This window comes from Bos taurus, chromosome X (genome assembly GCF_002263795.3).
Source record: "Bos taurus isolate L1 Dominette 01449 registration number 42190680 breed Hereford chromosome X, ARS-UCD2.0, whole genome shotgun sequence".
Taxonomy (NCBI): domain Eukaryota; kingdom Metazoa; phylum Chordata; class Mammalia; order Artiodactyla; family Bovidae; genus Bos; species Bos taurus.
Window position 1 is genome coordinate 15,186,809 of NC_037357.1, and position 72,089 is coordinate 15,258,897.

The following is a 72,089-nucleotide window of genomic DNA, read 5'->3' on the forward strand; positions in this document are numbered from 1 at the left end:
TAGTCATTGTCTTATAATAACTTTAAATGGAGTATAATCTATAAAAAATATCAAATTGCTATATTGCATCCTTGAACCTAATATAATGTAAATTAACTACACTTCAATTAACTATAAGTAAGTAAATAAACAAACAAAACAACTCAATTTTATTATGTTATAGCTTTGTAGATTAGAAATTTGACTCAGGTCTCTCTGGGCTGAAATGAGAGTGTTGGTAGGCTTCTTATCCTTTTTGGAGGCTCAAGGGGGGTGGTTTTTATCTCTTTGTTTTTTTGGCCGCACCACAAGACATGCAGGATATTGGTTCTGCGGGATCTTGATTCAGGAGAGGGAGGGAATCCATGCCCCCTGCAGTGGGCTCTGGGAGGTTTAGCCACTGGACTGCCAGAGAAGGCTCTGGAATTTGTTTTTTTGCCTTTTTCAGCTTTTAGAGGCTGCCCACATTCCATCTTCAAAGCTAACAATGGACAGTTGAGTCTTATGTTGAATCATTCTGATACCACTGACTCTTGCTCTTCCCCTTTCTATTTTTAAGGATTCTTGGGTTTCCATTTGGGCATACTGACTAATACAGAAGAATCTCCCTATTTTAAGGTCACCTGATTAGGAACTTAAACTCCATCTGAACTTTATTTCTCTGTTGCCTTATAACATAATATATTCCCAGGTTCTGAGGTTTAGGACACGGACATCTTTTAAGGACTATTATGCTTCCCTGGGGGCTCAGACAGGAAAGAATCCACCTACAATGCAGGAGACCCCAGTTCGATCCCTGAGTCAGGAAGATCCCCTGGAGAAGGGAATAGTACTCTTGCCTGGAGAATGCCATGGAGAGAGGAGCCTGGCGGGATATAGTCCATGGGGTCTCAGAGAGTTGAACATGACTGAGTGACTAACACTAACTCTGCTGCCTGCAGGGCTTCTCAGGTGATGCTGGTGGTAAAGAATCTGCCAGTGTAGGAGACATAGGAGACGTGGGTTCAATCCCTGGGGCAGGAAGATCCCCTGGAGAAGGGCATGGCAACCCACTCCAGTATTCTTGCCTGGAGAAGCCCTATGGACAGAGGAGCCTGGTGGGCTACAGTCCATAGGATTGCAAAGAGTCAGACATGACTGAATCAGCTTTTAGCACACACACATGCATGCTGCCTGCAATCATGATGCATTTTCCTTTGTGTATAGTGCTGGATTTAATTTACTGATATTTTGTTAAGACTTTCTGCATCTATGTACCTGAGGGATATTTGTCTGTGCTTTTCTTTACTTGTGATGCCCTTGTTCAGTTTTGATATCAGAGTAACAATGGTGAAATAATATATGTTGGACAGTGTTTATTATACTTGTATTTTCTGAAAGAGTTTGTTTATAAATTATGGTATGTCTGCTTGCTTTGTGATTTCTAACTATGAATTGAATATAGTAGACATAGGACTGTTTTGGTTGTTTATTTTTCTTGAGTGAACAATGGTGGTATCAAAGAATTTGTCAATTTCATCTTAACTGATCAGATTTATTGGCAAAATTGTTCAAAATAGTCTTTTATTATGCTTTTTAAGTTCTGTAAGTTCTGTAGTGATGTCTCTCCTTCTTTTGTAACATTGGTAATTTATGTCTTTTTTTCTTTCTTCTTGATCCATCTGTCTTGAGGTTTATAAATTTTATTGTTCTTGTCTCAGAACCAGGCTTTGGTTTCATTGATTTTTGCTGTTTTTCTGCTGTTTTCTCTGGCAATGATTTGTACTCTCTATATTTTCTTCTCCTTTTGGCCTTGGGGTTTATTATAATTTGTTCTTTTTCCTGGTTTCTTAATCTGGAAGTTGAGATTATTGTTTCAAAAGTTTCTGCCTGTTCTAACATAATCTTTTACTGCTATAAATTCCCCTCTAAGCATGTTTTGTTTCTGTCCCACATATTTTGATATGATGTATTTTCATTTTTATTATACTCAAAATATTTTATGATTTCTTTGGTGATGTCATTGACCTATAGAGTTTTTAGAATTGTGTTGTTTAATTTCCAAATAATTAGATATTTTCCAGAATATTGATTTCCAGTTTAATTTTGTTGGTCAGAAAATACTTTATAGAACTTCAATTATTTTAATTGTTGTTTTTCTTTTATGCACCAGAAAATAAGCCATTTTTGTGAATGCATCATATGTACCTGAAACCAATACATATTCTTCTGTTGTTGAGTGAAGTGTTCTATAACATTTCAGGTCAAGTTTGTTGACTACATTATAAATACATTCAATATCTTTATTTTCTGCCTACTTGTTATATTGATAAATGAGAGAGACGTGTTAAAGTATCCAACTGTAACAGCATATTTATCTTTTTTCTCCTTTCAGTTCTGACAATTTTTGCTTTGTGTATTTTGAAATTCTGTTGATAGATACACACACATTTAAGGTTATGTTGTTGTCTTGATGAACTGAATTCCTCATCATTATGTTATATCCTTTTTTATCTTCAGAGGTAATATTACTTGTTTTGAAGTATACTTGGTCTGTTATTCATTCATATAGCCATTCCAGCTTTCTTTTGGTTAAAGGTTTCATGGTACATCTTATTTTCCTTTTCAGCTACAAATTATTTTCTATTTCTAGTGAATGTCTTGTAAAAAGCATATGATTGAGTCTTGCTTTTGTAGACTATATGACAATATCTACCTTTTTGTGGTGGGTGTTCAGACCATTTACATCTAATGGAATTGTTGATATGGTTACATTTATATATATATATTGCTGGTTGTTTTCTGTACATCTCATCTGTTCTTTATTAATTTGTCCTCTTGTTTTGTTTGAATAGATTGGGTAATATTTGTGATGCCATTTTATCTCCTCTCTTGACTTACTCAGTATCTTTTCAAAATTTTGTTATTGATCTCACTATACTTTATAATATACATCTTTAATTAGTCAGAGTCCAATTACAAATAATATTCCATTAACACAACTCACATGTAGTATAAAAACCTTACACCAAACGTTACCAATTACCCCCTCATATCTGTTGTGCCATTCATTGTTGCCATGCGTTTTGCTTATATATGTTATAAGCTCAAAAGTATGTTGTTACTACTTTTTCTTGATATTGCCTATTTAATTTTAAAGAGACTAAAATACTCACAGAATGCCTTTTATATTTAGGCTTATTTTTATCATTACTGGCACTCTTCATTTTTTTCTATAGAGCCAGGTTTCCATCTGGTATCTTGTTCTTTCTGCCCAAATAACTTCCGTTAACATGTCTTGTAGCACATGTTTACTAGAAGTAAATTCTCTCAGCTTTTGTTTGTCTGAGAAAGTCTTTATCTTCTCTTCATTATTGAAAACTATTTTCAGTAAGTAAGATTTCTAGATGGACATATATTTCTGTCAATACTTTGAATATGTCACCCAATTATCTTCTGGCTTGCATAGTTTCTGATGAGAAGTCTATTGTGATTTCATTTGTTCCTCTGAATGTAATTCCCTGTGGGCTTCCCTGTAGTTCAGATGGTGAAGAATCTGCCTGCAATGCAGGAGACCTGAGTTTGATCCTTGGGTTGGGAAGATCCCCTGGAGAAGGCAATGGCAATCTACTCCAGTATTCTTGCCTGGAGAATTCCGTGGACAGAAGAGCCTGGCAGGCTGCAATCCATGGGGTAGCGGACAGTCAGACATGACTGAGCCACTAACACATTCATTCTGAATGTACTACATCTTTTTACCATCAATATTTTTGTTTTGTAGTTGGTTTTCAGAAGTTTGATTATGAACTATTTTGAAGTATATATTTATATTTATCCACATCTGAGTGTCTTGGATATGTGGCTTTCTTGGATATATGTCTTTCATTGCTTTTGGACTATTCTCAGTCATGTTTTCAAATGATTCTTCTGTACCATTTTTTTGCCTTCTTTTCTGAAATTCAAATTACTTGAATATTAGTCAATGACATGTTGACCCACAACTTTTGGATACTGTGTTCTTTTTTTTTTTCACTTTTATCTTTTCGACTTATAGTTTGTACAACTTAGACTAACCTATCCTCAAGTTTACTAATCCTTTCTTTGGTGTATTCATCTATTAATGAACCCATCAAAGGCATTCTTCAGCTATGTAAATGCATTAATGTATTACTTTGTTACTGTAAGTTTTTAAAGAAAATTATAGTATTTAATATTTCCATTTTACTCATTCATATAGTTTGCTGTGCTGAAATCCCCCATCTGTTCATATATATACACCCATCTTTTTCACTAAAACATTTATCATAATAATTAATTATAGTTATTTTAAAGTCTTTCTCTAATCATTCCAATAACTGCAACATCTCTGAATTTGGTTTGGTTAGTTGCTTAATTTCTTGAAAATAGATTATTTTTTCTTTGCTTTTGCATTTGTTTCTAATTTTTTCCTATATTATAGCTTTATTTTTAAAAATTTTTATTGGAGTATAGGTAATTTACAATTAGTTTCAGGTGTTCAGCAAAGTGAATCAGTTATACATACACATATATGTACTTTATTTAATGCCAGACATTGTGTTTAGAAGAATAGTAAGAACTATGGTAATTAGTTACGCCTGGATATGAAACCTGCCTCTTCTTGCATAAGGCCGTTTAATTGTGAAACTGAGTCAATTCATTCCGTAGTTGAGCAGGCTTTGTTACTTATGCTCTCATTATCATCAGTGCACCACTGACTTTGAATTCTGGCAGTGGTAAGCTGCTAAATATCACATCCTTATAGTGTGAATTGTGTTGCTAGAGAGTTTTTCTCAGTGTTTCTGCTTCCCCCTCAGTTTTCAGTTGCCCTTGCATGCCTGGACCACAGAGGGGAGTTCTTTCTATGTTCCTGCCCCTCGTTCAGTAGAAAAATACTGTTGGCTTGTTATTTTGCTCTGGGATCCTCATGGGGGCATAGCATGTTCTCTGTTGACTTGGTCCATTGTCAGTCTCAGGCAGGCGCTGTATACCTGAGCTTCAGGAATGAAGTTTCCTAGTACTTCTGGCCATCCTTACAGTGATAATGAAACTCTGTCCTGTATCTGTCTTTGGTCTTGGGCAGGAGATTCCTGTCCCTTTCCCAGAAGTAGCTGTGCTATGCTTGGTATGTTTATATGATCCTGGGCCTCAAAACATTTTCTGCCCCTATTCCAGAGACAGATGGATTTGCTTATGTTCTTCCCCAAGGAGCAAAGTATTTTTCCTGAGTTCTGGGTGAAAGACTCCTTATCCTTTCCTCAGTGACAGAAAGGTTTGCTTCAATTTCCCCTACCTCATCCAAAGCAATAGATCTTTGCCCATGTCATGGAACTGAGAGGATTTTCCTTCCCATCCCTAGCATCTTAAGGCTTTTACTTCATAGGAAAGAAGAGTTTGAGGAAGCTTACAGGGAAGTCTTTCTCCCATCTTTTTCATAAATACCCAGTGTTGATGTATGAAAATCAGCATGTGTGTGAAGCAAACTTCTCTTGTATTGGGGACAACCAGCTGTTTCAGATAACACACTATTTTGAACTCCTCCCCAAACTGTCTCTTTTGTGGAAATGAACTCAGTCTATTCATTGTTCACATACATGGTATATTCAAACCTGCCTTTATGTGTTTGCTTATGCTATTCCTCTTATATAGAAAGCTGTCTTTTCTATAAATTCTCAGATCTTTCCTAGTCAAGCACAACTTTTATTTCCTTATTGATAATTCCAGCCAACTTTAACTGCTTCCTTGTTGATCACCCTTATAACTTATTTTAATCTATCATTGCCTCAAATTTACAAGTGGACATTTAAATGTGTGCCATTTAGTGCTTTAGGACACCGTATCGTATTGTCTCCTAACTGTGTCACAGGGTCTAGCCAGGAATACAATAGGTGTTCAATATCCTGACATCCTGACAATAGAATTTAGTTAGCAAAAATGTATTGAACTGCTCTTGTATCACATTGACTGTGATAATAAAACAAATACAACTATTCCAACTTCCTTTTGATTAATGTTTGTATGATATTAGCCCATTAGCAGATTAGTTTAGCAAATTAGCTCTGAAAAAGAGTAGAATATCACAGGCAAAAACATAGGCACTAAAGTTCAATGACTCTGAATTGCAGTCTTCAAAAGTTTTTGGCAGTGTGACTATTGCCAAGTTACTTAATGCTTTGTAAAGATTAAATGAACTAATACTATCTACCTAGATATAGAGAAGATGATCCAGGGTGAAAAGTTGTAAAATAGGTTGTTTGCTGGGAGCAAGAGATGTTAAAATATTGGGGTATTGCTTCAAAAAGGTGAAACTAGAGTAAAGCCTTACTGTGTGTGTCTGTGGTGTGGGAGAATTGACAGCAAGAAATGCAGTATTGTAGTTTTTCAAGTATTGGCAGCAGAACCATAAAAAACAAGTATCAAGACCTAGCTCTGACAGTACTTAACTTAGTGAATCTTAGGCATTGCCACATCCTCTTGGACTTTGGTTGCTTCATCGGTAAAGTGGATACAGTATTTAAATTTGCTTGAATAACTTCAGAGCTATCTCAAGGACCAACAAAGGAACAATATGAACAATGGACAAAAGAACAATAAGGAAACAATACACAGTAAACTATAAAGAGCTCCACAGAAAACTGTGGGGTTTATAATCATAGTGATCCAGAGGGTAAAACAAACAAGTTCCCAGTCTTCCCACTCTTGGCAAAATCAGAATTAGTCAAGTTGCTGCCAACTCAATTCACACCCCCAAAGAGACTTGGCACAGTGAGCAAAGACATGATATTTCGGTTCTAAATTTCTATTCTTCCCTTAATATCTGTCTCAAATATAGTGTTGCTTAAGGGAACCTAGATGTGAAGTTGCCTCAACAGGAGCCAGACTGGGGCAAGAATTTGGAAAATGTCTATTCAAAAGTGAAACAGAGTTCAGAAAAATTTGAATTGGCCAAGATAAAGTGTGGACAGGGAGGTTTAAGCAGGATGATTTGCCATTTAATAATGTAATGAAAGGGAAAAACCTGGTTTGTGGAAGTATTTTCCTATTTCCATCTCTGAGTTTTACTTTACTCAAGAGAAAAGTGTCTCTCAAGTGAACGCCCTAGAAGTCCTCAAATACCAACTGCCAAGGAAAGGTGATAAATTGCACTGGGAGTTGTTCCAACTTTAAAAATTGAACAAGTTGGGAAAAACTTTAAATGCTGGAGCAGGTAAAGAAAGGGCTGGGAGCAGTTAGCAAGCTACCATTTTAGGAGCATTTAGTTTGTCCAGTTAGCCAAGAAAATATGACTAGTCTGTGTCTGAGTGTGTGTGTGTGGTGTCATTTGTATGTTTTTATATGTGCATGTTTAAGGATTTGTATCTGTGTGATAGTATGTATTGACTTTGTTGTTTTTGTTATTTTGTGTGTGTTTGAATCTGCATGTGGATCCTGTGATCATTTGCATTTATGTATGTATATATGTACACATCCAGGGGTCTAGGATTCTTTTAAGGCTCTCTTAAACTATGAACTCTTTAGTTTATATGGTAAGATTGTGAGTAAATAGGGGTAGTTGTTCATTCTGAGAATGTTATAGACTAGGCTGAAATTTTCTCTAATACTTCAAGATAGTTCTTTTGATCAATGCCTCCTCTTCTTACCGAATCCAAGCTCGCTTTGCTCCCCGCGCTACAGGCCAATAAATCTGAGAGATGAGATGTTGAGGCAAGGAATACGACTTTGTTCAGAAAACTGGCTGACCCAGAAGGTGGCAGGCTAATGTCTCAAAATAAGCATCTTGTAGGGGCTTGGATGCCAGGTTCTTTTATGGGTCAGAGATGGGGTGGGGGGAGGTGAGGAAAACAAAGTAAAAAGACCTTTTAATTCTTGCAAATATCGCCTAAATGGCAAGCTTCAGGCAGGGGGATGTGTTAGTTTCTTTTTCTTACAGTCATTTCACAAGGTGATGTGAGATGGAATATCTCCTGCCATATCAACAAACAAGGATGTCACAGATATCTGTGTTTCTGGCCTTCCAGACAAGAATTTCTGAGCCATGCTGACATCACTTCCCACACAAGGAACTCAAGGACCTCACTGTCGTTCACAGGTGGGCAGGGTCAGGTTATCTCCCTGTGAGCTAAAAACAAAGGCACTTTAAGGGTCTGGCAGAGGGGGGCAGGGTTCCCCGAGGTGGGTTTATAATAACAAAAGCAGCAAAACAAAGGTTAAAGCCAGAGAAACAAGATTCAGCTAGGAGTTAAAATTAACTCTTCCTGGTTACACTCGCCATCCCTACCCCACAGCCCTTGTAGCTCTCTTATTGCTCCCACTCCCACTCAGGCCAGACTGATGAAGAATGGAGTTATTTCATACCTTTCCTTTAAGTGAGCGGCAAGTGAGGTGTCACCAGAGAAAAGGGCTTTGTTCCCCACGTCTTCTCCCCTTAGATCAGCGGGGAATTATAGTTCTGGCCTGGAGGTCTGCTTACTATCCTTTTCGGAAAAATTTCAAGTTGAAGCACAGGGATGGGACTGCTTTGCTTTGGAGAAAGGCTTTGCCTCTTCCAGAGAAGGCCCATTCTCCAGTTCTAGGCTAGGACGAGAGAAACTAAACTAACCAACAGTGCCAATGGGCTGCTTTAGGAGCTCAGCCCTACTTCTGTGTTCCATGAGAGAACAGAAATAATTCCCCAAACAGGCCTTGATTTATTAATTCATTCAGTAGATATTTCTGGAGTACTTTCTATGCATAGCTCCAGTTTCAATAACAGAATTCTTGCCCACATATTCTTTTTGACAAAGGTTGTTGGGAAACAATAGCTAAAAGTGACTCACGGTGGCAATTACAAACTAGTCCATGGGACAGGGCAGAGGACTTCATGATCCCATGGGGAAAACGGATGCTTGTGCCATTTCCTCGTCTCCAAATATGGGGCTATTGAGAGACCATGCTTCAGCTTTTGTTTCTGCCTTTGTTTCCAAATTGGCTTGCCCATCATGGTAATCCTGTGGAATCTGGCTTCTCTCCCCTCCCTCCCATGGCCCCAACCATTTCCTGAAACTCTTGTGGAGCAGTAGCTCTTGAACCCCAAGCAGCTTCTACGTCCTGCAGACAGCCAGAGTCTGAATGAGGAGTGGCTTTTTCTGAGCCGACTGTTGAAAGTCATAGGATCACCCACACTTGGGAGGGAGGGCACCTTGGTTATGGTGTGGTCCTTGCTGCAGAATCAGTAACAAGTAAATATCTCCCCGTCCTATTCATTGAGAAGTCAGACATCAACAATCTCTAAGGTTTCTTCCATTCTGACATTCTGTGATTACTTCTAAAAACGATTTCTTCAAAGCCTCTTCAAACTGCAAACTTCTAAAGCACTAGGGAGAACACTGAATAGATGTATTTTCTGAGAACTGGGATTCTTGTCATTTTCCTATAGATTTGAAAAGGAAGGGATCTGACATTTATTAAGTGTACTATGAGCCAGCCACTGTCTTATATTGTACCTTATTATTTCAACAATAATTTGTGACTTGAAGAACTTTGGGGCCGATGAAGTGAGTGTGTCTGTGAATTACTGAGTACAATGCCTAGAAAAAGTACGCACTCAGTAAATGTGATGCCCTGCCTCGTACTTCAGCCCCTCTCTACCGAGCTCTACCTTTAAAAGGAAGAAACAGAAACTCAGATTAAGTAGCTGCCCAAGTCCCCCAGATTTCTAGCTCCAAAGGCCTTGTGTATCTTCCAATGTTACGCTGCCTCTGGAGCGTGAAGTCTGCAGTTGTTTTCCCTGTGGACCTGCTCCATTAGCATGTAAAGTTTGAAGAGTTTGCTGGAAGACCTCCTACTCTCTGGCACTGTTCCCCATTGTGATCCCCGGCCTGCATTTGGGAGGTGGCTGTGCAGAGGTTTCGGGTATAACACAGATTTCCCTGTGCAGGATTATAACTGGTTCACAGAGCTTGAAGCCTCCATTTAGGCCTCATTAACATCAGAATCTCATTCTGGGCCTACCATCCCCTAGGGCAGTCCTCGGGTCACCTGGCAAGGATTCCTGGGAGCCTCTGTTCCACTGATGCAGATATGGGAAAATAGCCTTGGGAGCCACCTTTAAATAAAAAGGAAGGTAAATGTGTTTACTCAGGATTTATTTCAGGAAAATCATTTCCTTGGCTGGCACAATATTGAGAACAGTTACAAGCTGAGAATGTGGGGGTAGCTACAACCCGAGATGAGAATGAGGAGGAAGAAGGTAGAATGAGGCTTGCCTACCAGAGGTATGGTCTTTGGCCCATTTCCTAGTAGAGTTAAAAGGGATGCTGCTGGGATGAATAACAGAAGACTGATTTTGGAGGCAACTTCATAACTTAAAAATAGTCTTCTTATGAGATCTGTCAAGCCCTTTCATTCTGTAGTAGACTTTCCTGTGTTGCTCTTTATTTAGTAGAAGGGGCCATAACATTCTACATCTGGTGGTGGAGATGGATTTGCCTGGTGCATGTCACACTCTGGTCTTTTACCTACCATGTGCGCAGAAAAAACCTGAATTTTGGTTGGCATCAATCCATCTTTAGTAAAAGAATAGACAGGTAGTTCAGAAATGCTATTTCACAAAGCAGATGGCTAGACCTGATGTTTCTTATAGTCCCTTCCATCTCCAGGGTGACCAGTATAATTGAGTACTTCTCTCTCTCTTTCTCTTTCTCTATTTCTCTCTTTCTCTCTTTTTCTCTGCCTCTGTGTCTCTCTCTCCCAGGCTACAGAGGTCAGGTCAGCCCTAGGACAGGAAACCAGCAATCTGAGCTTCCTAATAATGTCTGAGGTAATTTGAAATATCTTTTTTTGTATACAGGGGGCATAATTTGCCTTCTAAAAGTAGCACAATATTCTGGAAACATTAAAACCTTTGAAGACAAACTAACTTTGGATCCAGATTCTCCCATGTCTTAGCTCTATGATGCTGAGCAAGCCGATTGAACTTCCTTGAGCCCCATTTTCCTCACCTGTGAAATTAGGGTAATCCTGGTACCTGTCTCCTAAGTGTGCTGTGAAGATTTACTGAGGTAATTTAGCTCAGTGCCTGGCACTGTGCTGAAAGCACATGTGTTGAATGAATAAATGAATGAATGGCTGTTGGCATCTTTCTTTCCCTTCCTCCCTTTGATCAAGTGATGTTAAAAAGGCTTTTGCTATAGATTGATTAAGTGGCAAGATCATGGATATATAATTCAGTCAATTCGAGGTCTGCCCATCTACTATCTGTGTGACCTTAGTAGTTAAAAATTTGTCTGAGATTTGGTATCCCTATGCATCTGGATAGCAAGGTCAAGTGTGCAGGGCTGTTGTGAAGATTAAAGGGAATAATGTGTGTGACAGCAGACATCGCAGGATCTGGAACATAAGATGTGATCTCTAATATCAGGCCCCTTTCTCTGCCTCCCCTGGGCACTATTGTGTGTGGACTCATTTAATCTTCAGAGCAACCATGTGAGATATGTATTATCATAATAACAGGATAATGTATGTGGAGGCACCTAGTACAATATGATGCAGGTGGTCAATAAATTCTTGTTTCCTTCCCCTCCCTTTCCTTAATTAAGCCAATTATTATCCTGCCAACAATCATGCTTTTGCATAAACTATGTGAATATTTCAAAGAATGAGGTTCTAATCCTATATTGCTATCAATTTAGAAGGCAGTCTGGACACCTGGCCTATAATCAGAATTATGTTGATTTTAATAAGATGACAAAAGTTCACAGGGTTGATAGATATAAAGTGCTTGCCTAATTTTTCCTTATTATAGTGAGTTACAAATTGATTAATTTTGTTTCTAAGTGTAACAATCATTAGGAAATCATTTTCATATAAATTATAGCTTTACATATTAATATCATGCTTTCCTTAGCATCCTAAAAATGCTATTCTTTACTCATTATGAGGAGAAAGTTTTTTAATATTTATTTTTATTTTATTTTATTTACTTGGCTGCTCTGGGCCTTGGTTGTGGCACATGAGATCTTCAGTCTTCGCTTCAGCATGTGGGATCTTTAGTTGTGGCATGTGAGTTCTTAGTTGCAACATGTAGGATCTAATTCCCTGACCAGGGGTCAAACCCAGGGCCCCTGCAGTGTGAGCACAGAGTCTTAGCCACTGGAACACCAGGGAAGTCCCGAAAGTTTTTATTTATGTATACAGAGATGGGGATTGGTTGGCACTGAGTTCCTCTAATTTTAACCTTGCTTCTTACCTGATTTTAAACCCACCACCTAATCTCTACTACTTTGTATGTTAGAGTGTGACTTGAAGGTGGCCAAAGAGTCGAGTGCATTTGTAGTTGGGACAGAGAGCTTCATGCCAAAATAAAATCTGAATTACCCTGTTAGTTACCATGAACAAGTTGCTTAACCTCTTTTTTCCTTAGTTTCATCATCTGCAAAGTAAATATTAGTGTTTACCTGATATGGTTCTTTGGAGGATTAAAAAGGTAATTTATGAATAAATAAGTTAATCCATCTGAATACTTTAGCATAGAGTTCACCATGTAGTAAAGGGTCAATAAATGTTAACAGCTGCCACTACTATGACCACTGCAACTACCACTTCTACCAGTACAATGAAGAGGTGACAAAACCATTGCAGAATGGATAAAGAATTAGGTGTTCTGTCCATAAACTACTCTGAATCTCTGAAGGGTCATGTCACACTTTCCTTAGCATCTAAAGAATTTTTTAAAATTCCAATCTCCATTTTTGAAATTTTTCCAAGGGACCTGTGTCCACTTGCTTGAATTAATATAAAATATCTGAGATCATCACTGAATCCTGATTCACCGAGACTCTTTCAGGGCCATAGGGGGATCATTTATACCCTTTGTTACCATTGTCCAAAGCCTCAGCTGTAGAAGGTATAGGAAACTGGGCTGAATGTGATTTCAATGCAGGAGAGCCCTTGAAAATTTTTGTAATTTAATTGTGATGGTTTCTATTCTAATTTTTCTTTCTCCCCTAAAAGCAAAGTCTATTAAACTTTCTTGGTTTTGTTGAGTCTCGACTAATCATAACTTGACAAGAACCTTTTCCCTGTCTCTAAATAAACCAGAAAGCTTATATAGAGAGATTTATCTATACATATTCAAGGAAGTAGGGAGAAGGGAATAGATCTAGGTTGATTGAATTCTTTTTCTTTTGAAAACTAACCAGTTGTTTAGTTGCTCTGGAGACTAAACTAATACAGGTAAATTTCCTAAGTAGCACATTGATAGCTCAAGTGGGAATAGTGAACCTGGATGTGTAGTCTGGAAATTTTCAATAAGTTACAGACCAGTGTGTGAGCATGACTTTACTGGCAATAAAAATGGGAGGCAAAGAGAGCCATGGAAACTTTTGTCTTATTAATTCTTAAAAATAGAATGATGAATGGTTCAGATAGTCTCCTGTGTGAAGGTGAAAGGCTGAATACCAGTTGTCTCTTATGGGCCCTTCTACCTTCAGAAATACAGAATGCCTTATTCCAGAACCATTCCATCTTTAGATATTTGCTTAGAAACTTCCTTCATCCTTCTTTTCCTTACATTCCTTATATTCTTCCTTAAAATATTTGCTGAGTGCATACTAAAAGCCTAGGTACTGTGCTAGAGACTGGGGTATGGCATAAACGAGATGGACCCTGCTCCTAGTTGACAATTTGTGATGTTCTAGGATGTACTTGTGAAAGAGAAGGAAATGGCAACCCACTCCAGTGTTCTTGCCTGGAGAATCCCAGGGACAGGGGAGCCTGGAAGGCTGCCGTCTATGGGGTCGCGCAGAGTCGGACACGACTGAAGTGACTTAGCTTAGCTTAGCTTTAGGATGTACTTGAGTTGATCGTTGGAGAAAGATAGCTCCTCATTCATGTTTGGGCCTTGTGTTATAGAATATATAAGTTTTCTCTCTTTTCTTTAACTTGTACCACCTAAGGTCTTAGAAAAAAAGATGATTTTTATTTTTATGCTTGTTATTGAAATATAGTAGATGTACAATATTAAGTTAGTTACAGATATACTACATAATGATTTGACATTTGTATGCGTTAAAAATGATCACTAGGAGAAGTCTAGTAACCATCTGTCTGATTATTTATCATATAACTGGTTTGTACCTCTTAATCCCCTTCATGTATGGAACAGATGGTTGAGGTGGCAGAGAACTAGGACTAGAGTGGGGTCAGGAGGTGCTGACATGTAGCCTTGTAACTTAAATAGCTCAGGAAATCTAGAGAGCTGAGGTGTGTCTAATTTTAAAAAAAATAAGCAACAAAATACCAAAACAAAACAAAAAACATAATGAAAATAAACAGAAAATTCTTTTTTCCAGTTGGTCCCACGGGAGTTTTCTTTCTTTGGCTTTGAAGGGCTCAGTCTATTTTTTGTTTTTCTCGTCATCTGATCTACAGTTAAGGCTGCAGCATTAATACCTAATAAGCAAAAAAAGACAGTCAATCCACCTGCTTTGTCTAAAAGAGAACTTAGGACCAGGTTGCTGGCTCCCCATCTCCCTCTTACGAAAGAAAGAATGGTTTATCTTGGCATCAGTTACTGACGCCTGCCTCAGATGGCCTCAGGGAGCCATCAGTCTCCCCAAAGTCTGTGAAATACCCTCTTGAAAGAAGAGAGAGGCAAAGCCAGGTTTTCTGTGAGTATGGGATGGAATCAAGGCTCAAGATTGTGGGGTTCATCATGCTGGAGTCATGCAGGAGGACTTAGAAGCTCCAGGCCATGCTACTCAGGAAAAATAAAATCGATAACAGATTTTCATCCACTTATTCATGAGTACATCAAAAGGGTATTAAGTGCTGACTAGTATTGGGAATAAAAGAGCAAACTGAAACATCTTCGTTCACTTTTCCAGACTCAGAAAACATCATTTCCATGTGTTAACAACCTCCAAAGAGGATAGTAGCCATCAGTCAAGTAAACAATAATGTTGAGAACAGAAGTGTGAGTCCACTGATATTGTACTTTTTCTTTAAAAAAAAAAAAAATCTTCCCAATTGATTAGTTTTCTTTTTAGCCCAGAGCAAAGAAAATTTAGGTATGGGAGTAGAATGGGACCACAATATCTCTGTTCAATTGTCTGAAGATCAAGATATAGATCAAGATAGTATCTATTACATTAGAAAAAGAGTTAGATCTATGTTGTATAGAACCAGTGAGCACACCACGGATGATTTTAAAAGGATTTTGCTTATGGTTTATTTCTAATACCTATAGCTTGTGGAATATATGGTCTTGGGAGCTACTAATAACAATTATTATAATATTAATAATTACTATTTTAATGTATATAGTACTTTAAATACTTCTTGAAAATAGTGGGTCTCATTTAATCCTAAGCACTCATTGTGTGTTTCAGTCAAGGTGTACAGCATTATCCCTATTTTATAGATGAAGAAACTGAGGCTCAGAGTTGTTAAGAGTATTACTCAAGGTCACACAACAAATACGGGATAAGCTGGTATGCAAATCCACACCTGTTGATTGGTCTTAAGGGAGTGTATAAGGAAGGATTTTTTTTCCCCCTTGGCTTCTTTTAGAGTGCAAAGAAGCTGTCTTCAGACAGGGAAAAATCAACTGGCAGCTCAGACTTTCAGGGAGGCAAGAGACATTTACAGACCAGAGTCCAGGGTAGAACTTTGCTCTGCAAACCAACCCAGATGAAAATGAGCTATTTTGTGTATTGTCATTTTTATTTTGAGATTGTGTTCTCTGATTTCAATATGAAAATGTAGATCTGAGCTGTTGGATGGCAAAAAACACACCCTTTCTTGCTCACTACAGCTGCAATCACACCATTCCCAATGCGCACAGATGTATGCTTGTGTGTGCATATGAAATTACTTTCTTAAGCCTGTGAACACACACTGGCACACCGGTTTCACAACTTGCCTGAAACAACAAAGATTGCAATCCAAGAAAAGACCAGACTTTGCCGTCTTCTTCATAAAAACAAATAACTGAGTTGATTCCTTTCATTAACGTGTCCATTTTTCCAGTGGTTTTCTTGGCATGGGGAAGCAAAGTTTACTGTGAGTGCAGCCTGCATGTGTGCTGTTTGAAGACCACCTTACACCACTGTTTAAAACTTTTCCTTTTCTGTTAATGTGTTTTTCAAAGTTCTGTCTGATAATTGTGGATTGTATCTAGAGGCCCACTCGCTAAAAGCATGTTGAGTCATAGGCAGGTTACAAGAGTCCAGGAGACCTGCAGCGATGACTAAGAGAGTCATTATTTGATAAAAAAGGAAAAAAAATAGGTATTGGTTTGAAAGAAAGGCTGGGAGAGCATGAAGAACTTCTTGAACAGGAGAAAAAAACACTTGGAAGCTAGCTGGCAGGGTGAGTGGGGACCGGAGAAAACCAGTCTTGTACAGCCGGACTTGCTGCTGCATTTTAATCACATCTCTATGTGACTGGTTTTTTTCCTCTTTCTGTTTTTTCATCAAGCAAGAAAGGATGCAGAGGGGATTCAGCAGGAGCCTAGCTCTTTAAACTTTGTACTATACTCTGCCCCTTACACATTTTCAAATTGACATCTAGAAGCTTTTCATTGTGAGTTCAAATGGATGTGAACACTATAATTTTTGTCACCTTGTAAATACTGGCAATTTAAAATTAAACTCTTGCCTCATTCTTTTAACTTTTTCAAGGGATTCTAAATACTGTGGTATTTTGATGTCCACTTTCACCCAGTAAAATATAGATGGACAAGTTCTCTAACAGTCAGGCACTTAACATCTTTACCTTTTCTACTTGAACTCACATTTCCAGTCACTTTCCCCACTGAAATTTATTCTAATGTGATATTTTTATACTTGAAAGTCTTCTCTTGATCATCCTATTATACATTCAACAAAATATATATGTACCATGAAATTTTAAACTAACAAAAAAGCCCCATTACCAGAACTCTGCAAAGTGTTAAAATAAACAAGCAAGTAAGTCACAGAGTGAGTAACAGAGAATTAATTAGAACCTGGACTGTGCTCTAACTTTCAAGATCTTATCCACTCAGCTCTGCTGTATTCTGGGAACTCACAGAAGAAAGCGACTGCAACAATGGTAAGATTCAAGATGCCTAATGAGTAGACCTTTCTCATAAAGAGGGAGAAGGGTAATTGTGAAAGGGAAGGTGAGAAAAGAAGACCAGAATAATTCTTCAACCTCAGGCACATTCACATTAGATCAGTTTTAGAGAATAATCCACATATACATTGGAAATTAATTTTCTTAAAACTGTCCCTCTCTGCATACCTCTTTGGGAAGTCGTTATGCACCTCTCTGGTAGGGTTCCTCAAGAGCAGCACCATTAACATTTGGGGTTAGATAATTATTTTTCTGTAAGAGGCTGTCTGTGCATTATAAGGTGATTAGGAGCACTCCTGGTCTCTAACCACTAAACACCCCTCTCCAATTTTGACAACCAGAGATGTCTGCAGATATAGCCAAATATCTAGTGGGGAATGTGTGCAAAACCTCCCCCACTTAAGCACCATTGATCTTGGGTTCTGTGTACCCCAGTATGAAGACTGATTATTTAGCTTGTTAGGAATATGAACCAGGCCCAAATCAGCCAAATGTATTTGTGCTGTTTTTAGGAAAAGGGCAAAATCTGGTTGTTTGTGTTGAAAGTCCCTTCCTGCACAAGTGGGGAGTTTTTGAGCCCATGGAAATAGGAAATTTTAAAATCCATATCAAAGGTTGTTGGGCCTGACCAGGCATTGGGTCTCAAGGGAACCAAAATTAGGTTAGGATAAGGTATTTAAAGATGCCAGAGAAGGGAGAGAATGGACATGAGGAATGACGTCACTAACAACAGAAACCATGGTAGCTACTATTTGCTATTTGCCAACCACTGTTCTAGGTGTTTTCTATGGACTCTTGTTGAATAATCACAATAACCCAGCAGATAGCTAGAATCATTTGTTAGGGTACAGGTTAAGCTGTTGTAACAAAATGATTAAAGCCTTTGATGACTTAGACAAAATAGAAATGTGCTTATCTCCACAAAAGGGCCAGGTAGGCTGTTGAGGATTACTCTAGCTCACCACGCTGAGGGTTCAGGCCATTTCGTGTTGTTGCTGTGTTATTTTCAATACCCAGTCTCCATCTCAGTCCCAGATGGCACCTGCTGATTTTGCTCTCAGGTCTGTATTCCAGCCAGTGGAAATACTAAAAAGGGGAGGATGAGGATAGGTACTTTTCTTTTAAGAGCACAATCTAAAAATTATATACATCATTCCCTTCATATCCAGTTGGCCTGATCCAGCTGCAAAAGAAATGTGGATTTTAGCTAGGCAGCTAAGTATTCAACAACAGAGGTTGGCACTATAGCCTGAGGCTCAAAGACTATTTTTTTTGGTAAATGAAGTTTTATTGGAACAGTCACTCCCATTTATGTATGTACTGATAATGTCTATGCTGCTTTCTCGCTACAATAGCATTGCTCAATAGTTTCGACAAGGACCGGATGGGCTGCAAAGCCTAAAATCTCTGGCCTTTAAGAAAAATTTTGCCAACCCCTGCTCTAGAAGAAGGAGAGAAGGGCTATTTGGGGACCCCAACAGGCTCTATTAAATTTGTATTTAACACATGAGGAAGGGAAAGCTCATAGAGTTCATACGAATGTCCAAATGTGACATACTGATAAAGTGGCTGAGCTAAGATCTGAAAATGGCTCTGTTTGGCTCCAAAGACAAAAATGTTCACTCTATCATAGTGCCTCATTAATTCATTTAGCAAATATTTATTGTGTCTACTTTGTGTCAGGCCATGTTCTAGGTTCTGGAGATTGAGTAGTGAGTAAAAGAGAGGAAATCTATGCTCTTGTGAAAACTGTAATAAAAGAGACAGATAATTAGAAGGAAATTAAGTTAAATGTATATTAGAGATGATAGGTGCTATAAATAAAAAATAAATCAGAAAAGAAAGAAAGGCAGTCACAAAGTTGGGGTAGGGATTCATTTTCTAAAGAACTGGTTAAGGATGGTCTCAATATTGGGGAAACCAGGGAGAATGAATCTGAGCCATAGCTCTTGAGAAAGAGGTGGGAGTCTGTGCTGAGAATACCCAATAAAAACCCCAAGTTCCTTCTCAAAGGAGGCAGAACCAAGGGTCACAAGCTGGGAAGGAATTGAAGAAGAGTGTGATTGCCTATGGCTTGTGTATGGTGGGTATCTGGTGCAAAGTAGACATACAGGAAGAAGGCTGGGTTAAAGCTACATGATTGTAAGTCTGCCTTTAATCCTTTAGACAGAATTCTGAAAGTTCTTTGCATATAAACAAAGGTGAACATATACATGTAAATAAAACAGGCACTGCGTCAGTTTGTGTAGTGGAAAGATCATGAATGTTGGAGTCACACAAAACTGAAATTAAGTGATAATAAGGAACAGTAAAGAAGTAATGTACTCAGTTGCTCAGTCTTGTCTGACTTTTTCTGACCTTATGGGCTGTAGTCCACCAGGCTTCTCTGTTCATGGGATTCTCCAGGCAAGAATACTGGAGTGAGTTGCCATTTCCTATTCCAGGAGATCTTCCCAACCCAGGGATTGAACCTGTGTCTCCTGTGTGCCCTGTATTGGCAGGTGGACTCTTTACCACTAGCGCCACCTTGGAAGCCCAAAAGAAGTAATGAGAGATGTACAATTTTTCTCGTGTGCATTTATATTGCATATTCTTATTCAAGTATAGTGACTAATGATGTTGGTCAATGCTTCTGTGGGGCTGAAAACATTTTTTTATTTTGTAAAGAAAAATATTTAATGTTTATTTAGTGCTAACTGTGTGTCAGGCATTATTTTAATTACTTTACATGTACTTACTACTCAAAACCACACTTTAAGAAAATACAATGATAATTTTTCTGGCTGAAACCTCTCATGCCTAGAGGTCTGTTATGCATCCAATATTGCTCGTGGACTTGTTGAGAGAGAACAGAGTGATCTCCAAGGTAGGTTGTATTATTCAGTAACTTACCCAAGGTCACATAGTTAATAAATAGAGAGGCTGGGAGTTGATTCTGGGCAGTGTGGCAGAGGAGTTCAAGTGTTTAATAATTATACTATATTGCCTCACAAAAACCAATAGAAAAGTTAAATGAGAAAACACACTAGTTTCTTTTCCACTGCTGATGATGTATATGAAAAGCCTGGTGATTTGGACCTTGTGATCTTATCAATGGCCACTACTTCCCTCATGTCAGTATTTTGGATGTGCAGGCAACATCCCATGTAGCAAGTATTTCACTTCTAGAACACTATTCCTGGAAAAACAAATTTAAAAAGTGATGGCAAAGATGGTAGCACATGTGGATCTCCTCTTGACTGTGTAGATCCAGATATATGTGTGTGTCTGTATGTGTCTTTCTGTTCAGGTGTATACACATGAGTTTAAGCCCCAGCTTCCAATGTCAGCTCTTAGGTTTTCTCCCCAGAAGCCTAAAGTCCAGCTGCTTATGGGGAAGAATTTAAAAACAAGAAATCTGTATTCTGTTTTAGGATGCACACCTGGTTTTCCAGAATCTACTATCTCTCCAGCAACTACTGTTATGCTGTCTCAGAGCTGTCACTACCAAACAAGCGTGGATGGCCAGTAACATCAATGGAATGATTCTTTGCTTCAGTCCTGACATTTCAGCTTCTATTTCCTGCTGTGATAAAGAAGATAATGAATATGATTTGCTATCTGGCCTGCCATTTCTTTGAATTGTCAACATTTAGTAAGAATTTTCGGAGAAGGCAATGGCACCCCAGTCCAGTACTCTTGCCTGGAAAATCCCATGGATGGAGGAGCCTGGTGGGCTGCAGTCCATGGGGTCACTAAGAGTTGGACATGACTGAGCGACTTCCCTTTCACTTTTTACTTTCATGCATTGGAGAAAGAAATGGCAACCCACTCCAGTGTTCTTGCCTGGAGAATCCCAGGGACGGGGGAGCCTGGTGGGCTGCCGTCTATGGGGTCACACAGAGTCGGACACGACTGAAGCGACTTAGCAGTAGCAGCAGTAAGAATTTTCCTTGGGAATTTCTTCTACCCAAAATGGGACAAAGGATGCCAGGTGTGGACTAAACATGTTTCCTTAGGGATGGAGATAGAGTTTCACTGAGCCATTCCTTCCTCCATTTGGTCTCCTCATCCCTATTCCACACCCTGGCTAGATGACAAGTTCAGCTAATTTCCATACAAGTTTTTCTGAGGGCAAATTTAACTGGCTACAATTGAAGGCCAATCCCCGCCAAATGCCCTAATCAGTGCAGAGCTCCAACCACTGATAGAATTTTATGTAGGAAATCTATGGTAATCGGAAGTAATAGTATGAAGAAACTGATACATCCCCTGGAACTTATGACTTCTGTGGGGCCAGAAAATACCACTATAATGGTGACTGAGTTTATAATACTAGGGTTTGGAGACCTCAAAGCATTGGCTCCCCTGCTCTTCTTGGTGTTTGGCATTGTCTACCTAGCCACCATTTCTGGGAATCTCCTCGTCATGATCCTGGTGAGCACGCAGCAGGGTCTCCAGACACCAATGTACTTTTTTCTGGCAAACGTCTCATGCCTAGAGGTCTGTTATACATCCAATATCATGCCCAGTTTGCTCGTGGACTTGTTGAGAGAAGACAGTGATCTCCATGGTAGGTTGTATTATTCAGCTGTACTTCACTGAATGTTATCTTCTGGCAGTGATGTCATACGACCAATACCTGGCTGTCTGCCGGCCTTTGCAGTATCCAGCACTAATGCATGGAACTATATGTTTGAGGCTAGTAATTGGCTCATGGGTTAGTGGCTTCACAGTGGCAGCTGCAGTCCAGGCTGCTATGGTATCCAGCTTGACCTTCTATGATGGCAATGAGATTGACCACTTCTTCTGTGAAGCCTCTGGAGAAGCTCTCCTGCTCAGATCCCCAGCTAGTCACTCTGGTCTGCATGAATCTAACAGCACTGGTGACTCTAGCCCCATTTGGAATAACCTTAGCCTCCTACTGGAAGATTCTCTTCACAGTCTTGCGTATACCTTCCGTGACTTGTAGGCAGAAGGCCTCCATTTGTTCTTCTCATCTAGTGCTTGTGACCCTGTTTTATGGGACCTTGATCCTAGTCTGTGCGCTGCCCTTCTCTGGCCAGGTGCCAATTCTCAACAAAACTGTCTCCTTGCTCTATACTGTTGTCATTCCAGTGTGTAACCCCCTTATCTATAGCCTCAAAAACAAAGATGTCAAGGAGTCCCCGAGGAAGCTGAGGGTTTGATCCTACAATGATGAGCTCCATTCAATCAACAAAAATTATGACAGTCTGAAGGCCTGATTAGGAAAGCACAGGGTAAATGATAATCTTCATAACCTGAAATATTGATTAATCTCTGAATCATCTATTTAGCTGATTTGGGGGAAAAGTTAGTATATTTGTCTTGGTTGCCCTGAAAAGAAATCAAACCAGTCCATCCTAAAGGAGATCAACTCTGAATATTCATCAGAAGGACTGTTGTTGAAGCTGATGTGAAGAGCTGACTCATCGGAAAAGCCCCCGATGCTGGGAAAGATTGAAGGCAAAAGGAGAAGGGGGTGGCAGGGGATGAGATGGTTACATAGCATCACTGACTCAAGAGACATGAATTTGAGCAAACTCCGGGAGATACTGAAGGACAGGGGAGCCTGACATGCTACAGTCCATAGGGTTGCAAAGAGTCAGACACAACTTAGTGACTGAACAACCTTGAGGTGATCTAGTTTTCCTTGAGTGAACTGATACTGTGAAATGGGAGGAGTACTTCCTAGGTGGTGGGAGGGGAGCCATTCTAGGACAGACAATGAATAATGCTGCATACAATCCCCTCAGAACCTCAATCCTGGAGGTAAGGATTGGCAGGTGTGCTTTAGTTGTGTTCAGTTTCTTCTCTCTGTGTGTATGCGTGTGTGTGTGCCTTATAAATTAGACTGGGAGACCTCGAGGTTGGAGGAGGAGTGGTAACTGTGCTACCGCAGGAGGAACTGAGAGTTTCCTAAACGAAGAGAGCATATTTATTTGCTTAGCACTCAGGCTAGAGTTCTGGTGGTGAGACTGACTGTGGTAAATGGCTAATAGTAATACTGCACCCATATTTGGCCTAGGACTAAGAAAGATGAAAGTAGAATCTAATAAAATATACAGAAACACACTAGAAGGATAGTTTTGGAGGAATGTGCATTAAGCACTTAGAGCAATTTGTTAGACGCGTAGATTGCCTCAAGGCTCTCTTTTCTAGTTGAATTTTCTTTAGCATTCACAGCTACTCACTGTGTTTTTCTTTCTTTATGCACCCCTCCCAGATCTGCCTTCTGCTGTGTAACTAAGTTACCCTTGATGGCCTCACTTGTGCTTTTGTTCCTTATTGTTGTATCAGTTACCAGCTACCAAACATCAACTGACATATTCAAGCTACATTTGAAGAGAGAAGGGAAGCAAAAAGACTCTGCTAAAGGAACAATCAAAAATATGTGTTGAGACTAATATTATCCAGGTATCATGCTAGGTGCTAGGAATAGAACAGTGAACAATGTAGATAACAGCTTCTGACCTCAAAAATTTCATAATCTGATGGCCTTGGTTTTCAAATTACTCAGAGCTGATATTTTTACATTGCTTATCGACTGTAGTTTTGAAAGCACTGTCTATAAAGAATATCCCTGCACATAAAGTCACAATATTTTTATTTACCTTAAAGAATAATTTTATAATTAATTCGAAACACATTACAAACAAAAATTAATGTAAAGACCTAATGAAGCTTTCAGTATAACATATGAACAAACACAAATGTTCAGAATGTCCCTTGCTTAGTTAAATATACCCCTTTTTTTCCTTTAAGACCCAACTCAATCACTACCTTCTTTCAGAACTCTCCCTGCTGTTTTGCTCATGTAATTTCTCCCGCGTCAGAAGTACTCTATTCCCCTTTATTTGACAAGTAAGCATGCACTGCTCTTCACAGTTCTGTGTACATGCCTTATCTTTCCAGTGAGATTATGAACCCTTTAAAGACAGAGATAGAAGGTCATTTCTAGCTGAACTCTCAAGTATCCAGCATAGTACACTTCACACAGTAAACATTTGATACTTGTCCTCACATGATCAAATCCAAGCTCCTCAGCATGAGAGTCAAGTCTTCTATGACCCTGTTCCTGCTTCCTTCCCCAGTCTCATCTCCCACCATTTCACAATTTACCCATATCACACAGGTGCATCCTTACTCTTGCCTTTTGTCTGAAAACTCCTGCCCATATTTGTTTTTCACCTGGTTGATGTCCCATTGATTTTAATACTTGGATTCATCATAATCCTTACCAGGTAATCTTACCTGATTGTTTTTCCCATCCAACACATTAGGTAAAGTGATACTCTCCTGTATCCCCAGGGGATTCATTGTGGACCTACGTTCAAGGAGTAATCACATTATCTGGTGTGTTACCACTGCATTTTCAGTGCCTAGAGCTATAGGCATAGCTCTTATTGACATAGGAGACAGACAATGACTACTAGTTGAAAGAAGAGTTGAATGGTTATATGTCTTCCTCACTTACTAGATTATTATTATTTCACTGACTTCAAGTACTACCGTTATACTGACAATTCTCCATAATTTAATACTGTGATACATGCTATAAGGGAAAAACATAGGCTGCTAGGAAGGCATATAACAAGCATACATAATTTGAATTGTGTGGGAGATATGACAATTTATCTGATAAAGCAGGGGAGAATTTCAACAGAGGGACTAGCTAGCAGCAGGGTCTTGCAGTAGTAAAGACTTTAGAGTGTTTGGGGAACAGAAAAAAGCCTAGTGTGGTTACAACGAAGTGATCAAAGGGGAGAACATCATAGATGGGTCTGGAAAAATCAGCAGCAACCAGATAATACAAGACCTCACTTCATCTCATTGTAACTGAGATTAGAACTCTTTGAATCACTTTTAGTAGAGTGACAGAATTCGTATTGTGTTTTAAGATCACTCTGGCTGCTATGTGGAAAATGACTTTTAATGGAACTGGAGGGCTAATAGACATTGAAAAACCAATTAGGACACCGTTACAATGTTAGCAGTGAGAAACAATGGTGGTAAGGACTAGAAGAGTAGTGGCAGAGATGGGGAAAAATGAATTGAACTCAATATATTCAAAGGTAGAATCTGTAGAGTTTGATGAGGGATCAAAAATAACTTAGGTTACAGGTTTGTGAATTGAATATGTGCTTGTGCCACTCACTGGGATGAAAGAACCCTGGAACAGGACTAGATATGAAGAGAAATGTGTGAGAATATACTGATATAGCAGTGGATGTTAAGTATGTAGTAAATATACTATTCTCAACTCAGAAGAGCTATCTGGGCAAGAAATATGAATTTAGAAGCCGTCAGCATGTAGATGGCAGTTAAAATCATGGAAATGGGGGGAATCATGTTGAGAAACAGTTTAGAGAAAGAAGAGAAAAGAGCCAAGAACAGGCCCTTGTGAATGATAGAGAATCTGCCTGCAGTGTGGGAGATATGGGTTCGATCCCTGGTTCGGGAAGATCCCCTGGAGAAGAGAATGCCAACCCACTCCAGTATTCTTGGGCTTCCTTGGTGGCTCAGATGGTAAAGAATCTGCCTGCAATGTGGAAAACCTGGGTTCAATCCCTGGATCAGGAAGATCCCCTAGAGAAGAGAGAATGGCAACCCACTCCAGTATTCTTGCCTGGAGAATCCCATGGACAGAGGAGCCCAGTGGGCTACAGTCCATAGGGCCACCAAGAGTCAGGCACAATGAGTGACGAACATGTTTACTTTCACTTCAGAGGAAGAATAAGGGTGAGGATGATACAGAGAGGTAGCAGGAAAACCATGTGTGTAGGCTCATGCAAGTAGAGAGAAAGGAGTGTTATAAAGAAGAAAGCCTGGTAAGCTATACCAAAGGCTGCTTAGAGGAGGGGTAATCTGAGGACAGAGAAGAGTCCATTGCCTCTGGTGACATGGAGGACATTGATGACCTCACTAAAAGGACATTTCATAGAGTGATGACTGCAAAAGTCATCCTGGAGTGAGATACAGAAATGAATAAAAGGTGAAGGAAAGAAGACACTGTGTGTAGATAATGTTTTGGAGAAACATGGTTCTAAAGGGAAATTGATTTGGTGAGAACAAGTTGCTTAAAGAAAGATGTTTGTTTTTACAATGTGAAGCAATAGAAAATATTTTAATACTATTAGGAAGAAGAACTTATTAGAAAGAGAGAAGTTGAAGATGTAGGAGATCAGAGGGTTATAGTATTTCATGGTCCCTGCAAAGACTAGAAGGTCCAGGGTCCAGTGTATATGTGAAGGGATTGGCCTCTGATCAAAGGAATGACACTTATATTGTGACAAATATGTACTGAATACTTACTATGTGCTTGGTTTTGTGTCAGGTACTATTACAACAATGCATAAAGCACACTCCCTGCCATCACATAGCTCACAGTTTCAGTTCAGTTCAGTTCAGTTGCTCAGTCATGTCCAACTCTTTGTGACCCCATGGACTGCAGCACACTAGTCTTTCCTGTCCATCACCAACTCATGGAGCTTGCTCGAACTCATATCCATCGAGTTCGTGATGCCATCCAGCCATCTTATCCTCTGCCGTCCCCTTCTCCTCCTTCCCTCAATCTTTCCCAGCATCTTTTCCAATGAGTCAGTTCCTTGCATCAGCCAAAGTATTGGAGCGTCAGCTTCACCATCAGTCCTTCCAGTGAATATTCAGGACTGATTTCTTTTAGGATAGACTGGTTTCATCTCCTTGCTGTCCAAGGAACTTTCAACAGTCTCATCCAACACTATAGTTCAAAAGCATCAATTCTTTGGCACTTAACTTTCTTTATGGTCCAACACTCACATCCATGCATGACTACTGGAAAAACCATAGCTTCGACTAGACGGACCTTTGCTGGCAAAGTAATGTCTCTGCTTTTTAATATGCTGTCTAGTTTGCTCATAGCTTTTCTTCCAAGGAGAAAAAATGTCTTTTAATTTCATGGCTTCAGTCACCATCTGCACTGATTTTGGAGCCCCCCAAAATAAAGTCTGTCACTGTTTCCATTGTTTCCCCATCTATTTGCCATGAAGTAATGGGACCGGATGCCATGGTCTTAGTTTTTTGAATGTTGAGCTTTAAGCCATCTTTTTCACTCTCTTCTTTCACTTTCATCAAAATGCTCTTTAGTTCCTCTTCGTTTTCTGCCATAAGGGTGGTGTCATCTGCATATATGAGGTTACTGATATTTCTCCTGGCAATCTTGATTCCAGCTAGTGCTTCATACAGCCTGGCATTTCACATGATGTACTCTGCGTATAAGTTAAATAAGCAGGGTGACAATATACAGCCTTGACATATTCTTTTTCCAATTTGGAACCAGCCTGTTGTTCCATGTCCAGTTCTAACTGTTGCTCCTTGACCTGCATACAGATTTCTCAGGAGGCAGGTAAGGTGGTCTGGTATTTCCATCTGTTTAAGAATTTTCCACAGATTTTTGTGATCCACACAGTCAAAGGCTTTGGCATAGTCAATAAAGCAGAAGTAGATGTTTTTCTGGAACTCTCTTGCTTTTTCTATGATCCAATGGATGTTGGCAATTTTATCTCTGGTTGCTCTGCCTTTTCTAAACCAAGTTGAACATCTGGAAGTTCTCATTTCACGTACTTTTGAAGCCTCACTTGGAGAATTTTGAGCATTACTTTGCTAGCGTGTGAGATGAGTACAATCGTGCAGTAGGTTGAGCATTCTTTGGCATTGCCTTTCTCTGGGATTGGAATGAAAACTGACCTTTTTCAGTCCTGTGGCCACTGCTGAGTTTTCCAAATTTGCTGGCATATTGAGTGCAGCACTTTCACAGCATCATCTTTTAGGATTTGAAATAGCTCAACTGGAATTCCATCACTTCCACTAGCTTTGTTCGTGGTGATGCTTCTTAAAGCCCACTTGACTTCACATTCCAAAATGTCTGGCTCTAGGTAAGTGATCACACTCTTGTGGTTATCTGGGTCATTAAGATCTTTTTTGTGTAGTTCTTCTGTGTATTCTTGCTACTTCTTCTTAATATCTTCTGCTTCTGTTAGGTCCATACTGTTTTTGTCCTTTATTGTGCCCATCTTTGCATGAAATGTTCCCTTGATATCTCTAATTTCTTGAAGAGATCTCTAGTCTTTCCCATTCTATTGCATTCCTCTGTTTCTTTGTATTGATCACTGAGGAAAGCTTTCTTATCTCTCCTTGCTTTTCTTTGGAACTCTGCGTTCAGATGGGTATATCTTTCCTTTTCTCCTTTGCCTTTTGCTTCTCTTATTTTCTCAGCTATTTGTAAGACCTCCTCAGACAACCATTTTGCTTTTTTACATTTCTTGGGAATGGTCTTGATTACTGCCTCCTGTACAATGTCACCAGAGAAGGCAATGGCACCCCACTCTAGTACTCTTGCCTGGAAAATCCCATGGACGGAGGAACCTAGAGGGCTGCAGTCCATGGGATCGCTGAGGGTCGGACACGACTGAGCGACTTCACTTTCACTTTTTACTTTCATGCATTGGAGAAGGAAATGGCAACTCACTCCAGTGTTCTTGCCTGGAGAATCCGAGGGACAGGGTAGCCTGGTGGGCTGCTGTCTATGGGGTTGCACAGAGTCGGACACGACTGAAGCGACTTAGCAGCAGCAGCAGCAGCAGTACAATGTCACGAACCTCCATCCATAGTTGTTCAGGCACTCTATCTATCAGATCTAATCCCTAAGTAAACATAAAGTTATAATTATATTGATTGATGCTATAAGTATAGCTTCCTATGTCAGTGCTGGGGAAAGAAAGAGAGAATCATTGTTATGAGATGAATTTTGTTCCCCAAAGAAAGATATGTTGAAATCCTAATTCGCACTGTCTTAGAATGTGACCTTATTTGGAGATATGGTCTTTACAGAGGTAATTAAGTTAAAATTAAGTCTTCTGGAATATGACTGGTGCTCTTATAAAAAGAGGAACTTCAGACAGAAACACACACACACACAGTAAGACACCACATAAAGATGAAGGCAGAGACTGCAGTGATATGTCTAGAAGCTAAGAAGCACCAAAGATTGCCAGCAAACCACCAGAAACTAGGAGAGAGACATGGGTTAGATATTTCCTGCCCTCAGAAGGAATCAATGCTGCCTTAATCTGGGACTTCTGGCCTCTAGAACTAGAAGAAAAAAAATTCTGTTGTTTAGTACACTCAATTTATGGTACTTGTTATGGCCACTCTAGCAAACTAATACAGGCACCCAAACTAATCCGAGGCAAGGGGTTGGTCAGGTTAAGGGAAGACTTCGAAGTAGAGGTGTTATCTGAGCTGAGTCAAATAAGTAGGGTTGCATGGGTGGGGCCTGGGGAGCCATTCCATATAAAGTGATCATCTGCAGTGGTTTGGATGTGAAAGAGAGTGTGCATGTCCAAGCTACTGCAAGTAATCCGACATGGCTGGATCTAGCGAGTGTGGGCAACGGTGGTGACAACTGAGAACTGAGAAGCTGGAGCCGGTTCATGAAGGGCCTTCTATTCCAAGCCAAGGAATTTGGACTTTATCCTGAAGCCAAAGGGTAGCCTTTAAATATTCATTCTCCGCCCCACTATTCACCTGCCTAACTCCATTTTTCCAGGAAAAGTTTTCTCACATCTATTGTGGAACTTCTCACAGAGAAATATGAAAAACAACTTGCTTCTTGACCTCAAATACAAAGCTTACTCCTTGAAAGAAGGGACTATGTTCTGTTTCCTGAAATACATCCAGTGCCTGGCAAGTGCTTGACATGTAATAGTTGTTGTTGTTTAGTGGCTCAGTCGTGCCCAACTCTTTGGGACCTCATGGAATGTAGCCCACCAGGCTCCTCTGTCCATGGGATTTCCCAAGCAAGAATACTGGGGTGTGCTGCCATTTCCTTCTCCAGGGAATCTTCCAACCTGGGATTGAACCTGAGTCTTCTGCATTGCAGGTGGATTCTTTACCGCTGAGCCACCTGGGAAGCCCTTAACACGTAGTAGTCTCTCAATGAATAGTTGTCCCGTGTGTTCCTAGGGACAGCATTGGGACTTCTTAGCTCTCTTTGGAATGATATTCCAAGACTTTCATATTTTCTTTCATTCTTCTCTCCTCTTCTTCCTTCCTGCCACTGATTACCTTCCACCAACCTTCCACAGTTGGCTCTCATTTCATTTCACTTGGTTTTCTCTTTGGATCAAGGATCCTGGGAGCTTCTGGTCTGCTTTCCCCCACCCCGAATCAGTACTCCCCACATCAGGCAGCCTCTCATGCATCCAGGTTCCTACTGTCCTCAGGGGAGCCTGGTTCACACCACGCTGAGACCTGCAGCCCAACCTTGTCACCTTACTTCTGCCCTTTAGTTCTGCCCAGACTAGTGCTTAACTTAGCCTAAGCAGGGTCATTAGGTCAGTTTCAAGGAAGTAGCTCTGGCCAGAATCGACCAAAGAACAGGTGTCAGCTTTGGCAAGAGGATGCAGTTGAGGCTACAGGGTGGGTAATGGCATTGCTAGGCTCAACAGGTGGGCAGGGTCAGGTAATCCGGACAATCTCTAACTGAGCCAAATTTGATCTGTGCGCCCGCCATTGAAAAAGGCAAAATAGAGATCCAGAATGGGAAACTAGGAACAATGATAATCAAAGTAAGATGCTAGCGGAAACCAGGTGTTCAAGTCAGATTGAATTCATTAAAAAATGTACCTCTCCTCACATCTGCCCATTTCTACGTGCATAAACACACCCTAACTGGGGCAATCACACACAAACACACATATGCATCCATGCACACACCACACACAGAGACCCATACCCACAGTGACAGAATCTAGTGTGACCTGCTTTGGTTGGCAGATACTATAACACTTAATCTGTCTGCAACTGGCTGGGAAAGAAGCTCTTTATACATGCATGTCTGAAATAATAGAAGCACCACTTAAAATAAAAATGTCCTTTATAATTTGCTTCAAACAGATAGCTTTTGGTTTTCTTATACCAAAATGAGCCTGATACAACTTTTTCTGAATGATTTCAAGCCATCTTTAAGGGCACTCATTATTGGGGGCTGGGCTTAGACGTAGGCTGTTGTTAGGAGCCATGTCGAAATATATTAAACTCTTTATCCCTCCACTAAACGGCCCCAGTGTAAACATTCTATTTACATAAACAGTCAGATTATCCATATATGTGCAGATACATATGGGTATGAATATATACACACACACCATCTTTCACATAAATGTCTCCCTACAAAATGCACAAAAATCATTCTGTGTCGATACACACACAGTGCATTTACTTACAAGCAACCTGTGCACTCCCTGAAGTTAAGTTTGTAAGTGGCTCCCTTTCTTTCGTCATTTTCCTTCCTTCCTTTGCAGACTAATTTTTAGGATTAAGGAGTTAGTGCAGTATTCACTGCAGAATTTGGTGGTTTTAATTGGTCGCACATGACTTAGTTAAAGGAGGCATTTTAACTACAAAGAACTTTACTAGGAGATGTGCTCAGGGGGAGTTATTAAAAGCAAGTCCATAACAGCTCCTTGGGAGGCTATTATTTTGCACTTCTCCACGCCCCCCCAAGAGGGTATGTGTACTATCGGTAACAAGGTGAGAGGAAATTCCCTGACTTCATTAGAAACCTGGAAAAATAACTTTTCCTCCCCAATATCTTCCTTTTTTGCTGGAACACATTTCCTCTGAAAAGTGGTATGGCAAAATGACCAGCCCCAAGTATCCTTTTTGTCTAATAAACTCTCTGGAGGTTTAGGATTTATCCCTAGAGAATAACCCCCTCCCCCACCACACACAGATGCAGCAAAACAGCTACCTCATTAACTCGAAGTTGTTAATAACTGGGATACCACCTACACTGCTAATATTCCCATGTGTGCCGCTTCAGGGAGGGGAGAAAAAAAGTTTCATGAATATTTCACCATCATTTGCTTTATTTACATGTAAATAATGTGCTCATTACAAGCCCTTATCTGTTCATTGAAGCCAGCCTGGCAGAGCCTAGTGTGACACGCTTGGTTGGCAGATACCTTAACACCTGATCTGTTTGGCATTGGCTGGCAAGGAAATGTTTGCAAGTACATGTCTCAGATAATAGAAGTGTGCTTGCGGTGGCCAAGTCCTTTTCATTGTAATTGTTTCAAATAGATGTCTCTATGGTCTTAAAAGTTATTTATAGTTAACATATAATATTAGATTAGTTTTAACTGTACAACACAGCAATTTGATATTTTTATGGATTATGAAATGACCGTCTCAATGAAACCAGTTACCATCCATCATCATACAAAACTGTTACATTACTGACTATATACCCTATGTGTACATTACATCCCCCTGACGTATTTAAGCTGAAAGTTTGTATCTGTTAATCTCCTTATCTATTTTGTCCATCCCTCTCTTTTCATGCCAACTGGACCTGACACAATTTGCCCTGTTCAAGTTGACTCCAGGTCATTTCTAAGGACACTAATCATTGAGTTGGGCTGGAATATAAGGTATGTCCTTAGTATATCAGACTGTTTAATCATCGAATAAATGGCCACAGGCTATCTTATTTTTAAAGACATATCCTGTCTTCTTTCTAAAGTTTTTGCTTGCTGATTATATTGTTTATGCCTCCAGTAGCCCTTTGATGTCTTCTATTCTATCCTAGGCTCACAAACCATGCTGAGTTACAGTTTTGTATAAAGTAAGACTGAGAGCCTTAGGAGTTTTTCTGTAAGTACTCTGCATGAGTTTTGATGTGTGGATTTTATATAATCTACCCACTCCAGTACTCTCGCCTGGAAAATCCCATGGATGGAGGAGCCTGGTAGGCTGCAGTCCATAGGGTCGCTAGGAGTCGGACACGACTGAGCGACTTCACTTTCACTTTTCACTTTCATGCACTGGAGAAGGAAATGGCAACCCACTCCAGTGTTCTTGCCTGGAGAATCCCAGGGATGGGGGAGCCTGGTGGGCTGCCATCTATGGGGTTGCACAGAGTCAGACATGACTGAAGCGACTTAGCAGCAGCAGCATACAAGATTTTGCTGCTCTCAGGTTTATAAAGGTTAATTTTTAGAGTTTAGCTTTGAAAGTATTAGACAATTATAGTTTCTAGGAAGGGAACTTTCAGATAAGTGATATATCATTATAGTTAGGGTTAATATAGACAAACTAAACCTCATTAATTTGGATTCCCCTATTTTATAATCTGAAACTGTCTTATTTATAAACTAGGTTAGGAGTTTATTATTTCACCAGCTACAAAAAGAAAGGAGATAGTTGGTGGTAAATTAATATCTTAGAATCACATGGGTAATGTGTTTCATTTACACAGGAAGCCAGTATTTGTTGCTGCTGTTCAGTCACTAAGTCGTGTCTGACTCTTTGTGATGCCATGGACTGTAGCATGCCAGGCTTCTCTGTTCTCCCCTGTCTTCTGGAGTTTGCTCAAATTCATGTCCATTGAGTCAGTGATGCTATCTAACTATCTCATCTTCTGCCGCCCCCTTCTCCTACTGTCTTCAATCTTTCCCAGATCAGGGTATTTTTCCGTGAGTTGGTTCTTCACATCAGGTAGCCAAAGTATTCATCAGCTTCATCAACAGTCTTTTCAACGAATATTCAGAGTTGGAAACTTGACTATATTTATCTATTTATTAGTATGGATCCCATTAAGCCATCTACTTGGTAAAACAATTCACTGTATTTATTTGGAAATAACAATAACAAACAATGAGACCTCAGTTAATCAATCCGCTGAGAAAGAAGTTCATCTGCATAAAGTCAGCCTGGTATACAGAGACATCAAGAACTAATGGAAGCCCTCAGTCCTTAGCTAGTGGTAGTGACAGTTAAGAAAAGAGAGAGCCAAGGCCATTTTAGTGGGGAAGTTAAAGGTCAGCAGTGTCTTTAGCTCAGGAATAACGGGTGTGGGGTCATGTCCCAAGGAAGCAGGAATATACCCCACAAGCCTGAGAGAGTCTCAGCCTCCCCTTGGAGCACAGCTGGAATGGAATATGTTTCTGACATTTCTCTGTGAAGCGAGTTCCTGAAAAAGAAGAGTCAGTATTAGCGGTATTCCCTTATAGCTTTGAAAGAAATTCTGACTTTTCATTAAGTCAGACTGGCCTTCCCACCAATTAATAGTGGACAGCTCAACATGTGCTAGGCATCATTCAAGCCTTGTGAACTTTGCGGGTAGATATCATCTCACTGTATAAATGAGGAAACTGTAATTCGGTTAAAGTGATCCACCTAACCAAGGTAGTGAATGGTGAAATTAGGTTTCAAACCCAGTTCTAACTCCACAGCCTGCTATCTTAACCATTACCATGTACTGTAGTTCCTCAAGAGATAGGATAAGACAAATATTCTTGGGTGCTATAACAGGTACATGTCAGTAACTAAGCTGAGACTCAGGGGTTCTTCAAAGCCCTCCTTACCTATATTCAAGCCCATGGAGCAATGACCTTCAGCTAGTCCTGGCCTGGGATGATGACTACAAAATGCACAAAAGAGAAAGGACAACATAGGTGTCCTAATTTCTAAAATAATCATCCTTGAGTCTTCCTCTATGCAATCCAAATGGACATTATTGCTCAATGTTTGAAACTGTGACCAAGGCCAACCTGGAAACATGCTTTAACTTTCAGGAACAAAATTGTCAACATCAGGCAATCAGTCATGCGCTAGCTAGCACTGGGGGTGAAATTCATGCTATTTTCATGTCATCGAAAAAATAAGTGGCTATTGTTTAGAGCAAAAGATCAATATCAACACTGTGTGAAATGAATTCGCAAGTGTTAAGAGATACTTATGAGAGGGTGAATAGCAAGAATTGCTCTTGTGAAGAGCAAGAATTGGTTCAGGAAAGATGTCCATGATGATGTACGAATTATCTTCTAATCATTGATAGGACCCCGATAGAAATAATGAAAAGGTCAAAGATTTGCTTTGTTAAATGTCTATGCCTTACAATAGGAAGAACGTTGGCTGGAAATCCAATTCGGATGAAGAAGCTAACTTATTTTGGAAGAAACCCTAAACACAAGCAAGTTTCTGAAAAGGTATTAGTGCATTTTGAGTAATGAATGAAAACAGGAAGGACTCGACATTTGTACTGAACTTTCAAGGGAAGTTGGATAAAACAAAGTATTCTCAAGCAGAATAGTAACCAGGGTGGCAGATGGCTTTTCTAGTATATCGAAGAAGTGAAAGCTCTAGAAACCTCAGAGTCAAATTCAGTGTGCCAAAGATCCCAAAATGGGTGCAGGACCCAACTACACATAAGGATAACTATTCTTCCAACAATGACACTATTCTGCTAACAATGATTATGCTATATATGTAGAATTCAATTCTCAAAGACAGGCAAGCAGGCTAATAGGTAGTCATTCTATAGTACTATTAGACTTATATGCCTGGCTTTTTCACCACAACAGTGCTGAGGTTGGCAATTTTTCAATTTTAGTTGTGGCTAAGGGCATTAAAAAAATCCCTGTGGGTTCAGCTCTGTCCTTGGCTCTTGGAATAATTATAGTCTTGCACATGAGAAATAGTAGAGATTCAGTCTTACTCTGACTTTTGCATCCCATAAATTTATTGGAGTCCTGCTTAATTTCCTATAACTTCTTCTAGAATCCAAATCTCTTATTTGGTTCCCCAATTGACAATCCATTTCCCCTGAGAGTAGCATTCTGATTTGCTTCTCTTCATGCCTTTCTAATCCTTGTGTGTGTGTTAGTCACTCAGTCATGTCCGACTTTATGTCACCCCATGGACTGTAGCCTGCCAGGCTCCTCTGTCCATGGAATTCTTCAGGCAAGAATACTGGAGTGGGTAGCCATTCCCTTCTCTAGATGATCTTCCCTACCCAGGGATCGAACTCAGGTCTCCTGTATCTCCAGCATTGCAGATTGATTCTTTACTTCTGAGCCACTGAGGGAGCTCCTTACTCAGGACTCTGTCCCTTACTTTAGAATTATACTTCTATCAGCTCTGAGAACCTCCTGGATTCCTTCTGCTTATTTCTTGTGTTGACTTCTACTATTGCCACTTCCAGGTGTCCCTGACATTTTGGTCACCTCTTTGAGTTCGTTCCATAATACTTAAGCCCTTTTTAGAGTTAATCTAAGCCCTGATGGCCTATCTGATCTTCAGATTGTGGCCATCTCTGATTTGACCCATAAGCCTGGACAACATTTAATGACTCATAATGTTAAGAATAATAGAGATAATAACAATAATAATAATAATCATTCTTTGAATGATACCCTCGATCTCCAAAGTTACTTTACTTATCAGACTAAACTCAAAGGGACTTTTGGCCATTTGTAGAATGTAAATCCATCCTCAGAAGATGAAAGTTAATCTCAGCTGAGGAAATTCAATAGAATGTATCTAAGGAGCTAAAGAAAATACTCAAAAATAAGTTCCATTGATTTTGTTTTTAGAATCAGTCGAATAATTATATAGTTTCCCAGTGGACTTCAATGAAAGGGACAACTCTCATTTGTATATGTAAATTTTGATGTCTTTGTCACATAATCCCTCCAATTACTTTAGTAGTACTGTGAAACACCATTTGATATCAGTTTTGTTAAACACTAATCTTGACCAGCTAGAATAGTAGTGATATCAGACATCATGTCCCCACACTTTGCTTTTGTCTTCATTCATGTTTTTGCCAGGAATGATCTTGCACTACAGATGAAGTTGGGCATAGAAGATAAATTTGAAGAGTCTATAGAACTTGAAAAGCAGAAGAAACACTAAAGCTTAGAAACAGTGGAGCCCCCTGCCAGAAAGCCCTAAATATTGTTTGCCTCTATTCTTGGTTTGTACTAAAATTAATCTGTGAATCCCACTCAGACCCCAATTCATTTGCTTGGGTTCCTGATGATACTTGTCTAACTCTTGGCAGTACTCTACTCTTAAGGTACTGACATCTGTCTCTAGGTCCTCTCTCTGGAGTTCTAGTTCCAGATATGATACTCTGGAACACAATTATAACCTTTCAAAATTAGTGCCATTGCCTTGAGAGCCATGCAGCCTCCCCTACATCCTAGCCTAGCCATCTCGTAAAAAAAAAATCTAACATGGATGTGTTCTTAATTTTGAGGCAAGTACTGTTGGCAAACTTCTTTTAAGGCAAGACTGAAGTCTGTGTTGCTTCTTCATTACCTTAACTTGCTCATTCCAGATTTCTTCTCCCTCTTTCCTGAGTGAGGAAAGTACCAGCAAAGTAGCAGCATGGAGGTACCAGCAAGCCATCTGGCCAAAACAGCGAGGGTTAAGGTATAAATTGAAGCTGGAGCTCTTCTAATCTAGGATGACAGTTTGTACTGATCAGGTTAATGAGGATAATTTCTCTTTGGCTTGTACAGAGACATGAGAATATAATCTGACCTGCTATTAATTACTCTGTCCAATCATTAACATAATGTTTCACTGAATAGAGAAAGACTATTCACACTGCAGGAGCAGTGTATCAACCAAAGCACCATAATAAAAAAAGTCCTGCCTTTTGTGTTTGGCAGGGAAGCTGTACTATCACTGTGAGAAGGACATGCACTTTGACGTGTTTCTCACCAGTAGGGATGAGTTGTCCTGAGCCGTACACCCTCCTCCAGTTCCCTCGGGGAAATTACACAGAGTTGTGTGATGATTGGCACAGAATAGGGAGGTACACTGTGGTTTTGGGAACAGAGTGAGACTAATCAGTCCACAACAAGATTAAATAACTGCATCTTGAGTGAGAGGAACATAAGGCTTTATCAAATAAATAAAATAACTTTAGATGGCTCTTTTTCATTCTTTTATCAACAAGTATTTATTGAACAATTATTCCTTGTTAAGCTCTGTGCTGGGCACTAGGGATGTAGTATTCAAACAAAACAGACACAGATCCTGCCTTGTGCAGTTTTTAGTCCAGGTAGAGGATGTATGTATGTGTGTGTATATATATATGTATATATATATATATATATATACATATATATAATCTCATGCAGAATATTCTAGTGCAGCTGTGAGAAATTTATAATGAAAAAGTGAAAAAGCTAGGAGGCTCTAAGAGCATATGATAAAGAAACTGGGTGGAACTTAAAGAATGAGCCAAGTAAAAAGTGAAATAAGGAAGGGAAGAAAGAATAGTATCCATGAAAGTTATGAGGAGGCAAGCAGGTTTGAGGAACATCCAGGAAGAAAATGAGTTCAGAGAGCAAAAAAGCAACAAAATGTGAGACTGAGAGAAGTGTTATATCTTTTTTGGCCATGAACACACTCTAGATGGGCTACAGGCCCTTGAAAGTTGACAGGTTATGTTGGTCACTTCCATGGGGCATTCGGAATTTTTCCTAAGGTCACTGGGAAATAGTTGATGGTTTCTAAGCCAAGTTGAGCTTAGACTAGTAGATTAAAAAAATTTTTTTTCCATATAGCTAACACACCAAACAAACCCCTCAACTATCTCAGAAACCTGGATTCAAGAATAAAAGAAAGACATGTATGGATGGAACAGATGTAGCCTTTCCACTCTACGTCTGCACAGAAGGCTAGGCAGAACCCCTGAGAGGCCAAAAAGTAATTACACTTCTACTCTGGATCCATGTCTTAACCACAAGGAGTGTGTTCTGCAGGCTCTATTTTCTAATTGAGGGTAATTATAAGAAGTTAAAGCTAGATTAGAGACAATTAGACCCTATACAAGAGGGAACTCTGTGGGTGGTCAGGAAGGGAGTAGGAAGAACCAGCTGGGAAAGTGTTTTCCAAACCACTTGGCATTCTTTGACTCATATTACAGGAGGAGGTTTTTCTCGGGGTGGGGCGGGGGGAAGGAGTCCATCTGCTCCCGTGTGGTGCCTACCTGGAGGGCAAGCAGGTGAAATAGGAAAAGACAGACATCACTGACAGCCAATCAAGATTGCCTTTTCCTCAAGCCAAAGTGCTAGAAGCCAATAAGTGGAAACAAGGGGAAAGGAAGGGGAAGGTCCCATTACCATTCAATTTAAGACATCTTATTTGAGCAACTACTTTTTTTGTGCTGCTCTGGATCTAGATGCTGTGGGAGATACATGGAGCAGGTGATCTTCCCTTTAGAGGGTTTCCAAGTCTATTTGAGGTATTTTGTGTGGCTGGAGCACAGAGGGAGAGAAGGAGACTGGTGAGGGGTGAGGTCAAGAGGTGGCCACAAGCCAGGGGGAGGGCTCTGACTCTTTTTCAGGGGCACTGGAGAACCATGGAGAGTGATAAACTGAAAGTATAGTGTCAGGTGTGGGTTTAGGAGGGTACATCTGGCCACTGTGGGGAAGGTGGATGAGGGGGCATGGCAAGGAGCAAGATTAGGGGGCTCAGTCAGAGCTGCCTGTGGGGGGAGTTGGGGATGTCGATGACCATGAGGAGAAAAATGAGGAGGAGAGGCCAGAAAAAAAAGTGACTTGTTTTAAACTCTCTTCATCCACCAAGCCTCCATTGCTTTGATTAGTCATTGATTCATTCAATCAACAAATAATTATCTTGCCTCTGTGTAGAGCACAGTGATAGGGGGCATCAAGAATAATAAGGATGATATTATTCCAGTCTTCAAGGGGCTTGATTAACTACCTATTGAAATGAGCAGAACAGTCAATAGCTGCTCTACGATTTTAGACATGGTTCTGATCAGCGGAGAGGCAGACAATCTAAGAAACAAGAGCAGGCAGCGTGAATGTGCATAAGCCCTGAGGAGAGGCACAGTGGAGGGCACCTAAGTTTGTAGGAGAAGGGTATGGTGGCTGTGTGCTTATGTAGAGGTGTGTGTGTGTGTGTGTGCATACACAAGGGCACATTGGACACATGCACATAATGAAACCAAAAACCTTAACACCAATAGATATTTCTATAACACACACACAGCAAGAGAGACAAAGACAGAGAGATAGACTTTTGCAGCAAGCAAATTTGGGTGTTTTGAATTTTCCCCTAAGAGGCATGGTAGAAGAGCCAGAGAGAGTCACTTGTCTGGCAAACTTATTTTAGCATGCAAGGATTACCCTGGAATTCCCAAGAACATTAGGTATGTAAGGATTTGGGGAGGGTTCCTACTCTGTTGGCTCTTTCCCTTGAAGGAGGGAGCAGCAGTGGGCTGAGCCCCCAAGTACTCAGCCTAGTGCTTGGTGTCCTTCATAGAAGCCCAGGCTGTTCGGAGAAAAAAAAACACTCCCTGGGGGTGGTGGGGGCCCCGAGCTCCCCTTAGCAGATGCCCAGTGACTCATAAGCCTTCTCACTGCCTTCTGAACATCCTTGTTTCTCAGGCTGTACACGATGGGGTTGACCATGGGAGTGACCACAGTGTAGAACAAGGAGAAGATCTTGTTCAGGACAGCAGCCTGGGTTGCTGCGGGGATGGCATACACCGTTCCCAGTGTTCCATAGTACAGAGTGACCACTGTGAGGTGGGAGGAGCAGGTGGAGAAGGCTCGTTGCTTTCCTGCAGCTGATGGAATCCTGAGGACAGCAGCCACGATGTGGATATAGGAGGCTACGGTGAGTAAGAAGGGCACCATGGTGACAAAGGAGGCCAGGAGGAAGGTGGTTTTCTCCACAATCTCAGTATCAGAGCAGGCCAGCTTCAGCACAGGGGCCAGGTCACAGAAGAAGTGGTCAATCTTATAGGTTGCACAGAATGGCAGCTGAAAAGTCATGGCAACAGTGACCACAGGGGTTAGGAAGCCACCCAGCCAAGACCCGCTTGCAAGCAGGACACACATGTGGAGGTTCATGAGCGATGGGTACTGGAGGGGGCTGCAGATGGCAAGGTAGCGGTCGTAAGACATGGCAGCCAGAAGAAAGCACTCAGCTACTGCCATGGAACCGAAGAAGTAAAACTGGACCACACAGCCCACAAAAGAAATCACCTGGGGACCTACGAGAAGGGTCTGCAGCATCTTAGGGGCAATAGAGGTAGTGTACCAGATCTCAAGGAAGGAGAAATTGGACAGAAAGAAGTACATGGGGGTTTGGAGGTTACGATCAAGGGAAATGACGATAAGGATAAGAAGGTTCCCCAGCAAAGTCACTACATACATTCCCAGAAATATCCCAAAAAGAAAAAACTGTAACCCATGGAGACTCCCGAATCCCAGCAGGAGGAATTCTTTGATTGTGGTCAGATTACCCATATCTGTGAGATTCACGCATTAGACCTGAGGAAAGGAGAGACATATAGCCAGTTGGAAAAAGAGCCATACTACTGGAGGTGGGTAGCACCATCAGATACATCATATATGATAAAACTCAAAGACCCTGGTTTTTCTTGTCTGGAATAAATTTCCTGTTTTGTTCTACTAGGTGTATTTACCTAATAGCCACAGAGAAATCAGAAACTATGCCCTGGAGAGTTAACAGAGAGGATGTCTCTTTTGCTCTTTTCCACTCTTTTCCTTGACATAACCGGTGATGAATCTACCTTTGGGAGTCTCACAGTGGGAGGCAAACATGTCTTAATGGGGACATGGCAAGAAAGCTCTCAACTCCTGAAACTCAGCTTTTAAGACTCAGTGGAAATGTGACTCTAAAATTATAAAATAACACTGGAATTCATATCACCCCATCTCCCCCCAAACCCCTAAATCAGGGTGGATTTCACCAGGAATGTAATTGGAGGGTGGAGGGGAATTCAGAACTATTGATCTTAAAGTACCTGTAAGAAAAATAAGAGTTTCTGCCAGGCTCTGGGGACATGTAGCTGATTGCTTCCATGGCATCAAATTCCTATGGAAATTGAGGGGAAAATGTATGTAAAGTTATTCACTTGAAATGTTAGAGAAAAATAATGTTCCATCCTTCATAAATGAAAATGACATTCCTGACTCACAAGCAGTAGGATGTGCATTTAGAGTTATTTTTTTCCAGTAGCAGGCATGGGTTAGCAGTGAGTCATGAAGGCAGCTCCCCCATCCCCACAAGCATTCCTCCCCCACCACACTCAAAGACACAAATTTGTGAAATGGCTGTCTGGTCTTAGTGCTTGAGCCGTGCAATAGAATTAACAATCAATCTGTGCTGTGGCCTAACTTAGAGGTAAATGGGAGGCCAGAGGTAGGGGCTTGGTTCAGCTGGTGTTGTAGGCTGAAGGCTCAGTCTGTGACCAGGAAATAGAGCAAAGTCATCTTTACTGCTTTGCTTGGGGTGATGACAACGTGTCCCTAAAGATTACAATTAAGTCATATTTTTGTAAATGAAATCCTACTTTAAATCCACTCGGGGAACTGCGTATTCAAAGAACTCATTAAGAATGCTTCTGTGACATGAAAGAATTCCTCCATAATTTATCCTTTGTGTTAATATAAATTGTTAATACATCGGGCTTGTGTAAAGGAAGGTCCACCTCTAACGGGGATCTCCAGGACATTCAGGGAGCCTAAGATGGTACTGAATATAATTACAGTGCATAAAGAAAATCAATCAGCAAGTGGAGTTGTCCCTGGGGGTGATGACTGCTTCCTAATTGGGGGATTAAGCTGCAGTGTCCTATTACTTACCGTTTTACCCTGTCTTCAGAGACTGGCAGCCAGCATTCAGAACTGAAATTAGCATCATTAGATTTTTATCATTCAGTCCTAAATCTCATTAGTTCATAATGAATAAGCTTGATTTTTCCCTTTTGATTTACAGGTATGGTCTTTAAATGCCTCCAAATTCAAAGGCATACTAGCTTCCCTAAATCCTTGCCCATCCTCTCTTTCTTGCAGTGAAGACATTAATGTGGCAAAACAGAGGTTTCAGCTCAGAATACTATTCATTCATTCAGTCACTCATTCACTCACCACATATTTTTAGACACCTACTCTGTGTCATATATTGGGCTAGGTAGGCACTGGAGATAAAATTATGAACAGAAAAGTAATGGTCTCACTGTTTTCAGAACTTACATCCTACTAGTGGAGGTGATTTAAAAAATAACAGTAAAGCTACTATTGTGATCAATTCTATGAGGGAGAAAAACTGGGTCTTAATATAAAAAACAATACAGGGAGTTGCTACTGCTAAGTTGCTTCAGTCGTGTCCGACTCTGTGCGACCCCATAGATGGCAGCCCACCAGGCTCCCCCATCTCTGGGATTCTCCAGGCAAGAACACTGGAGTGGGTTGCCATTGCCTTCTCCAATGCATGAAAGTGAAAAGTGAAAGTGAAGCCGTTCAGTCGTGTCCAACTCTTCGCGACCCCATGGACTGCAGCCCACCAGGCTCCTCCATGCATGGGATTTTCCAGGCAAGAGTACTGGAGTGGGGTGCCATTGCCTTCTCCGAATACAGGGAGAGGTGACTTCATTTTGGCAGATGCTCAGGGAAGATCTTTCTGAAGAAGTCATATTTCAGCTGAGATCTGATAAATATGGACTGGCCATCTAGGAGACCAATCCGAGGGGAGGTATTACAGGCAGACAGAGAGCATATGCAAAAGTCCTGAGTGAGATAAGCACTTGACTACTAGAAGCATTAGAACTAACAAGCAAACAGCAAAAACAAGAACTGTAACTGGAGGGCTACAGGTGAGGGAAAGAGTGATAGGAGGTGAGTTTGTAGAATACATATCTGATTTACATTTTTAAAAGATCCCTCAGGCTTCTGTGTGGAGAATGTCTGTAAGGGACCAGAAGGGAAAGGGATAAAAGTGGTGAGGAAGCTAATATAGTAATACAGGTAAGAGATGGAGATCAAGTTGGGATGGAGTAAGGTGAATTCATTTTAAGACTTTTTATATAGCAGAATACATATATGTATGTATATGTGTGTGTGTATATATATATATATATATATACACACTTTTCTGTATGCATATTATGCTTTACTAAACACAGGGAGCCTAACCCAGTGTTCTGTGACAACCTAGAGGGGTGGGATGGGGTGGGTGATGGGAGGGAGGTTCAGGAGGGAACGGGACTATGTATACTTGTGCCTGATTCGTGTTGACATATGGAAGAGGCCAACACAATATTGTAAGGCAATTATCCTCCAATTAAAAAAAGTAGTGAAATGACATAGGTTGCAGACAAACTGCATTAGAAGAGGACATGAAGGACAGGAAGGAATTAAGGAAGAACCCTAGTTTCTGGCTTAAGCAACTGTACAAATGATCCTCTCTTTTCCTGAGGATCAAGTAGGTAACTTAGTTTGAGGGGGATTTTCTTTTGTTTTCTTCCCATCCATTCCTCTCTTCCTTCCTTCCTCTCTTCCTTCCTTTCTTTTTGTTAGATCTAGTGGGTTGTGATCCACTGCTGTGATGACAGTTTTAGTCCTCCTATGGGTCAGGAATCTGGTAACAGACAGAGTCTCAGCCCTGAGAGACAGGGCTCCCACTGTGGCCACACAACAAGCTTAAGGAAAAGTCTGACAAACTCATGTCCTTGCTTTCAAAAAGGACCAGGGAAGAGAGTGAACATGTCAGTGTAACCTTTACTCACTCTGCAGAAATTGCTCAGAGCACAGGGTTAGCAACTGCATACCAGGAGCATCTTGTGCATAGAAAAGCAAATTCCATGTGGGACTGTTGAACTCTATTCATTGTGAGTCTCTGAGAAGCCTTCATTAATGGTAACCCAACTACCTAGAGCTTTCAATGATATGAGATTTATTTTTTAATTCTGTTATGTCTCATTTTGCCTTTGTGTGCATGAAAGAGATAATGAAACAAGCTTAGTCAAGAAAACAATTTTCAGGAGATATTCTGGGGTCAGAATACATTCAGTTCTACTCTTCCTCTCTTCATTTTATTTGTAGTTCTGACCAATCAAAATTAATGCTCAGAATAATGGCTGGAAGCTCTGAAAAATCCTCAATCAGTAAAGACTGATTCAAGTATATCATTATACTTGATTTACTAAGTCTGGACAGTAGACTCAGATAGCTTAGTGGAATATTTCTTTTAAGCAAATTCAATAGAAAACAGCTTTGTTCTTACCCTTCAGTTACCCAGAAAATCTAATTAAGCATATGCCCTTTCCCCCTTTCTCTTGATGTTCTTTTAATCATGACTTGCCTTGGTATTAATTTTCTTATGTCCTTATAATTAACAAAAAAATATTATTAACATGAAAAATTGTTTGGTGCTCAATGTAAAATAAAATCATCCAAATTTACCTCCTGCACCATCTTCAAGATGCTAATAGTTGAAAAAGTACAATAATGAAACTGGAAGTGTAGCAACATAACTAGGAAGTGAGAGACTAGAGAATGAGCCCAAACTCATTACCTCTTCTAGAATCAATCCTCTTGGAAAAAGGGGTGATGAGGAGGAATCTGAAGAATGGCTGAAGATTAATGCTGGAAGGGAGAAATATACAGCTTGATAAGGAGAGCAGTGATCTGACTATACCTGTCAGATACCATCTGATCCAGCAAATTCACTGCAGTGTATGTATGCAAAGGAGATGAAATCAATATCTCAAAGAGATATCTGCATCCCCATATTAACTGCAGCAATATTCATTATAGCCAAGATACCAAAGAGCCTAAATGTCCACCGATGGATAAACAAATAAAATGTGGTACACACATACAGTAGAATATTATTCAGCCTTAAATAGGAGATTCCTGTCATTTGCAACAATATCGATGAACCTAGAGGGCATTATGCTAAGTGAAATAAGTTAGATGGAGAAAGACAGAGGCTGTATGAGTTCACTTATATGTGAGATCTAAAAAAGATGAGCTCATAGATCCAGAGACTAGAATCATGGTTATCAGGGGCTAGGTAGGTGGGGTGGGGAAAATGAGAAGATGTTGGTCACAGGGTACAAACTTTCAGTTATAAGATGAATAATGTTCAGCACGGTGACAATAGTTAATTGTACTTCATTGTATACTTGAATCTGCTAAAAGCGTAGGTAAGTGCTCTCACCACAAAAAAGTAGGTGCCTTAAGTGAGGTGATGGATGTGTTAATTTGACTGTGGTAATCATTTCATAATGTATACATATATTAAACCATCTTGTCATATATCCTAAAACAATTAGAAACTCAGTGCTCCCCCTTTCTTCAGACCCCCAACTCTATCCATTTTTTTTAAGCAACAAACACATGCCACACAAATGTGCCCTTAGCTCTTTGTTCTCCCCAAAGTTATACTATACTGGTATCAGGAGCAGTTGTTCAATGGTATCAGGGATAATTAGCAGGTACAGAAGATCATCTTGGTAGCCCAGTCCTTACTGTTTAGGTCATCCCTTAGTCTAAGCACATATAAACCTGTTCCTGAAAGTGATATCTGAGAGATACTAGGCTGGTGAACAGGAAAACTACCCAGAGCAGAGTCTTTGAAAGAGGAGAGTGGAGAAGAAATCCTTAAGTAGTACTATACTGTCTCTTTTATCAATAGATGAAGTTGATTTTTTTAGTCCTCTCTCTTTATAAGTAGTGTCTTTCTTTTTTAAATTTTTTAAAATTGTGGTAAAAGTCACATGATATCAAGCATACTATTTTAACCATATTTAACTGCACAGCTCCAAGGAACTAATTATATTCACATTTTGGTGCCACACTCTGCATCATCCATCTTCTGAATTTCCCACCTTCCTAAACCAAAACTCTGTCCCCATTAAACACTGATTCCCCCTCCCCACCCCACATCTACCCCCTGGGACTTAGCATCTACCAAAGTACTTTCTGACTCTATGAATTTGACTATTCTAGGTACCTAGTATAAGTAGAATCAAACAGTATTTGCCTGCACCTAATATATAAGTAGTGTCTTTCTTGAATAACTCAAGGTTATGCCATGCAGCAGGAAAATTTGATTAAAAGTTTATTTTCCTTTGAACACAACTGGTAGAACATTATAGACAGCTCACTTTTTTCAGGCTTCCCTGGTGGCTTCAAAGGTAAAGCATCTGCCTGCAATGTGGGAGACCTGGGTTTGATCCCTGGGTTGGGAAGATCCCCTGAAGAAGGAAATGGCAACCCACTCCAATACTCTTGCCTGGAGAATTCCATGGATAGAGGAGCCTGGTAGGCTACGGTCCATGGGGTCGCAAAGAATCAGACATGACTGAGTGACTCACTTTCTTTTCATTTTTTTAGAGGAATTATACATTAACACAAATAACCCCTTGGTGTCCAGGGGATTGATTTCATTATTTGTGTTTTTGCATCTTAAGACCTAGAGATAGACATTATTGAAACCTGGAGACAGGGATTGTTGAGATGCCTGGAACAAACATTATTGAGACCCAGAAACAGACTGGGAGATAGGCATTACTGAGACCTGCTGACAGATATTTCTAATTCAACTACATTCTTTGGTGCCAAATACTTTTTCTCCTGTTCTGTTCCATTTGTCAACATGATAGACAGGGAATGGGCCAGGAAATATCTTGGGCCAAAAGATATGTGATGTGTCATAATGTGACATACCTAACCTAAATGTGCAGCTGCTGCTGCTGCTGCTAAGTCGCTTCAGTCGTGTCTGACTCTGTGTGACCCCAGAGACGGCAGCCCACCAGGCTCCCCCATCCCTGGGATTCTCCAGGCAAGAATACTGGAGTGGGTTGCCATTTCCTTCTCCAATGCATGAAAGTGAAAAGTGAAAGTGAAGTCGCTCAGTCGTGTCCGACTCCTAGTGACCCCATGGACTGCAGCCTACCAGGCTCCTCCATGCATGGGATTTGCCAGGCAAGAGAACTGGAGTGGGTTGCCATTGCCTTCTCCAAAATGTGCAGAATGGCAGCAGTTTTCGTAGTAAGTTGTGCAAAGAGTAATAGGCTCATCCTTTCATTCCCCACTGTCAATATATTGCATACAAAAATTTGGGGGGGGTCTAAATAATCTGTAAAACACCTAAGTTTCCCTTTACCTCAATATAGACTCTAATTATGGTTGTTACTTTATATCAAAAATCTGAAATTGGTGGAATCCTGAAAACATTCTGTCAATAAACCATCCTTGAAAAACTGGCTCTCCACAATGCCAAATACCCAGTTTGAATGAGGGGATTACCTTCTAGCCAGTTATATTCTTCTAATTGACTTCTCATGTTCACCTTGTCCTCTGAGTCAAAAAATAGCATTTGCTAGACTTTCTATACCTGCTCCATAGCCTTATATCCAGGAGAACTGAAACAATCCATTCCATCATTCGAATATTTACCTGTTCGTATACTCATGGTGCTATGCATTTGAATAGTGGTGACATGTATTTTTTGCATCTTTCACTCATCGTCCTGGTGTTTGGCTGTAACAGTGAAGAAACCTCAGTACTCCTCTAACTCACTGCTCTCTAATCCCCACCCTGTAGCACTCAAGAACACTATATCTGTCACCACTCACATTTTTTTTTGAAGCTTTCTGCTCCTAGACTCCTCTTCTTTACTGATCTTGACAGATTTACAGCAGTTAGGATGCTGCCATAGTCACAGTCACATGGTGTCTTTGGTCTGTACCAAATTTATCGTGTCACAGGAAAGGAGTATATTGTAGTAGTTAAGAGCCTGGTCTCACAGCCTGTCAGACAGACTTGAGTCTCAGTTCTGGCTCCACCACATACTCTCTGTGTGACTCTGAGCAAGTAACTTAACCTCTTGGTGCTTCAATTTTCTCAGCTGTAAAACAGAGAATAATTATAATAATAAAACCACCTCATAGTGTTTTCATTAGAGTTAAATGAGAAAATCCATATGAAGTGTTGGTGAGGTGCCTAGCATTCTGTAAGTGCTCAATCTCATTTTCATTTGACAATGTGTACCTGTGGGTATGATTACTATTCAGCTGTTTCCCTAACAAAATTGTTATTAATAATGTCTCAAAGGTAGGTACAGTCTTACAGTATTTCATTCTCTTCTGATCTCTTTCACATAATCTGCCATAAGACCTGAGTCCCCAGTAAGATCTTAATAAATGTTTATTGGTATAACACTTTTCCCATCCCTGCCAAAATCTGCAAGCTCTAATAAGGTCACTCTTGACAGAAGTCCAGAGAGATTTTTCTTACCTCTCACTGTCCTTTTCCTCTACGGAGGGGCTGGCTTATGACCCTATGATCTGGACAGCTTCATCTTGACAGAGAATAAGGATCCCCCATCAAGAGCATTCTCAGTCTAGCTGCTGTTCTAACTGCCCAACTTAATATCCTGCCTTTGCTTCTTCCCATTAGGGAGTCAGGTCCTACCTGTTTGCTCAATATGTTCTTATGAAAATCAATTTCCCTTTAGCCTGTTTCCCATGGGTAGTGTTTTCTCCTTCCACTGGGGAAGTTAAAATGGTCGAGTATACAGAGAGCATACAGAATGTCTCGTGACAATGAATTTTTTACCAAATCCTAAACTCCGAGGTTTGCCAGGTCAGAGCAGCCAGTTACTACTCTGAAAGCCAGACTTTCCAGTTGTGATGAATGGGGCCAACCCTCAGCAACGCTGGGAGATTGGGAAAGCTTGATCTGAAGTTACAGTTCCTCTTTCTTTCTCTAGCACCTTCCACCTTGGTTGTTCCCAGTTTCATATTATCTCAGAACCCTTTTCCTTTCTCTCTACCTCTAGTTCAGTATTTCTAAGCTTCCTTTCAAAATATTTTCTCTTTAATTTGTGTTAAAATGCACATCTATTTTTGAGGTGCTTACTTAGTATAAAACTGAATATAGATCTGTGATGGAAATCTTTGTATGTAGTTAGCACAAATTGTTTGCTGCATAAATAAGCTAAAGATCCAGAAATACAACTATTTCCTCTTGACTATGTTCAGTAATAAATCAACAGCTAATAAAAAGTGTTTTCAAACTTCTACCCTCTCCTTTTGGTTCAAGACTACCAGGAGACCCCCTTCAAAATATCAGTCACTCTTTTCAGGCTTTGATTTGTAGTTAATTTCTTGAGCTCATTATGAACTTGGAATTGTCTGAATAGTGATCTACATAGCCTCACTATTGCACTAGCTATAAAGGAAAAATTTATTGAGAAAATTAGTATTGTAAACAAGGTTGCAGGGATCATACTTAAGACTCTTTAAGACAATCAAGAACACACAGTATAAATCAATATTGCTGATTGCAAATGATTTATGTCTATTCATTAAAGCAAATACCTCAGATATTTGACAACCTTTAAAGCTGTTAATTCAAGTTATTGAATATACTCGAGGGAAATAGTTGTGTTTCAGATTTCCATTCTATTATTCAGTCAGAAAATAATTACCAAATGCTTGCTGCATGCATAGTCCCACTATGGGTATATCTTGAATTATAGAGTAAGTGTGCTCCTTAAAAGTATTGTATCTTTTAACTTTTGTAAAACTACTCCAATTCCTAATTCATCAGGGGGCCTTTCTAAGAAAAGAAGTTCTGTAGCAAATTTTTGAAGAGTGAGGAGTATTTTGTATTATGATTACTTGTCCGATTGCTCTATCTCTGTTTTATAAGAATAGACTTTTAGGTAGTGTATTTTCTTAAATAGAGTTATTCCTACAATTTGAACTGGGCTTTATTCCCAATTATCATAATCTGTTAACATAGGACCCAAATTTTTCTGGGTTTCAGATAGCATCAGGGAAGGATCTACCACTACATCCCTAAAAACCCTTTGGTAAGACAAAGAAGAACTATACAAAAAAGATCTTCATGACTCAGATAATCATGATGGTGTGATCACTCACCTAGAGCCAGACATTCTGGAATGTGAAGTCAAGTGGGCCTTAGGAAGCATCACCACAAACAAAGCTAGTGGAGGTGATGAAATTCCAGTTCAGCTATTTCAAATCCTAAAAATGATGCTGTGAAAGTGCTACACTCAATATGCCAGCGAATTTGGAAAAGTCAGCAGTGGCCACAGGACTGGAAAAGGTCAGTTTTCATTCCAATCCCGAAGAAAGGCAATGCCAAAGCATGCTCAAACTACCACACAAAGCCTTTGACTGTGTGGATCACAGCAAACTGTGGAAAATTCTTCAAGAGATGTGAATACCAGACCACCTGACCTGCCTCCTGAGAAATCTGTATACAGGTCAGGAAGCAACAGTTAGAACTGGACATGGAACAACAGACTGGTTCCAAATTGGGAAAGGAGTACATCAAAGCTGTATATTGTCACCCTGCTTATTTAACTTATATGAAGAGTATATCATGAGAAATGCTAGGCTGGATGAAGCACAAGCTGGAATCAAGATTGCTGGGAGAAATTTCAATAACTTCATATGTGCAGATGACACCACCCTTATGACAACAAGTGAAGAAATAAAGAGCCTCTCGATGAAAGTGAAAGGGGAGAGTGAAAAAGTTGGCTTAAAACTCAACGTTCAGAAAACTAAGATGGCCTCCAGTCCCATCACTTCATGGCAAATAGATGGGGAAATAGTGGAAACAGTGATAGACTTTATTTTTTGGGGCTCCAAAATCACTGCAGATGGTGACTGCAGCCATGAAATTAAAAGACACTTACTCCTTGGAAGAAAAGTTATGACCATCTTAGACAGCTTATTAAAAAACAGAGACAATACTTTGCCAACAAAGGTCCGTGTAGTCAAAGCTATGGTTTTTCCAGTAGTCATGTATGGAGGTGAGAGTTGGACTATAAAGAAAGCTGAGCACGAAAGAGTTGATGCTTTTGAAGTGTGGTGTTGGAGAAGACTCTTGAGAGTCCCTTGGACAGCAAGGAGATCCAACCAGTTCATCCTAAAGGAAATCAATCTTGAATATTCATTGGAAGGACTGATGCTGAAGCCGAAGCTCCAATACTTTGGTTTCCTGATGCGAAGAGCTGACTCATTTGAAAAAACCCTGATGCTGGGAAAGATTGAAGGTGGGAGGAGAATGGGACGACAGAGGATGAGATGATTAGATGCCATCACTGACTCAATGGACATGAGTTTGAGTAAACTCCAGGAGTCAGTGGTATACAGGGAGGCCTGGTGTGCTGCATTCCATGGGGTCGCAAAGAGTTGGACATGACTGAGCGACTGAACTGAACTGAACTGAAGACAAATTCAAGAACTCTTTCCTCTCCTTCTCCTTCTTCTTATTCTCCTTTTCCTCCTTCTCCCCTCCTTCTTTTCCAGAACAGTGTTACCTCTTTCTCTAAGGAAGCCAGTAGGAGCAAAAGATGGCCTCATTCTTTCTAGAATGCAATCTTGAGAAATTCACTAGATGCATTTTTAGGGCCCTTCTTAGTTTCTTTGGGTAAACATGAGGGAATTCATTTTGAGGGTGATCAAGTGATAGAGAAGATAGATTTTTCAGGTTCTCAAAGCTGATGTCTGCACAGAGGTCTCAATTCAGAGTAGACGAGGAAGTTGGAGAAAGCATTCTGACATCCATTGGTAGTGGAAGATCACAGAATGGGGCTAGCAGTGAGGAAATGTGATACCAGAGCCTATAGAAAAGAACCCAATCTACTGTGCAAGTGCCGAGAAAAAGATATTTACTCTGGAGTACAGGTATTGATTTATACAGGGATAGTAGTGTAGTAGAGTGGGGATAGTATGATGTGCTTTTAAGCCAGAAATACCATCAAGTCCCAACTTGGTCTTTTACTAGCTAGGTGACCTTGGACAAACTGTGTAAATTCAGTGCACTTCGACTATCTCATCTGCAAAATAAGGACAATACCTACTCATTAGGTTGTTGTGTAGTTTAAAAGCAAATGCCTTTTATGAAAAACATATGCTAAAAGAAGTGTTCAACAAATATTAGTTCCTTCTCTCCCTACCCTTTTGTCTCTTTGATGAAAAAAGAGAAAAAAAAAAAGATGAAAACTTCTTTCATGGTAAAGAAAGGCAGTTGGAATGCCAGAGTTATTCTGATGCTGTGCTTATAAGCCAGGAGGTAAGAGAACCAAAATTTCTCAACAAGTGGCATGTAAAATTTAAAGCTCATAAAAGCTTTATTTACAAGACTGTACACCTCTTGGAGTCAAAGGCCTGGCCATATCTTTTTTCTCTCAGTAATTACATGGCTTGGTAAATAGTTGAAAATTCAGAGGACACCAATCAAGCTTACAGGTGGTTGAACATGGACATAGTTTTGTACTTGAAAGGACTCACTTTGGAGATGCCAAGGAAAGAAAGTTTGAAAATTGAGTAACTACTTTTCAAAGTTTAGTTATAGACTAAAAGCAAAGTTTCAGCTAGGCAATCTTCATGAGCTGAAGAATGTTATTGCTATCGAGTGGTGACTGATATCCAGGCAGGCTAGTAAGTGCCATTGCATAAAGGAGCCTGATTTCCTGCTCTGTATTTTTATCACGGGTTCCAGATGGAGAATTGGATCATAAGTTTAATGAACCGCTCTTGTAAGAATCTGTAGTAGATAGGAGGGTGGTTTTCATCAAAGCTTAAGTGGTAAGGACAAAGGGACAAGATCTGAGGTTGTCATAGGAACCTCTTTCCCCTCAAGGACCATCAGCAGGATTAAATAATGGTCATGGTGCACACTAGCAAGACTAAGGACAGGAGATAAACAAGATGGGAAAGAAAAATAACTGGGGATAGGATATAGGGGAAGAAAGAAAGAATAGAAAGAGGGTGCTAGAACCACCACTAGCAACTTGAATCACTTCTCAGTCATGGGGCACCTGTCTCTGATCCCGCTCCACTTAATCACATGATTTCCAGCCACAGTCAGTATATTTATTAAGTTCCTCTTCTATATCACCTACTGTGGTAGGTGCAGTGAGCAATACAGACATGATTAGAACACAGTTAAGGCAGAAAAGAGCTTTCACCGGCACAGACGGCTGATGACTTTGTTCCAAGGTGGGATGAAAATTACCAAAAGAGAGATTCAAGCAAAGTGGTTGAGTTAAAGGAAGCAGAGAAGACTTCCTAAAAGATACAGCATTTGAGGTATTGCTTAAAAGGGTGCGAAAGACTTCAGTAGGTGATATTGGGAGATGACATTCAAGGTGGAAGAAATGAAGTGGGCAGAGAGACCGAGGAGGGGGTATAATATGGATAAAACCCTGTCCCCCACCTATTACTGTTTTCTATGCACCAAGCACTGTGTGCTAAGCAGTCTAGATGCATTACTTCATTTAATCTCGATAATAAGCCTATGAGGCAGGATTCCATTATCGTCTCTATTCTACAGATGAGAAAACTCAGACCAGAGAGGCTATGTAGATCATCCATTGTTACACAACTATGAAGTGGCAGAGCTGGATTTTGAACCTGAGCTTATCTGAGTTCAGAGTCCATGCACGCAACTAACCAATGGACTATTTGCAAGTCAGGTCATGGAAAGGCATGATAGCATAGTGTGGCTCAAGGCACAGAGCATATGGAAAGCAGGAATGACAGCTGCAGCTGAATTACGGAGCATCTTATTGACTTGTAAGGTGCGGGGTCTGGATCTGTAAACAATGGGAAACCATGGGAGATTTTTAAAGTGGTGCTTTAGGAAGATTAATCTGTCAGCAGTGCGGAGGATGGATGGGCAAAGAGAGAAATTGGAGGCAGTTAAGAGGCTATTGCAATACAATAGTCTGGGTATAAGGTTGTGTATTAAGCACTTGAACTAAGGAAGCCAAAGAAGGGAATGGACAGAGGAGAGACATTGTGAAGGGAAAAGAAAAAGCAATTCGTGACTAACAGGATGTGGGTGTTGAGGGAGAGGGAGGGGTAGAAATTAAATACGGGACACAGGTTTGGAAGCTTTTTAACTAGAAGAATGGTAATGCTGGGAGCCCAGCCTGGGGCTCTGTGATGACCTAGAGGGATGGGGTGGGAGGCTCAAGAGGGAGGTGATATAAGTATAATTATGGCTGATTTGCATTGTTGTGTGGCAGAAAACAACATAACATTGTAAATGTTTTTCCCCCTATTAAAAAATAGGAAATTTTCCTGTTTCCAATTTTCCTCCTATTAAAAAAAAAGAATGGAGAAGCCAGTCACAGTTGTGGGATGGTTACCTTGAAGAGAAGTTTGGACTTGAGACTGAAACTGGGAGAAATTTCTAAAAAGTGAAAGTTTCTTTGTAACTATAGAAATGAATGAGATGAACTTGGGGAGAGACAATAGTCAAACGTAAAAGCTTAAAGGAATGCCTCCCTTAACCTGAAATGGCAGGGAGGGTCAGTTATGATGGTGGTAGATGAGAGATTGCCTTTAGGGAGGGGAGAGAAACAGCAAATTGTGAGAAAAGGATTTCGAGGCGGTTGAGTGATCAACATTGTTAGTATGGTAGTGGAGTCAGAGAAGAAGATCAGAAAATACTATTGATTTGAATGATTAGAAGATCTTTAGTGGTTGACAAGGAGCAGTTCCATAACAGAGCCAGATTTCAAGGGAATGAGAAAGAGGGAAAGTAGAGGTCACACACTGGTGTAGAAAATGCCCAGGAGAGTTTTCGTGGTGAAACTAAAGGAGCAAAATAAATACTTAAGGGGTGCTAGGACTATTGAAAGGGCTTTTAAATTGTTTGTTTTTATTTATTTGGCTGTGCTGGGTCTTCGTTGTGGCATGCAGGGTCTTTAGTTGTGGCATGTGGAATCTAGTTCCCTGGCCAGGGATTGAACCCGGGCCCCCTGCATTGGGAGCATGGAGGCTGAGCCACTGGAACACCAGGGAAGTCCCAAAAGGGCTTCTTAGTGTAGGCATGATCCTAACATGTTTGTTAGCTGAAGGGAATATTTATTAACTAACAATCTCTAGTGCAGATGTAGAGATTAAAGATTTGGTGTCAAGTCAAGGGTTAATAGTGACTGGAACAAGGTCCTGATGAATGTTAGAAAGAGTAGGTCCAAGAGATAGGTGGAATGCTTGCTTTGGCAAATATGGAAGCGATATCTATTTCTTTTGAAAAATGAAAAATAAAGAGAAAAGAGATAAACTAAAGTTACAGAAGTATATGGAGATGGAGAGATGGCATTAAACTAGAAACACTCTGAATTTTCAAGGAAATTTGTGCACCATGCATTAACTTATCTAGAGAAGGGAAGGAGAGTGGGCATGGGACTGAGTCCCAGGAACAGGCACAGTACCTGCTACACAGAGTGCTCAATAAATATTTATTTTAATAAATAAGTGAATAAGTGAACAAGATTTAGAACAACTACTATGAAACATAAGCTATGATGTCATAGAAGATGAATAAAAACATTACAGAACAACACCCATCAGAATAGCTAAGATGGGAAAGATAAATGATGCCATACACTGCTTGAGGGAGTGGAAATCAGCACAACCACTTTGAAAAACTTTGGCAAAAAATATGTACTAAAGCTAAACATATGCATACCTCACGAGCAATCCCACTTCTAGATATATACTACTGCTGCTGCTGCTGCTAAGTTGGTTCCGTCGTGTCCAACTCTGTGCGACCCCATAGACGGGAGCCCACTAGGCTCCTCCGTCCCTGGGATTCTCCAGGCAAGAACACTGGAGTGGGTTGCCATTTCCTTCTCCAAGATATATACTAAAGATACCAATACCAAATACTAATATACATTAGTTAACCAAAACATAATACATGAATAAGAATGCTCATAGCAAAGCATAGCAAACTGATACACTAATAAATATTTTATGAGACGCCTGAGGTTGCTTAGGTCATAAGTAGAAGGGCTGGGATATAAGCTCAGGGCTTTCTTAATATAAAGCCTATACAATTTCCTCCAAACCAAGTTGCTATTGGATATCATTTTTTATGTGCAGCTCTTTACATGTATTGTTGGTAAGCTTCACACTGTTCAGTATGTGTAGTATTACCTACATTTTACAGATTAATAAATTGAGGGTCAGAATCTACTTGCACAAATTCACACAACTCACAATTGATGTATATTTTTCTCACCCAAGAGCTAAAGTGTGAACTCAAATTTTCCTGGTTCCAAAATCCATGACCTTTTTCTTTCATTAAGGGGTGGTGGATTTTCTCAAGTTTAGAGAAATTTTAAGAAGGATACACATCCATGGGCTTCCCAGGTGGCACTATTGATAAAGAACCCGCCTGCCAATGCAGGAGACACCAGAGATGCAGGTTTGATCCCTGGGTAGGGAAGATCCCCTGGAGAAGGCATGGTAGCCCACTCCAGTATTCTTGCCTGGAAAATCCTGTGGACAGAGGAGCCTGGCAGGCTATAGTCCACAGGGTCACACAGAGTTGGACACTACTGAAGCAACTTAGCGTGCACACACACACAAATACCAAAAAATAAAGAAAGTACAGTGGACTGCTGTAGTTGGAGACATAGAATGTTCAATGAGAGAATCCTTGCTAGCCTGGTCTTCACTGCCCAAATGGCAAAGATCGAAGCCACAGCCAAGAAGTGTCCTTCCCCATCTTTCTATCTGTGACCTACTTACTTTATTGTAAAAGCGTGTGAGCCAAGGTTGGCTCTAGGTGGACTGGTGAAGTGGACAACTATTATTTTAGCGATAACCCCTCAGCTCATTTTTCAATCCTCTCACTTAACTGTAGACAGCACTCTAACTCATATTTAACATACACACACACACATACACATGTATACACACACACATGCATGCATAGAACTCTAAAAGTATTTCCTTAACAGTCTAACTTTTCATTGCAGAGGACTTGTTAAATACTCAAAGAAGTGTTCATGCCTGAGATGACTTAGTGGCTTTAAACATTCAGTTCAGGGATATAGATAAAGAACTATCCCCACTCACTTGGGTTCCAGTTCTAATTCCCTTCTCATAAGGGGTGTTCAGAGGTTTGTGAACGCATTACTTTAAGTGGAAGCAATTCCAGGAGGAGAAATTCTAACCAAGGTGGGCTTAGCCATAGAGGGTGAGGCATGTTTTGAGGATGCCAGGTTGGATGTAGAGGCTCAGACCTTTGCCAGGTTTTCCTTTACTCCCACAAGAATCTTGCTGCACAAGCCCTGTTGCTCCTTCTGTCCTTTTCTCAGCCTCCCTCTTCTGAGTCAGGTGTCTCGGGCTCAGAAGATGTGAATTAGTTGCCATGGTAACCTGTGACTATGCCGGATAGCTTCTTCTCTCAGCCAGTTCTAGGCCTTGGACATCTGTTCTCTGTTCACCTCTACTATAATGTTCCCAAATCTAAGCCCCGGACCATAGCCAGCTTACACAGTATCTATGTGTAGGTGGTGAAGAGGCCCTCACCTGCATCCAAAGTCAAAGAAACAAGAAAGAGGAAATGGGATAACAGCAAAACAGAGTGCTTAAAAGGAGTTCTCTGAGCACAAAGAGGCCCGGGCCACTAATTTGATTAAGAGCTTACTACCTGGCAACCACAGCAATGTCCTGTCCCTTATTTTACTTAATTCTCTCAAAGACCATTATGAAACAAGTATCATTTTTTTTGTGCCACACTCTAGGGAAGAGAGAAACGGAAACTCAGAGAGGCGAAGTGACTTGCCTAACATTGCACAGCTGTGATTTCAACTTAGTCTTTATCTGAGTTTTCAAAATCATGTCATTGGATTACACTGAAATATGGAAGGAAGTTAAGAGCTGCAGAGAAATCTTCCCTCAATCCACGTGCCTGTGAATCCCTTGCAACCTTTCCCCTCCAATCCCCTTCCCACTCCTTCAAATGTATCCTCTCTTCAGACCTCACCTTCTCCTTCATGGACTCCTTTCTTCCACTTCAGTAACCACTTCTACTATTCTGAGACTCTCCACAATTTCTCTCTGGCTAAATCCTCACTTTCCCCATATTCTCAGGTAGATCCCTGACTTTTCCTTCCTATGGGGCATCTCTCATGGCCTGGAAAGGAGAGGGGATAGGCTAATTTTCCTGACATAAGCAGAACAGAAGACTCCTATATTGGGTTCCTATTGGCTGGGATATGGACTCAGGGCTTTCTCAATATAAAGCCTATACAATTGCTTCCAAACCAGATTGCTACTGGATATCATTTTTTTACGTGCAGCACTTCACATGTATTGTTTGTAAGCTTCACAATGTTGCAGTACGTGTAGTATTACCTACCTTTTATAGATTAATAAACTGAGGGTCAGAATTTACTGGCACAAATTCACACAACTTGCAACTGATGGATACATTTTTCTCACCCAAGAGCTAAAGTGTGAACTCAGATTTTCCTGGTTCCAAAGTCCAAGATCTTTTTCTTTCATCAGGGGGTGGTGGATTTTCTCAAGTTTAGAGAAGCTTCAAGAAGGAAGCATACACATACATGGGCCTCCCGGGTGGCACTAGTGATAAAGAACCTGCCTGCCAATGCAGGAGACACAAGAGACACAGATTCAATCCCTCGATAGGGAAGATGCCCTGGAGAAGGGCTTGGCAACTCACTCCAGTATTCTTGCCTGGAGAATCCTGTGGACAGAGGAGCCTGGCAGGCTACACTCCATAGGGTTGCACAGAGTTAGACGTGACTGAAGCAACTTAGCATGCACACAAGCAATACTGGGAGGAGTGATTCTAACCAATGTAGGCTAAGCCACAGAGGGCAAGACAGATAACCTCATAGCAAGTTTGTCAACTTAATCATATCTGCAAATCTCTATTGTTATATCACATGTTAATAACATTCAGAGTTTCAAAGGATTAGTACTTGAGTATCTTTGGGGGCTGTTACTCAGCTGACCACAGCATCCAAGGCATTCAACTGTAGCCTTAGAGCAGGAAGTAATTTTAATCTCAGAGTGGATGAGCCAGGACCTCATGAGACAGAGTAGAAGGCATAAGCATGGATGAAGTTAGAAGAGTTATAAAAACTTGAATTTTGTTGAAATGAAGTCAAGTAGGTATCAGGTGATTCCTACTTTCTGAGGACATGTCTTTTTACTTGCATGCTACCCCTACAGAGAGAGGTATAAAGGAAAGGAGGATTTAGAGATGAAGACTTCTGCTCTTCTCTTTCCAAAATGGTTGCCTTATTGTTTCTTTGTCTTACCTGCGTGAGGCAAGACTTGCCTGTGTTGCTTCTCTGGCGGAGGAAAGTTGAGGAAAGGCTGAGACTCTTGCTCCAGAGACAAAAAGAGGTGGCTAGAACTCCTCTTTAGGTGAATTCCACACTCTCTGTCTCCATCTCCATATTAAATCCCCTTTTCCTCAACCTTGTTGCCAATTTGGCACCTCCTAGTTCAAGGAAATGAAGCTACAATAAAGTGAAGCCCAGGGTAATAAATAGAGAGTGGAGAAAAGGAGGCGCTTTCCTTAGGAGAAGCCCTCATGTCAGCCCCCTTCAGGACAGATAAAAGTCTTCTCCAAAAAAAAAAAAAAAAAAGGCAGTTCTATTTCCAGTTTTTTTAGGAATCTCCACACTGTTCTCCATAGTGGCTGTACTAGTTTGCATTCCCACCAACAGTGTAAGAGGGTTCCCTTTTCTCCACACCCTCTCCAGCATTTATTATTTGTAGACTTTTGGATCACAGCCATTCTGACTGGTGTGAAATGGTATCTCATAGTGGTTTTGATTTGCATTTCTCTGATAATGAGTGATGTTGAGCATCTTTTCATGTGTTTGTTAGCCATCTGTATGTCTTCTTTGGAGAAATGTCTATTTAGATCTTTGGCCCATTTTTTGATTGGGTCATTTATTTTTCTAGAGTTGAGCTGTAGGAGCTGCTTGTATATTTTTGAGATTAGTTGTTTGTCGGTTGCTTCATTTGCTATTATTTTCTCCCATTCTGAAGGCTGTCTTTTCACCTTGCTAATAGTTTCCTTTGATGTGCAGAAGCTTAAGGTTAATTAGGTCCCATTTGTTTATTTTTGCTTTTATTTCCAATATTCTGGGAGGTGGGTCATAGAAGATCCTGCTGTGATGTATGTCAGAGAGTGTTTTGCCTATGTTCTCCTCTAGGAGTTTTATAGTTTCTGGTCTTACGTTGAGATCTTTAATCCATTTTGAGTTTATTTTTGTATATCCCACTGCTGGGCATACACACTGAGGAAACCAGAAGGGAAAGAGACACGTGTACCCCAATGTTCATCGCAGCACTGTTTATAATAGCCAGGACATGGAAGCAACCTAGATGTCCATCAGCAGATGAATGGATAAGAAAGCTGTGGTACATATACACAATGGAGTATTACTCAGCCATTAAAAAGAATACATTTGAATCAGTCCTAATGAGGTAGATGAAACTGGAGCCTATTATAAAGAGTGAAGTAAGCCAGAAGGACAAACACCAATACAGTACACTAACGCATATATATGGAATTTAGAAAGATGGTAACGATAACCCTGTATACGAGACAGCAAAAGAGACACTGATGTATAGAACAGGCTTATGGACTCTGTGGGAGAGGGAGAGGGTGGGAAGATTTGGGAGAATGGCATTGAAACATGTGAAATGTCATGTATGAAACGAGATGCCAGTCCAGGTTCAATGCACGATGCTGGATGCTTGGGGCTGGTGCACTGGGACGACCCAGAGGGATGGTATGGGGAGGGAGGAGGGAGGAGGGTTCAGGATGGGGAACACATGTATAATTTTTTTAAATTAAAATTGAAAAAAAAATTAATAAAAAACAAGATCAAAAAAAAAAAAAAAAAGTCTTCTCCATCCAGCAGTCTGAGGGAGATGAGGAACTGGGGATGACTGCCAGGCAGAGGAACCAAGAGTTACAGGGTCATAACAAATATCTTCTTTCCCTTTGCACAGGATATTGCTACCTATCTAGGAAGTAGAGACTCCCATAAACCTCTTACCATGAGCTTCTCTGCCTCATGCTTGTTACAAGAAATAGCTTTAATCACATCCGGCAGGTCTCAGCTAAAGCCCAGTGAAGAGAGTGGAGAATAGGAATTTGGGGAGCTCAGATTCTTAAAATCATGGCAATACTGGTTGGGATGGGCATGTGGGGGCGTGCCTGGTCACAGACTAAATTGTCATGGGCTTGGAGTGTCAGCAACTGCATCATAAGCTCAGTGAGGTTTTGATTTATGAGCACCAGATGCACAGTTGTGCATTGATGTTTTTTGTAGTTAGCAGCTGGCTTCCCATGTTTTGTTCCTGTTCCAGGACATCATCTATTATATTGTTCAATGCTCCTCCTTATATAAAACCTCATGACAAATTCTTCTCCATGACTGGGGCCAAGAAAAAGTTTGTTTCTCCTAGTGAATGTGTCTGCTTTCTTCTTTCAGACAATGAAAGCAATGAAACCCATCATACAGAAGTACTCCTACTTCCATACCGTAGCCAGAGGGTTCACAAAAATCCTGCAGATGAATAAATTTTGAGTCTGCTGAGAGGAGGAGTGTCAGAGGTAAGGGAAAAGCCACGGACAGCTCACAGAGCTCACTCAGGACTGGGAAAGCAGGGCAAGCCACCACTTCTGGAGAGATCGACTGACCAGCTGTATACCAAAGAGCTAACAGGGAATCTAGAGAATTCCCAGACAGCAACGATGACACTGTAAAATTCCAAGTTGAACCATGTTGGGACATTCTCTAGAAGAAAAGTTAGGAGCTGGGCCTGCCCAGGAAACAGACATCAGATGGGCTCTCTTCTCAAGTGCGACTGATATGTGAAGGACCAAGAAGCTCTGGGAACTGGTAGTACTCAGGCAGACAAAAAAGGCCTAATTGTCAATGGGAAGTCCAGGAAGATCTACTGATCTGATAGCTTCACAGAAATGTCCTGAGCCAGCTGTGATGGGGTATAGGAGATACTTGACTTCCTAAATCCCACTACATCCCTAGTCTAGTTCAACTATATTTTCTTGCTAACCTTTTCATACTGTTCATGGGGTTCTCAAGGCAAGAATACTGAAGTGGTTTGCCATTCCCTTCTCCAGTGGGCTAACCTTTTAATGCCAACAAGTATCTGTCTAGTCAAAGCTACGGTTTTTCCAGTAATCATGCATGGATGTGAGAGTTGGACTGTGAAGAAAGGTGAGCACTGAAGAATTGATGCTTTTGAACTGTGGTGTTGGAGAAGACTTGAGAGTCCCTTGGACTGCAAGGAGATCAAACCAGTCCATCCTAAAGGACATCAATCCTGAATATTCACTGGAAGGACTGATGCTGAAGCTGAAGCGCCAATATTTTGGCCACCTGGTGCAAAGAACTGACTCCTTCGAAAAGACCCTGATACTGAGAAAGATTGAAGGTGGGAGGAGAAGGGGACAACAGAGGATAAGATGGTTGGATGGCATCACTGACTTGATGGGCATGAGTTTGAGCAAGTTCTGGGAGTTGATGACAGACAGGGAAGCCAGTCATGGTGCAATCCATGGGATCACAAAGAGTTGGACACGACTGAGCAACTGAATTGAACTGAACCTTTTTAATTGACTATGAGATAAATGGGCTACACCTTGCAGAAATCCATGGAGTAGCCATTATGGATGGGACTATTAGCATCAAAGTATTGACATTAGGTTTTGACTTTTACCTTGGTTGCCAGGAAACTTGGTTCTGAATTATGCTTGATTGTTTTAGTATACTAAAAATAAGGAGGGGGGATATCAGTATGTTCAGCTTTGTTTGTTTGTTCAGTTTTGTTTGTTCCCATCTCCCTCCCTTTGCACTTCTTTTATTCTTTTTTAACATATTTTAATCTAATTATACCAAGAACTTACCGATTGTAGGCCACTTCAATTATATTTGAAAGTAAAAAGGGAATAAATAAGCATATGTGAAAATGTGAAAGTGTTAGTCACTCAGTCGTGTTGCGGACCCATGGACTGTAGCCTGCCAGGCTCCCCTGTCCATGGGATTCTCCAGGCAAGAGTACTGGATTGGATTGCCATGCCCTTCTCCAGGGGATCTTCCCAATCCAGGGATAGAACCAGTGAACTATCCTGCATTGGCAGGCAGATTCTTTATTGTCTGAGCCACCAGGGAAGCCCAAATAAGAACAAAGATATATGACATTGTATTTGTGGACTTGTCAAACTCTTCATATTCCCTTGCTCAGATTTAATGTGGGGCTATTGACCTTGACTCAAGCTATGCTCACCTTTGTTCTGCAGATTTGTTGTTATTGATCCAAAATGGGCCTGGGCCACGGTATGTCCTGCTAGTAGCCTGTAGAGTCATTACAACAAAGGAAAGAAAGTATCTCATTTTGTTAGATGTCTTTACTATTCATGGCATCACGATAACTCTTTCTTCAGGTTTCCTGACGTAGCAACACCTAATGGCGAGATGCTTTTGATACTTCAGTAACTAAGGCTCCTTTAATGGGGTCCATGATGGACCTGCCTTGTTTAATTCTATAGTGAAAAATGTTACAAGAAGCTGCAGTATATATTTTGTTTGTAACGATGCCTTAAGCTATTAAGGCCATCTTTTATTTTCTGAAAGCAAGAGAGATAATGCTCACTAATAAAATTCACTGCACTGCACTGCCGGTCGCTCTAGGTTTCTTCCCTATGAAGGGTTCCATTGCCCTCATGGGTCTGTGTCTCTTCTCTGTCTTTCTTGTGTCCTTGTAAGATAGGGAGGGGGGCACAGCTCTTTTAGTGCTGGAGCACTGGGCTCTTTCTGAATCACAAATAAGTAAGAACCAGCTTAATGCAAGCTGCACCCCTTTTTTTATAGTTCCCTCTCCTGACCCTGGCTTCCTTGTTTGCTTCTCCCTGTCTCCAGAGGCCAGTCTCCTTGGAGCACTGATTGTGGCCTTTCTCTGAAGACCCTGCCTTTACTCTAGTTCTACTTCCTATCCAATATCCAGACACTGAAGTGCCCCTTAACCCAACTTCTCCCTGAATTGCAAATACAAAGGCACATGTTTTATTGTCTGTATGTATTAAGCTTCTGGGGCTTCTCTGGTAGCTCAGGTCTGGGGCTTTCCTGATGGCTCAGGTGGTAAAGAATCTGCCCACAATGCAGGAGACCCGCTGATCCCTGGATCTGGAAGATCCCTTGGAGAAAGGAATCGTTACCCATTCCAGTGTTCTTGCCTGGTGAATTCCATGGACAGAGGAAATTGGTGGGCTACAGTCCATGGAGTCCCAAAGAGTTGGACACGACTGACGTGACTAAGACCAACACTTTGACTTGTCATTAAGCTTCTATAAAAGGCTTGATGTTAAGCACAGTGCTCTGTATGGGGCAGGACAGGAAGGTGGGGGTGGGGAAGCCCCTTTGAACTGTCATCGGTCAGCATCTGGAGTACTTTAGATTAATCAGTCCTGTGATGGGGTGAGAAGGGCCAAGAGAGTTGATGAGGACAGAAGCAGGGAGAAGGACTGTGGGCTCCATCATGAAGCCAGAAAGACCCGAACAGGAGAGTCGGAAGCCATCTCAGGGAGAGGAAGCTGCAATTTCCATCTCACCCAAGTCTCTGGGTAAAAAATTGTTCACAATTCTACTGTCATATGGACCTCAGCTCCCAGTAATAAGAGACTAGCACAGAAGAATATGGCAAGAGAGAAAGGTTGAGGCTTTCTCATCTTTCTTTCAGATCAAAGCCAAGAATCCAGAAAACACACTTTTCCTCAGACACGATCCCGTGTGATGTTACACACAGGGAAGTGAGGCCAGTACCACATGAGTGGGCCTCTCTGACAACTCTGTGTACTAATAGTTCACCTGTAATCCTAATTGGAGATTATTTTTCTAGCTTCTATTTTTAAAAACCACTGGAGGTTTGACAATATAAACGTTTCAACTTTGACATTTGATGGATCAAACCCACTCTAGATGGGTTGAAATGTCATCATCACTATCTGACCGGACTGAAGTGTGTTAAATAGAGAGATTTTCACAGGGGCAGGCGGGGGTGGCAGCAATCTGCAGTACATGCATCAACAACTGGCTTCTTTTAAGAAAACGTAAAAGCTATTTCCAGCTGAAATTCTCAGAAACACTATAGGAAATTAGTATAACTGATTGATGTGATCTCATCTAATAGAAATGAGAGTTGAAGTTTTATCCCTCTAGAACTGATGATTAGAGGCAAATGAGGGGCAGGTTCCCATGGCAACCGTGTGGCTATCTCAGACCTGAAGGAGGCTTCTAAAGGGGAAGCTCTGAGAAGAAATATGCATGTTTAAAGGAAGAGATAGTAGACGTTTGTCTTTTAGGGACATACTGGAGTGCTTAGGGAATTAAAAGTGATGTAGAGGTACCTCTAGAATTGTTCTGTGAGTTCTGGGGAAAGAACTTGAGTACTGTTTCAGTCTTTTGATGTGGGAGGATCATTCCTACATTGGGTTTCTCCTCTCACTCTAAGCCCCTTCCATGGGGGCGCCTTAACTGGAAAGAAGTCGGGTATTTGTGGACATTACTGCAAACCTGCTTGGGATCATGGTGGGAGTGGGTGTCAAGTGAATCCATCTTGTCCAGACCCTTCCTTTCTCCACATAGATCTGCCCTCTGCTCCTAGTGCAGCATGGGATTGGCACAATCTTTGGGGAGACAGTTGAGGGAAGTGTGGCAGGAAATCACACCTCCTTTTGTCAAAGGGTGTGGCTGAGAGCTTCCTGCTCAGTTAATAGATGAATTTTAATAGATTAAGTTCCTAGTTCATGGAAGCCACCATGGATAAGGGTGTAAGTCCAAGCCAAGAAGCACTGCTTTTCTTATTCTAAGTACTCCTCCAGCTTTCCCTGATCACTCCTAAACTACAACTGCTGCCGTATCACCCTCTTTCTACTGCCTTCCTCTTCCCTCCTCTCATAAGCAAAGTTTACAAGTGTAAGTGTTAGTGTTAGTCACTCAGTCGTGCCCGACTCTTTGTGACTCCTTGGACTGCCGCCCACCAGGCTCCTGTGTCCATGAGATTTTCCAAGCAAGAATACTGGAGTGGGTTGCCATTTCTTTCTCCAGGGGATCTTCCCTGACCCAGGGATCAAACCCAGGTCTCCTGCACTGCAGGCAGATTCTTAACCAACTGAGCTACCAGGGAAGCCCAAAGTTTACAAGGTCTTCTATTATTCCCTTTGCCCCAATTCCCCTAGTTTTACTTCTCCATGGTTCTACTCCTTGTTCCTTCCTATCCCCCTCTTCCTCCCACATGTATTCCCAAGGCCTTTGCTGACATCTAAAATGTCAGATTTGATAAAAATGTCTGCCCCTGGAATCTCAGAAGCCCTAAGGGGTTCCTAGGCCAACAGTATCACTGAAGGAAAAGGATAGATGATAGACTGTAATATTTTCTGAATCTCTGCTTTACTCGTTCACCTAGGTTGATTCCCTGTATATGTAAAATAGCCTGGCAGAGCTGACTTTATTAATCATTCCCATTCTACAGATGATGAAACTGAGACTCTCAAGATTTAAATGACTTGTCCAAGAAATTAGAGCTTATAAATACAGAATAAGGATTTGCATCCTGTCTTTCTGTCTCCAAATCTGGTTCTTCTTCCACTCCATAGGAGAGTATGGGAGCTTGAAGACCACGTATTCTCATGAAAAGACATTATTATAGTCTCCTGAAGGCTGCTGGAACATGGCAGGGAGATTTTTGAAGAGTTATACTGTTTGACTATTACAGCTCCAGGAGCTTTTCAGCAGTGCTTGGCCTTGAGGCCTTAATCTGTTTTCACTCAGGATGATGGCAAGTAATTCATTCTGTGACCCACATGAGAATATTCTGTTGCCACCATAGGCCTTGGATGACCTGATTCAGGAGTTCTCTCCACTCCAGTTTCTTAATTTCCACTCAGTTAGTCTTTCTTTCACTTGCACATTCATTCACTCGTTCATTTGTTCAACTCTGTTGAGTATACCTTAGATGCCAGATATTAGGTAAGGAGTTGAGGATCCATTGGTGATGAAGCCATCATCTCTTTTTCTGTAACTTGTGGTTTTCTAGTGTTTTCAGAGAAACCCAGTAGATAATGGCAATGTGGTAGGGTAAGAATAGTGATACCACTACAAATTGATTTATAGCATGGAAATTTTGACCAGAGTGAGGGGATGAGGTCAGCTGTGAAGGTTTATCGTTGTAGGAATCAACATTTCCTGGCTCCCAGGTACCCACCTCCCCCTTCTTACTTTTCCTATGTGTAGCAAATACTCACAGTCACTACTTTATTTTCTAAATAGGAATTTTTTGTTGGGGGAGGTCAGGGTAAGTAGTTCATCATATGAATCATCAATCAGCATCTTTAAAGAAAAATATAATGCCCAAATACTCTTTCCATTGAAATTCTGGGAAATATACTAGGAAATTAGCCACAACTGACTAATGCAATCCCGTCTAATAGAAATTGTCCCATACTAATATATCTGATCAGTTTAGAGAGATTTGATTGCCTTGGTACATAAAAAAGTAAGTGGGATGCATTCTTTATTAACCTGCTTTGTAAATAAATGTCCCTGCATTAGAAGATAATCTTTAAGTGCTGTCTTCTATACAATACTCTTCCTGTCCTTCTCCCTAGGGGTAGATGCCCATGTACACAGGAGTGACTTTTTCCTTTCTCTAATTTCCCTAGTTGAAAGCTTGCTTTCACTGGATATTTTTCTTGTAACAGACCAGATACAGAAATTCACACTGTGGTGTAAACGGATGAAAACAACTTAATGCTGTACCTTTCATAAGATATTTGCATTTTAATGAAGACCAATTGGTCAATTTAAAAACATAAGTCCTTCTTTTAAATTTTTCATGCCCACAATCAACTTTTTAGAAACTAGTGCACAAGTCCCTAAGTCTCACACCTTTCAGAGTTAGAATTCTCATGGAAAAATGTCAGGCACCAGTAAACTTGATCCAGGGGAAATACTTTAGGGTAGAAGTAGCTCTTTCTTTTCCCCATCAAGTCCCAACTCTGGCATGCTGCTTGGGGTGACATCTGTAATTTCTCCTTACTTCTGGAAGTGCTTTTGACTCAGCCCATCTCTATTTCTATACAGTCAGCCACTGCTCAGCCCATGCAGAGAGAAGTTAAGAACGGAACATAGACTTCCATGATCTTTGAGGTATGAATGGGGAAGATATTGTGTGTGCTTAGTCACTCAGTTGTGTCCAACTCTTGGCCACCCCATGAACTGTAGCCTGCCAGGCTCCTCTGTCCATGGGGATTCTTCAGGCAAGAATACTGGAGTGGGTTGCCATGCCCTTCTCCTGGTGATCTTCCCAACCCAGGGATCAAACCCAGGTCTTCTTCACTGCAGAAAGATTTTTTACCGTCTGAGCTACAGGGAATTGTTACAGTGCTATTGGACAATTGACCTGATTCTGGTTGGTTGGTTGGTTGAGAATCAACCTTTTCTCACACAAGAGTTCTGTGAATAAGTAAGCTCATACGTCAGCTTACATGTTCAAGTGACCACATGTGGTCTTGCACCTCTTTGAAGATAAAAGGGTTGTGGGGAGATTGCTGAAAGATGAGTAATGATAATAATGGCTTACCATGCTTTGGACACTGTGCTAAGGGAATTATATGTCCTCAGAAACTCCATATGAAGTACTGCCATTTTAAAACAAAACTGAAATTCAGATGGATTAAATACATTTCTCAGATCACACAGTAAATGTAAGAGAGAGCAATTGAGCTTCAGTCTTGTACTTTTAAAACTGCCTTACAATACTGCTGTACTTTTAAAACCATTATAACAGCACTGCTACCCATGGGAGTGGGTAGATGGATATGTGAGTATTTCAAATTGGAAGGAGATGCAGGTTTGAATAATGTCCTTGGGGTGATAATGGACAAGATGTGCCCCACGGACACTAAGTGTCCCAGTCCATTGTGATTCAGTGAGACAAGAATCCTTGCAACTGTTGTCTGGGGCTATGTTGTGCAGGGTCCAGAATGTTGATCCAAAGAAGGTATCCTTTATCCTCTATCTGCTGCTGCTGCTGCTAAGTCGCTTCAGTCGTGTCCGACTCTGTGTGACCCCATAGACGGCAGCCCACCAGGCTCCTCTGTCCCTGGGATTATCCTCTATCTGGTACTTCAATTATTGAAAACCAAGTTTCAGAAGCTAAAGAAGTTTTCTGAAAGTGTAAATGAAAATATTTTTGGAATTGTACAGGGGACTTTAGAGATAAATCACACACTAAAGCCAGAACAGAAACATATTTAATCAAAGTAATCATTCAGCTCGACGAAGCATTAGATGAGGTCTACTGTGAATTGTTTTCCCTTTGCACGTCACAGAGAAAACATCCAGTATTGTGATTACCAAGGTAATTTGTCTTAAGGTTAATAGGTGGTAAGAAAAAAAAATCACGTTTTGTTGTGTTCCATTCTACAGTGGCCAAAAGGTTCTGTTTGGCCTATATAGCATTTACAAAGAAGGTACTGGTCTAATAATCCCCAAATGACAATCCTGGTAACTTCACAAAATGACTTCTATTGTTGGATGGAACAAGGGAGATTCTAGGTAATAATGGAGATGATTACCTGTGTGACGCTCCTTGGCCTGGGAAACCAGGGGCTTGGATTTCAATTTCAGTTCTCCCACTAATTAATTGTGTGACCTGAAGACAGTCATCCAGTTGCTCTTGAGATCAGTTTTCTCACTTATAAAATACGGGAGTTGCAGTAAAGTTCTTGACTGCCTTCTTTGCCACCTTTTTGTATGTGTGTTTATTTTTTAAAAAAGATTTCACTGCTAATATGTGGGTCTTTGCTCATTGTACAAATGTTAAACAATACCAAAGTGTCCCTTCAGCCTTCTACTTCATGTCTCTTCGAAGATAGAAATTATATCTGTAGTGTAATCTTCTAAATGATTGTCATGTCTCTATAGACAAATAGATATATGTGCATAGTTTTGTGGGGGTTATTTTGAAAACATATACTGTAAAGCTGTATGTGATGTTCTGCAAGTGGATTTCTTTTTTGTTTGATAGCGTGTCTTGGGGATATTTTATGTCAGTACATATAAACCTGTCTCAGTTTTTATAACTGATGCATTGTATGAGTATACCATCATTTGCTTAGCTATTTTTCACTAATAAAAGGTTGTTTACAAATAATCACAGTTACTATTCTGCAATGGACAACCTTAAACATCTCCTTGTACGGATGTGCAAGTGTTTCCTTAGAGTTTATTCTCTGACATAGAATTGCTGGGTCTGAATATTTCAGTTTTATTAAATACTGTCAAATTGCTGTCCAAACCAAGTTACACACATGCTAGAAGTTTCATTGCAACATTATCAACACTATTTCATTTGCTGGTCTTATGGGTGAAAATAGCATAGCTGCTAACTTATAAATTTGAACAGTTTTTCTGTGCTAATTGTCTATTTGCGTTTCCTTTTTTTTTAACTTGCTCATTCATATCCCTTTCCCATCTCTTTTAAAGGATTCATTATACTTTGGTGGTATTGATAAAAAGGATAACTTTATGTTCATATAAATGTATATGCTTATAACTTTAAAATCATAACTGGATTATAGTTACATAATTGTATATTACAATCTCATTTCTTAACTTTGCTTATGGTGAATATTTTATTCAGAAGTTAAAAATTCTTGACCATGTTAAATTTATCCATTTTTTTTTCTTTATGATTCCCGGGTTTTAAGTCTTGCTTAAAAAGCCTTTCTCTCTTTTTACAGTATTTTTGCTATATTTCTTCCAATATAGTAATACTTTTGCTTTTTCATATAGCTCTTTAATTCATTTGGAATTTGTGTGTATATTGTGAGGCAGAAATTTTTCTCTTTGTCTTTAATATCACTTTCATTCTGTGCATGTGTGTCTACATATATTTTTTCCCCAATCACCAAGTGTCCTAATAACATTTATCAAAGAATTCATCCTCTCCCCACTGATTTGATTCCTTGTTAATCACATACTGAGTTTCCATTTATTGACATGGATCTATTTTAAGACTCTATGTTATACTTCATTGATCTCTTTGATTATTCCTGTATCGATATTACACTATCTGAATAACTGTAGTTTTTATTAACATGTTTTGATATCTGAGAGAATGAATCTTTTTCTGATTTTCCTTTCTAAAATTGTCTTGGTTATTTTTGTATAATATCTTTTCTGGGTGCATTTTAGAATCAACTTCACATTCTACAAACATTCCTACATGGAATTTTATTGTAATTGCATTTAATTTATAGAATAATCTGAATAGAAATCACATTTCTATAATAGAGATTCATCTCACTCAAGAAAATTGTAAGTCTCTTCATTTATTCAGTTCTTCTTTTAAGACCTTTAGTGTAGAGTTAGAACTTTAAATAGATTTTGGAAATGTGTTACTAGATTTCTTCAGGTTTGAATATTTTATTGTATTTCTCCTAAGTACTTCGTTT

The 72,089-nt window shown here is 40.4% G+C and overlaps 1 protein-coding gene and 1 pseudogene across 1 annotated transcript; one reads left to right on the forward strand and one right to left on the reverse strand.

Moving 5' to 3' along the window:
* OR11Q3P (olfactory receptor family 11 subfamily Q member 3, pseudogene) lies at positions 21,334-22,241 on the forward strand (annotated as a pseudogene).
* On the reverse strand, positions 40,182-41,296 carry OR5O1 (olfactory receptor family 5 subfamily O member 1). Its single transcript, XM_024988768.2, has one exon. It carries the CDS (start codon positions 41,199-41,201, stop codon positions 40,182-40,184), a length of 1,020 nt encoding a protein of 339 aa, XP_024844536.1. The 5' UTR covers positions 41,202-41,296.
* Positions 41,297-72,089: the final 30,793 nt, after the last annotated feature.

What these genes read in the sequence shown, in the direction of transcription:
- OR5O1 (XM_024988768.2), bottom strand. Translation starts at nt 41,201, where the DNA reads ATGGGTAATCTGACCACAATCAAAGAATTCCTCCTGCTGGGATTCGGG.